The sequence below is a fragment of the Chironomus tepperi genome, unplaced genomic scaffold, assembly GCF_022539635.2.
Source record: "Chironomus tepperi strain 1889 unplaced genomic scaffold, CSIRO-AGI_Ctep_v1 contig_364, whole genome shotgun sequence".
Classification (NCBI taxonomy): domain Eukaryota; kingdom Metazoa; phylum Arthropoda; class Insecta; order Diptera; family Chironomidae; genus Chironomus; species Chironomus tepperi.
The window spans coordinates 3,653,409-3,725,497 of record NW_027226486.1 but is presented as its reverse complement, the minus strand read 5'-3'; the positions used below and the strand labels follow the sequence as shown (position 1 = coordinate 3,725,497).

The window sequence follows — 72,089 nt, the reverse complement described above, 5'->3', positions numbered from 1 at the left end:
CACTATAATTACATTTTACGATCTTTTTAAATTTCCTAACTTCATCAAAAGAGTGCCATAAAGTTACACCAACGCCACAATCGTAATTTTTCTCATTTCATTCGGTCTCATTCTCCGTTACTCTCTACAGGACTCATCCTTTCCAATTTTCTTCCTCTTTCTTGTATCTTGAAATGTTAGAAGCTTCTCATTCCAAATGCCAACTGCTGTTAAATTTTTTTTCTCCTTTTACAGTAATTTAATTCCGAGTCACCAAAGAGCTACGGAAATGGTGATGGAGAGGAAGAATTATGAGAGAAAGAGAAGAAAGCACGAAATTTTCTTTTTTTTTTGTCGCTGATGAAAGTATGAAAAGTTATAATAATTTCTTGTTGAATGTCACTAAGGTACTTAATTAAGTTTTTCGAGAGTTGTTATCAACTTTAAATGTTTCAAATTTTCCTCTCATTTTCGTGTGCTGCAAGGAGACAGCCAGTCCGTATGTTGTATGGTGACAGAGTTGAGATGATGGGAGTTTTGAGGGGCAATGAATTGAGTGGTGAGTGGAATTGAATTAGGGAGGTCCTGATTGGTGAATAGAGTTTTATTGAGAAGATAAGCGGACTTACTTGAAGAACACTGACTGTAGGAATGGATCCATGAAATAGCAGTTAAATGCATTTTTGAGAAATTGACAATATGCTAATCTCGACTAGATGCTATGCATGGCAAGGTGCAAAGCCTGACAAGGTGCTATGCTTGGCAATGCGCAATATGCTTGGCAAGGTGCTATGCTTGGCAAGATGCTATACTTGGCAAGGTGCTACGCTCGGCAAAGTGCGCTCGGCACGCTCGGTAAAGTACCACGCTCGGCAAGGTGCCATGCTCAGCAAGTTGCTACGCTCAGCAAATCGTTACGCTCGGCTAGGTGCTACGCTCGGTGATATACCACGCTCGGCAAGGTGCCACGCTCAGCAAGTTGCTACGCTCAGTAAATCGTTACGCTCGGCTAGGTGCTACGCTCGGTAGTGTGCAATGCTCAGCCATTTGTTATGCTCGACAATGCTCCTTGTTGCGCAATAGAACATCAAGTACCAACCCCGACAAATCCACCTTCAATTAAATAGTAACTGCATTTCGTACCATCCACTAGTTCTTTATGTTCTTGTTGCTGTGCTCAATATAATTGCCAGCGAAAATTCTTTTTTATGTTCTTTTCTTCATTCTCCTCCCTCCCGAAATTTGTTCCATTTAGTAATTTTAGAGTGAAAGCTAAACTAAAACGACGAATCAAGAATAAATTAAAGCATAAGAACTGAATGAGTTGGTCATAAATAAGATTAATTTTCTCTTCCTACATTTTTAATAGGAAACTTGATGATTCATCACGGAACGTTATTTATGATTTCTGCTGATTTGTATTTTTATGATCAGCGAGCGTCTTCTCGACTCAACTGCTATTCTAAAATAGTACATTACCCCATCAAAAAATATATATAAGAGAACATAAAAATTAAGCCCGGTTGATTCTGTTTTTATAGACGACAAGCAATCCACTAGTTAGTTCCATGTGGGCTGTTTTTGTGATTATAAAAGAAACAACAAAAGAGTGAGTTTAACAAGATTCTTCCACTCATGTTTCGGAAGGTTAATTAGACTCATATACGTAAACAACACATATATGTGATGTTCTTGGCTTCATGTCAGACCAGATATAAGGAAGTTTTATGAACAAAATTAATTAGAAATTAAACATTTTCCTCACGATTTTTCATTTACTTTGATGGAATAAAAGTTGACATCTTTTAGTTGATTAGTTTTTTTTTTTCTCCTCTTGCTATGCCTTGCTTCATTGCCATTTCTTATTCAGCCTACAAGATGCCTTAATCCTATTTCTCATTATTAAGAATGGACATTGTGAGATAAACTTCAGAAGATAAACTAATTTCGTAAATAAATTATTATTTCGTTAACTTCATTTTATGATTAAGATCTTCCGTTTGTTGCTGCATGTAAGCTTGGTCGTGTGGGGGTTGATCGAATGTGATGTGTGCTGAAAATTGAATTTATAGAGTTTTCTAGATTTACATTAGGAAAATATGTGTGCAACAGTGTGTGCATTCAAGTTACAATCATGCATTGAGGTTAACGCAAAGCTTTAAGCCTTGCACGTATGCTATAGGTGACAAAAAAGGTTAGAACGGTAGTGGTCTAAAGGTTTTGGCGGCTTACACAGATTGTCCATCACTGGTTTAGAGAGTATTAAGAGAGATTGATGTATGGGTCTGACTAGATATAGCAGTGTTGTCCAAACGCTTTTGTGCCCCGGTACAGCTAGTCATGCGGCATTCGGTTTATGGCATTTTCAAAAGGAATTGGCGACATATTAGTTTGACACTGCTAACAGTTTGGACAACATTGATTCTTGTTGAATCAGGGAGGTTGTCAGAGAGGTTTGAAACCTCCGACACTCCTTGGCAAACCCCCTTATTTTAATGAAAATTGAACTAGAAGGGCCAAACATGGATAATAATTAGGGTTTGACCATTCCCTTCAAATGCTGTTTGTTCGTTAATCTTCAAATATTTTTTGACCGTTATTTTTCAAATTTTATTAATTTAGATATTGTGTCGACCACCAGCATCCAGTTAAGGTGATTGTATTGAGAATTGCCTCATAGCTGTCGCCATTATCTCCATCAACCCATCCAACTCTTGACATCACACAACAATGACTCCATACGATGAAATATGTATTAAGAAATAGTAGACAAAATGTTAACGATAAGAAAACTATTAAATGAATCAAAATAACTCCAACCTATAATCTTTGAAGATTGAAAAATCAATTTCGGTAAGAAAATGATATTTTTTGTGCTTCTCTCCTCCTCGAAAAATTCATAATACCGCACCGTTCTGTAAGTTGTTTTCTTTTTCGACTCTCTTTGCCTTGGTTCTTCTTTTTTATTTCAAAAGATATCAATGAATTACAGTAGGATGAGTAAAAATTGAGGCTTGAAATACAATCAACGGTAATTTCCATCCCATCATCGCATGCTGTTCTCCTTCGTACACTGTACAACAGTAAAGAGGGTGTTGGATTCGTCATGGTATATTCGCATATCGTATTGATGGGTAGGATCAAGATGATGTTTATACAGGAATTGGTTGATTGAGTTGGAAAAGGAGAAAATTTGTAGGACTTTTTTTTGGATTTTTTTTTATTTGAGGGGTGCAAGTAAAAGGCGATAAAATTTTATGGAATGAAATTTGAGTTCAAATTTTTGCGGGAACATTTTGAAGTAATGGTGCATTGTTTTTATAGAAACATTTAAAATAGGGAAGTAATGGTACTTATATACCTTTAATTCGAGTGTTTCTTATTGCTAACAAAAGTGTTTTTGGTACAGTTTCCCGAATTCCCAGTGCCGACAAGTGCTTGAAACTGAGTCTGAAATCGAGAAGTGAAAGAGAATTTACTGTCGCGGTCTTGACAAATTTTGACTGACTTGGAAGACTTGGTCTCTTTAAAGACACTGCGATCTACGAACTGTTGTACAATTCCCAAGTGTCATTGACTTAGAGGACTCAGATCATCCTACAAGTCCATCAGGCCAAGATACTTACTAACTTCGCGGTTTCGGTCAAGGCTTCAGGGCCAAAAGTGATCCATGGTAACTACCTCAAAAGACAGTTTGAGAATAAAGATTAGGGTCCATACATAACCACTGAAACCAGGCCTACATGATCTAACAAATTTGATTCTTGCTGAGAATATGACACTTAAAATTGTACAACAGATTTCTTAGATCGGAGTTTTTTAAAACTTAACTCTCAACAAAAGCTTAAAAATGCACCCTTTAGTTGTCTCTTAAATGGAAAGTCACAAATAATCAATTTCCACGCAGCACAAAACAGTGTGTGAATATGTTGTAAAAAGCTAAACGTGTGCAAAATATACATGCAGGCACGATGAAAGGCAGCTCGTTTTGCAGGGTCTAAGAAAAGTGAAAAAAAATGTTAAATATTTATGTATCAAACGTGCTGTATCGAGAGTTACTTTTCCTTTCCATGGGACCTTTCAAATATCCGTTGTGTGTTCTATTTAATTTTACTCTTCTAATGTAATATTGAGAGATCAATTTTAAATTCCTCATTGCTGGTGCCGCTTCATATCATAAGCATCTAAGCATCTGAACCCCTACCAGTCTCAAACATCTAAAATATTTAACAAATTTGCAGTTCTTGCTGTGAATAAGAATTTAAAATTGTTATTTTTTTCCCTTTCTTTAAAACTTAACTTCCTCAACAAAATCTTAAAAATGCACCCTTTAGTTGTTTTAAATGGAAAGTCTTAAAATTTACAAATAATACAATTTCCACGCAGCACAAAACAGCACCAGTGTGAATATGTTTAGTAAAAATAAACGTTGCAAAATATACATCAGGCACGATAAAGGCAGCAAAATCGTTTTGCAAAAAAAAAAAAAACAAGAATAAGAAAAGTAGAAAAAAAATGTTAAATATTTATGTATCAAACGTGCTGTATCGAGAGTTACTTTTCCTTTCCATGGCTCTTATTCCTTTCAAATATCCGTTGTGTGACCTTCTATTTAATTTTATCCTCTTGTATGGTTGTGTAGAGATCAATTTTTTATAAGAAATAAAAAAAGGTTTTTTTTTCTCATTGCTGGTGCTGCTCAATTTTCCTTTCTTTACCTCCTGTATTAATATAAGTAAAGAAACTATCGAGAGGAATTTTTTTTTCTTTTCTTTATTTATATATACGTATGTATTTTCACACACCAATGCTCCTTTTATTCTACTCCTTCATACTACTCCTTTTTTTCTTGAAATGTTCACATAAAGTCTCATGAATGTTATGAAATCGAAATTACATATTGTTCAATGAAATTTATATATTTATGTGCGGAACATTGAAGGGAAAAATGTTTTTTTTTCTTTCTTTTTCTGGTGGGTTCAAATTGCAGTTGGAATAAAAAGTGTGTTGCGGGGTTAGGGAAAATTATTCAATGAAGAATTATTAAAATTTATAAAAATTTTCCAATGCATCCTGCGAAAAAAAAGTGACCAAAAATTTTTTTTTTCCAAAAATTTTTTTTGAACCAAAAATTACATTTGACTTTGAAGTTGGTAATCTTGGATTACAAGTCCAAAATATTTAAAAACAATTTCAAATATTGAAAAAATTCAAAAATTTTAGATCAAAACAGCTAAAGAATTTTAAAATTCCAAAAATTTGACCAAACTTACATTTGACCCTAATTAAAACTTCAAAATTTTAAAATATTAGGATCAATTTTTTAATTCATATTTTCTTAATTTTTGTTTAAAATTTTAAAAATTTTCAAAATTTTTAAGTAGTTTTAAAATTTTGAAAATTCAAAAAATTTCAAAAATTTAAATTTTTTTTTAAAAATTTATAAAATTTAGAGTTTATAAAATTAGAATTTTCTAAGATTTAAAATTTTAAAGTTAAAAATTTGAAATTTTAAATTTTAAATTTAAAAAAAAAAATTAATTTAATTTAAATTTATAGAATTGAAATTTTAAATTAGAAAATATTTAAGTCTTAAACAAATTTTGTCAAATTTTCAAAATTTTTAAATTTTAATATAATTTCAAATTTTAAGTTTTTAAAATTTTAAAATTTTAAACAAAATTTTCAAAGTGAAATTTAAATCAAATTTTTCATATAAATTTTGCAATTTTCAAAATTTTGATTAAAATTGATTAATCAAAATTTTAAAATTTTTAAAAATTCAAATTTTTTGCCACAAAACAAAAATTTCCTCCCAGTGTAAACACCAACTTAAAAAAAAACTAAGGGAGATGCAAATATTTGAAAAAAGAGAAAAAAAAGAAAAAAATCCTTAAATTTTTTTGGAATATGAGAAAAAATGTCAATGGCTTGTATGCGTACAACTATTTCCAATATTTAATCGAGAGGAAGGTAAACGAATAGGAAAATTATATTACATGATAAGGACGAGGAGAAAAAAAAAAAGTAAACTTTTATCCAATTTCATTTTTAAAGCATAATAAATTTATCTCATTGTCGTACATTTTATTACATTAAGGCCTTCGTCATCTATTTTCATATATGGCTGTTGATGTTGTTTCCTGCTTTTTTATATTAAAAACTTTTTATTTTATTTCATAGTTTTTTATTTCGTTGTTGTTCGTCGTCTTGAAAATGGCTTTAAATTTGACGGAAATGTGAAAATGGGAAAGTTTTATTGACATCAAATTTGGGAAAATACCGTGAATGATGTGTCGGGAGGAGATGCATAGAGTAGTATTGAGGATTTTACTAGTTAGGCCAGTGGTGGGCAACCTGTGAGCCGCGGCACATGATGGAGGGAGTGGGGTGGCAGATGAGGGTAAGACATGACCAAAATCGCACATGGCATGCGGTTCATGGTGTTCCGCGGCACTCAGGTTGCCCATCACTGAGTTAGACGCATTATGAGTCATACCTTATTAATAGTCCTTGTAGAGGCTAACTACATGTCCATATAACACCTATACATGTCCACATAACGCCTATATATACCCACATATCACCCATCCAACAACCACCAAGCATCCCACAAAATCCACTAGAAATTCTTCAATATTACCGATATCAAGCTTATCCACAAAGAGCATCCATTATTCCTCCACATGGAAATCAATATTTCACATCTCGTTAACCCGTGAGCTTCAAAAAAAAAAGCTCTTACGTTTATTAATAATATAAATTGCATTTTTTAACTGAGTGCACTCAACAGTATTATCGATATATTATTTTTTGTTGAGCAATACACCGAATATTATTACACATCGTGTATGTATATATAAAATGAAGCATTATTGAACTGAAATAACATCAAACTATAATAAGAAACATATTTGTTTAACTCAATGTGAGTGGTTGGGTTGCAGGGTTGGTATGTAATATTGGTGGATGTTGAGGATTTGTGTTCTTGGGTAGCGACTGTCTGGGTCTAATGCGTCATAACTCTGTCATTATTCAACCAAATGTGATTAATTAACACTAAGTATGACTAAATGGAAGTAGCAGCTAGTGGTTTCCATAGGAAGGGTGACGGAGACTATGTCAATTGTGTTGCTCGGTTCGTAATAACTCAGCCAAGGATTTAGCTCAAGGATCGATTATTAATGGAAGCAGCCTATGCTAACATCCATGGGTTCTGAAGTCAATTCGTCACTCGATTCTACGCATGACTTAGTCAAGGCTATTAACTCTTAATGAGATGAAGAATGGAAGCAACGGACCTTGTACATTGTGTTGCTCGGGTCAATTTGGCAATTATGTCGCTCGGGTTTAAACATGGATGAAGTCAAAATTATATTATTAATTCTTAATAGAAGTAGCCTGGTGGCTTCCCCATGGAAGATGAAACTTTTTCGTTTATGTAGTTCGATCTGCGGTCCAGATAGCTAATTATCGATCTCATTCGATCGCTATAAACAAGAAACAGGTTGCCAACAAGCTGCCGATACTGACTTTTTGCCATTTTCCACCATCTCAACCCTGCTCATGTATTTACTTGGTATTTACATAAGTATAATATGTTTACATTCGGTGTATATAAAATGCACTGTCTCTCACTCAAAACAGGGAAATACGATAAATGCTTTTTAGCTTCACTACCGCAGGATATTACACGGCTTACGTACGATAAAAAAATATAAAAAAAGAAAGAGAGAGTATATGTATAAGTAGTTTCCAAGAAGAGACTGCATAACGTGCACAAATAAAAACCAAGCAATAGCTTACTGCTTTATAGGACGAATAATAAAGTTGACTGTGATACATAAAAAATTACTTAAACGAAACGAATATGGTATGAAACATTTTTACGTCAAAATATCGTGCAAGTATACTGTATGTTGAGCATTAAGACTAAAGAAAATAGAAATAACAGCAACAAATATTGTGTACATAAAAAAGAAATCCCCGAAAGATGGGCAAATGTCAGAGTCAAAAGATAAATGCATGAATTTTTGTTAAATATCCCCAAATAATCTCTTCTGTTTTGTTAATATTTGTCCAGTCATAAACATGCCGAGGACACTAAATTTTTGACTTGTGGAGTTTAAAGCTCGAGGACCATTAAGCATTGCTGATAATTGAATGAAGGAATATAAAAATGTTTGTGTATATGCTCAAATATAATATTTTTTTTCGATTCTACATCATTAGTAAAATGGCTTTTTTATAGGCTTTAAGACTTCAATTTCAGAAATGAATTACAACTCGACGTCATCATAAAATATATTTTTTTTTGTTGGTATTTTTTATGAGTGAAATACAATATTTGTTTCCTCATTCTCTCACTTTTTAGTGCTAAACGTTTGTGTGTTTGAGATGAATGTGGGGACTAATTTAGACACTTTGTCTATAGGACGTGCTGTTGGATTAATTTTGGACTGATTTCTATTAAACTCCATTCTGAGAGTGTCAGTCAATCAACAGATTAGTACAAACCGGTAATCGATCCGAAATCTGGCACCAGGCATTAGTTTTTCTGGCATGTTGATGTATTTTTAACCTAATCCAGCACAAAGTCATAGTCAAGCTGGCCTAGAGCTCTATTAACCATTTTAGACAAGTTAGTCGATTTTTGTTTTTTTGGTCACGTTTAGAATACAACCTATGGCCCACGGCACGCATCGTTTTCGGACACGGCCTACCACCAAGTCATGTCATGGTTATTTATCACTGCAATCGATTTATAATAGTTTGACTTTTGGACATAACTAACTTTTATTAAGATTTTTGATAGAATCAGCATCCCTAGTATGATCGAGAGCCAGATTGACAAGTTACCCGGACAGTACATTGCATAGTCCTGTAATTCATTTCTGACTTGTCTTTAAAATTTTAGTCGAATATTGTTAATCTGGCCTCGGACCAAATTATGCACATAGTCGGATTTTTAGGAACCCCAATTTTATCTACCATCAATTATCGGGAGTGACCTGTGACCGCTTCTATAAGTGGACACCTTCCACCAATGGCTGACAATTTGGAATTCAATTTAACTATTGAAAACTCTTTTGCCGTAGTCGAAGACAATCGTAGGGCAAATCTAGTAAACATTCACATAATCCTCAATACTCAAGCACTTGAAAATCAATGATGCATCAATACACAACCTGACTACACCCATGCATGTGTTTCACAAACAAAATGCTTCCCAATCCCACATTAATGCAAACATTTTGTTTTTTATATTATAAGTTCTTTTTCTTTCTTATTCATGACTGCTAAATAAATCATCGTATGATTTTTTATTTCAATTTTCGTAATCCCAATGTAATGTAAAAAAAGAGAGAAAAATACGAAGAAGTATATAGATGTATAAAAATTTGTGAGTGAGAAAGGTACGTAAAAGAAAAGAAAATTCAACAGTGTTAACATGAAGCACGTAGAGCACATAAAAACCGCAAATATAATTGATATTAAAGGAAAATGGATAATATAAAATAGAAATGAGATAAGAAATATACCAAAAAATAAAAAAAGAGAAGCTGAACAGTAACAGATATCGTATGTTGTTATTTGTTGAGAACTTACTGCTTGTTTCCAACTTAATTTTCTTCTTTGATTGAAAAATTCTTTTAAGAAGAAAATTGTGATTGAAATTTTGGATAAAAGTGTCCTAAACTGTTCATGCATCAAGTCTGATATGGGAATGGACGAGTTAAATTCATTTTGCAGCTGATACATCTTTTGGGAAGAATAAAAAGAGAGGATATTGATGGTTCTGTTGTTTTAAATGCTAGATCAGCTCTATGATGGATATGATCCTTTGTTATTTTGATTAAAAATTGGGTCTGGAAGGCAGATTTTTAGGAGGAATAAATATAGAGGAAGTTAGGATTGATGGTTTCAAATAGGATGTTAATTCATTGGGTATAGAGTTTTAAATGAGGTCCGAAAACTTCAAATTCGTAAATGTTCAAATTTTTCGAAAACAACAAGAAAACCTCCAAAAAATTAAGAAAATCAAAAAAACCTTTACGAATTTTACAAATTTCCATTACTTTATAGCTGTACGGATCAATAAGAATCCAAATTAGTTCCACTTATTACCAAAAACAGATAAACTTTGCTAATTTATGGATAAATCATCCGAAACCATCAATAATTCAACTCTAAAACAATTCCTTAATAGCAGCCACCTTTCCGTCCTCAAATGTCACCCTTTTAACCACCAAAAATACTCTAAAAATACCATCATAAGCAATAAAAATTTTCCAAAAAAATTATTCATCCCCTGACACCATCAATAGTCCACCCGGCATAGATCGGCTATAAAATCAAACAATTATGTTAAACAAGTCATAGCTTAGTTTACAATTTTTCCATTTGAAAGGAAAATGTTGTTTTCTTTTTATAGTAGCGCAAAGCCGATTTATGACATTTCCCTCAATATCCCCTTCCTTAAAAAGTGCCGATCTTTAAAATTGATGATTTGTATTGAATTTAACTCCGGTTTTTTGCTATTTTATTACATTCCGATATGGTTATAAATTTTAAATTCAATGACATGCAGTTAAATGTCGATCAAGGAGTAAAAGAGTAGAGTCGATGTTGTGCCAAACCCACAAAATGATGTTAACTCATTCAGAAATAACAAAATTTGAGAAAACATTTCTACAAACAACAAAAAAATTCATTTTGATGGTTGTAAAGCATGGAGAGAATGACACGTGCTGCAATCGTAAAAAAAAGTTGCTGTTTTTCCTTATTTTTTTTACATATGTTTTATTAAATCACTTTGAAGTCTTCAATATTTAACGAAGATGAATTTTTATTCATAAAATTCAAATTTTCTTGAATTTTAAGCAGTTCCTCTTGTCAAAAACAATACAAATATAATAATGGATTCTTATTTTGGATATCTATGAATGAAATATATTATATAACCCCTAATCTTTTAAGTATATTTAAATATTCACGAATTCAGCAACAAATGAAATTAAATTTCATGATTCTTTTTTGGTGTATTATATCTCAAGATATCCTCTTCTTTATCATAGATAGGGGTTAGATTATGGTATGAGGTAATTTAATGATACTTGAAAAATTTGTAATAAATCTAGTGGAAAATTTTTGTGTTTTTTTCTTCTTCAAAATGAAATATTATTTTTAAAAGGCAATTCAAATTTTAGAGGTTACTGAGAGGTTGAATGTGGATGTATGTTTATCATGTGCCATACAAATATTTACAGCATCATATGGAAGATAATTTGCGAATTTTTGGAGGCCTTGTGAATGGCAATTTTATGACAGATACATGTCTACTGATTAATTTTTGCTATAGGCACATTTTGGTTCTTTTTGTTATTTGATTCAATGTCAATCAATGTTGAAAAAATGTCTCTTCTAAAGTATTGTTGCTAAGCTAAGATAAGAGCTATTGGCTCTTGTTTTTGAAGGTTTTAAGTGCATTAATTTAACAATTTTGAGGTTAGCAGCCATCTTAGGGGCTTTAAATTAAGCTTACTTACAACTTAATTCGAAAAATCGACGAAATATTTCTGGTCGTAAGATATTTCCATGGAAGATTTCCTGTTTGATGCGTAACAGAATATAAAGAGCTCTGCTATGAGCGTTACGTAATTACTGAACGACTCTTTATTATCAAATCTTGTAAGACATCCTAAATATTCAGATAATTGAGATGCAGAGCTTCGCTAGTGCATTTCTGAGCTTATAACTGTTAAACTAGTGAAGGTGCGTGCCAAGTATCCGCACTCAGTAGACCTTCAGTTTAAAGAAATTCAAATCACTCGAGTGATAGTAGTGCACTCCTATAACGGCATTTCTGCTTGTAGGAAGGCTGTTATCCGCGTTTTAGTTACATATGATCAGAAAAAGGACAAGTGATAAGTTGCTCCTGACGAGTCTCGAACTCATGATCGCAGGATTGGTATTGGAATAATAATGTAGAATTCTGCAAAACCATTTAGCCACCAAGCCACTCCAGCTCTAAATAGCATCCTAGAAAATAGCTCAAATAAATAAATGATTTCTAACAATGCATAGCCATCCCCAATCCCTCAGCTCAATAACCACAAAAAATGCAAAAAAAAACAATTCAAGTATTTAAAACATTTATTCATCTGTTTCCAACAAGTTTCACATATCTTCCAATATAAGAAATATAAATTCACCCAAACTACAGTCATTAGATTAGTATTAAAAAGTTCTAGTTCGTGTGTGAAAGTGTGTATATGTGTATTGTTCTACGCAAAGAACGTGATAGATTTAGTTTTCGAATTAATTTTCTACCCGATAAATAGTATAATATGAAGAAAAACAAAAGAAGTCAGCTGGAAGAGCAGCAAAAGAAAACTTTTATTTATCTCTATTCTTCTCCAATTTATTTCTTGCACAACAACATACCATGAAAGAAAAAGTACAAAAAAGAAGATAAAACAGCATGTAGAATGGGTGGGAGTTGAGTTGGAAAAAAAATAACATATTAAGGTTATAGATTAAAATTAGTGAAACTTTTATTCCTTTACTTCTTTATATTTCATTCGACCATATATCTGGTTCCTAATCATTTCATCATACCAATAACATGTGCACATCTTCCATTCAATTCAGGATTTATTAATTCTCTTTCTTACTCATTCTCTGAGATGCGTACAAATTGGGTAGCTCTTACAACTCATTAAACGAATGAGCAAACAGAAATGGCTTGGATGAAGAATGAGAATTAAAAAGTTTATAATGAATTTTAGAGTTAAATAACCATCTGTACGAACCGCAAATAATACAAGTAAGAACTTAAAAAAGTATTCTTCAATTAACTGTTGCTAGTTTCTTGCTCGTACGTACATTTACTACATAATGTATTGTTCTAATGTGAATTCAATTTTTATTGTATTTTTATTGTAGGTTGAGCAAATAAAGTGGCAGAGTTGAATGTCAGGTGTGTTTTTGGGAGGTTTGAGGTTGGTTTTGTAGTTGGTTAAGGGTAACCTTAGCTTAGATTAGACTCTAGGCTCTAGGGTATGTGTCTGAAGTCGCGGCATCCTTTGATAAGCCTAGAGCTCTAGGGTATGCGTCTGAAGTCGGTTCTGTATGATATTATCAACCATACTGAAGCATTTAATACAATTTCGACAAAATAACATCAAATGCTAATGTTTTGTTGCTGTCTTATTCAAATAATAAGCTCATCAGACGGAGATCAAAGTAAAGGCATCATCAGGCTTATATTCAGTATGACAATTCTTCAATCATTTCTAGAGGGTTTCCAAATACGCTCATTGACAAGTGACTTTCTAGTGATTCTTTAAGGTTCTGTATCTATTTCAGTTCTTTACTTAGTCAGTCAATTGAGTACCCTAGGCGACCAAGAGTCTGATATGGCAAGCTGATCAGATTCAAGGAAACCATTTCGGCATATCCTGGAGTACCAATAGATAATCATTTGTGACGAGTTTCATATGGTTAGTTGTTAACTACTTACATTTCGTTGGCTGTAAATAGCTAAATGTCACGATGCCATTACTCGAAACCTCCAGCTTGTCTTGCTACTCAACGACATAGCGTTTCGTCCCTCCTCTTAATTGTGCTGTTAGAGTTGAATCTTAATTTCAAATCTGAAAAAAATCTCAAATCATAGAAGCACCTTACATAATTGTATCGATTCCCAACCCAGTCCAAAATTAAGGCATTAGTCTCTTAATATTTGATTTAAAAATTCTTTTAGTTCATTGAACGATAGCAACGATTGACTTGTCATTCGTTTATTTAACGTACTCGGACTTGCTAAAATTTATCTATGTTTTGTTGTTGTTTCTTCTTTTTTTATTCAATTAATATAGAGCTAGTGGTATGAAAAAATAAGGGAACTGCTTTTTGGTTCCTTCCTTTCCGTTCCTTTTTAAAATTTATTCCTTCATTTTATGTAGTTTATTTTATGTTTTTCTTCTTGGCTTTTTACGATCCCATACACGGGTAACGACTTTCTTATTTATAGTGCATATTCTGAACTTTTTTTTTTTTTCGGAAGTACAGTTGTCTGAACTTCCTCGGGTGCTGTCTACTCAACTCAATTTTTTTTACATGATGTGTTGTGTACAAGCCATTGTTCTAGTTGAGGAACAAAAAATAATTAAATTAAAATGCTTTGTAAACGCTCATTCATAGACATTTTATGTCAGTTAGTGATGATGTTTTCGAATCAATTTACACAAAAAAAATTTTTATGCTATAGGTGTTGCGTCTGGTGATATTCAGCGTCATAAACTAGAAAAAAAAAACATGAAATGTTGCTGAGATAGTAAATAAATTGATATGCAACTACGATGCGGACGGTATGCTTAAAATTGCTTTTTTTCCATCCTTTTATGGATGAACATAAAAAAATTTTGAAGCATAAGAATTTTATATATTTTTTTCTCTTGTTCCGATGCAATATCTTCAAGAAGCATCATAAAATTGAATTTTTATAATCCTGTTTAACTTATTTACCTTCAACAGCCAGCACAAACTAGATACTTCCGTTTTTCTATTTTTATACAGAATTTTTATATTTTAGTGATACGAATGGAGTTGTTTGGTGATGACGTCGATGTTAAAATGGAGTTTTTGGGAATGTCCTTTAGTTAAGGGTCATCGAATGTCATTCATGTATCGAGTAACTATTTTGAACAGTTAAGAAGTAGTTGTGGACAACCTTTGATGCATTATTACACTAGGTATACATGGCATATAGTTTTTGAAAATCCAAAAACACATGCCTTGTGCGGTTTCTAGTCGTGGCTTTTCACATAAGTGTACCGTGACACAAAATCGTTGTCAATCACTGACACAGTCCTGACGAACTGTTTTTGGCTATTTTGACGACAAACCCGAGCAGTTTTTAGTTCATTTTGATGACAAACCGTAAGAATGTATCAAAATATGCAGTCATGGAGCCGTCAGGACAATTTCACGTCTTATGGCTGATAAAGCAACCTAGACGTTTCCTATCTAACTCCTTGGGCTATTCGGGATAGAATTAAACTCACCATAGTGTTCTTCTCGGATATTTTACCATTCCCAAGACAAACATCAAAGGCATCTCATGCCATTCACCTCCAACACCTCTTCTCTCTTTAATAGACACCAAAGCTGCATTACCCCTTCATATATGCATGAAATAATTTAATAATTCAGTTCTAAAAACCAAAAAACCTTACTTCATTTCTTTCTACTTTCTTTCTTTTTTTTCGGTATCGAGAATTTTTTATAAATAAATTCTAATGTATCAAGTATAAAAGGATATCATTCAGTTGTTTGTTTCCGATACTCGTTGTCTTTTCCAATCTATCTTTATAGTTATTAGTTCTCTATTGATTTTCTACTCAAAGGTGACCGATGTATTGAGAGACATTTTTTTTTTCTTTTCATAAGTTCTTCAATACACTTGAAGACACTCTTGGGGGGTTCTCGGCTCATTTGGCAGCTTTAAGGCTCATTGAACGAAATGTCAATAAATGAAGGCACGAGATGAAATTATGAGGTGGACGTTTTGTATCGATGATTTTAGTTTTTAAAGGGGATATTAAGGAGGTGGATGTTGGCGTTAATGGGAGGTAGTACGATGATCTTTAAAATTGTTGTGAGGCAAGGACATTGAGGAATTGAAATTTAGAAATGGTATGCCGAGTGGAATTTTGAGGTAAATCTAGAGATCTGCCAGAAATGGCAAGACTATGCTATAAAAATGCGGAAAATGCAAGGTAACAGCTTCCAGTATGCAAGTAAAAGTAATAAATCAATTTTCTGAAGACTTCTTTCAAAATGGCAGGCTTGCAACCTTGCATCAACTATAATATAAAGCCCAAAACTAGAGGCCGGTGTATTCAACAGCCTGTGTTTTTTGGTCGAGCCCTGCTTTTTTGTCATTTTGACGATTAATCATCAATACAGAGACATAGTTGTGTCCAAGAGCGTATGTGCCTATTGTGCGGCTCGGAATATGACTCTAGGATCTTAGTCTAGAGATCTTGATTCTTTATTTAAGTTTGCGACAGGATTTGAACCCAATCTTTAAATATCATCACATCAAAATTCAAATCTAGTGCATTGTTGATTGCTCCATTTGAAGCATTTGAATTACTTCTTATTAAATTCGATGCTAAATGAAATTTAACCCAGCTGCTGACAACACTTCCTTCAACATCGACGTACATTTCATTAATGCTTCAAACTTTCATCAAATCACATCGCACAGATTAGATTATTATGACACATTTATTCCTCCCATTTATATCCAAAATCATAACATTTAATAGCTATCAACACTTTAACAAAAATATTTAAAGATTATCGCCAATCTTTCATTAAAAAAGAAACAATTGTCTTAACAACTTTTGCATCATTACAAGACGCTACTTTCGACTTCTTTACAGCTTTTCTGCTCTCCTTTACTTTGCGCTTTAATTATAACATTGTGGAAAATATAAACTTTTTGTGGATCGCACTGAGTGTTAAGGCAAACTGACTAAAGAAAGAAATAAAACCAATATGACAGTTTTTCTTTCGTACTTTAACTTTCTTGTTTCCGCAAACGTTAATTAAAAAAAATAGTCATTTCTTTATTCTTCTTCTGCTTTCATTATTAAGACATCTTTCAAATTCGAATAAAAATCTACAAGAAAGAAAAGAGAAATTAGTTTGGAAACTTTTGTTTTACTGGCTATGAGAAAGAAATTATATGGGGGATGTTAGAGAGGGGGGTTAGATTGGGAGTTAGGGAGAAATATTAGAAAAATTGCAGGATGTGTACTCAAATTATGACAATTTGTGTTGTCCTGCACTGTTTTCTAGCCTGTATGTTGTGACAAACTCTAGTGTGCCATCGAAGTCTTTGAAATTGTTATGAACCGCATACCGGGTTTTATTTTGGTCATGGCTTACTACCAAGGCAAGCAATTGAGGTTGTCACTGAGTTCCTCTGCATGAAAAGATAGTAAAATTCATTTAAAATGGCACAAACCATTGATTTGGATCATAAATCATTACTAAGCCTCTAAAGCTTAGTTTGGCAACCTATGTGTCGCGATACATTAGGTGTGTCATGTAGGATGCTCAGGTGTGTCGGTTTAAGAATTTAATGCAATAATATGATGTGTTGCGAAGTATTTGCTAAGGTCCAAGTGTGCCGTTGCTTAAAACGGTGTCCCTTTGCTGTTCCAAGCATTACATCCTGTCTGAGTGATTTTCTTATGGGGATAGCTATGGTTTCGGGTTATCCTGCAATTGTCGTCCATTTAAATGCAAATCAGATCCTTTTTCCATCACAAATTTTGTAAAATTCATCCAAAAATGACAAATAGCAACAAAAGAGCTGTAAAGCAACTCAATTAAATAATATCCAAAGAATCAATTGCGACAAAAGCCTCAAAAAATCCAAATTTCAATATATAGACTTTATTCCTGAACGACCCCCTCAAACAGAATATAGATGGCTCGTTCCATTCATTGGTTTTCTAAAAAAAAAAAGGATTTTTTTCCATTTCCATACAAAGCTGTACAAGATAAAGATATGAATATTATAAAAGAGATTCCAAAAGTGACTCAACAGCATGAAAATAAATTTTTATATAATTGCTGACATTTAATTATGAATAAAAACCATGAGACGTTTGTTTAGGGTCAACCGCATTTTACATAAAAAGGGAATTTTTTTTTTTGCTTATTTTATAGCGTCATTTCAATGATTTCATTCAAGATGTTTCTATATCATAAAAAGCAACATACCGTCTCTATACACATAAATGAATATTATATTATGGAACTGGAGGATGGAGGAGAGCAGCAGCAACAACAAGCAATGAGGCATAATAAAAATATTATGATAATGTGTAACTATTCTACGTATCTTTTACAATTTTGAATATAAATGAATCTTTTTTGCCATACATTGTTAATAAGGTTCACTTTAAAATGCTTCGGACGGTCATGTCCTTTTTTTGTTTGCTTCTATTAGTAATATGATGATATGAATACTTAATATTATCAATATTTCGTAATAATTCATTTTAAATTATTCAATTAATTAAGAAGAAGGAACAAAGTTAGCATTAGAATTAATAAGTCATAAGTATATTTGGGTTTGTAGAAAAATATGAAGATTGGCTGGTTATTGATGATGAGTAAGCATGTGGGTAGATTTTAAATTATTTATTTACACTGATATTCCCGAGTAGGATTACATGTTCAATTGGGCATCGATACGTCGCCATATTCATTGTAAAACGCGTTAAGTTGTCTTGACTGCATCGTCATGGTTATAGCTGATTTTAATCAATTTTACAGCCAAAAATCCGGTTTGTCGCATTGTGTTGCTCGGGATTATTGACTTCTTCGTCATCAAATATTCACAAAGACGGTCAAAAAATTCATAGAATAAAGCTGTTGACTGAGACAGTATTGTGGTATTAGAAAGCTGCAGGCAGCGATAGAGTCAGTTTCAGGCAGCATCTGAGGGAGAGGCCATGAAGCACAATTGATCTGTATAAACAATTAAGATAGCTAGTAGTCAAATATAATGTAATTTTGAAAGTCAAACTAATTATGACTTTCTGTAAACATTCAAACACAATGTAAAGTATGAATACGCTCGAAGCATTGCCTGAAAATAAAGTAAAATTATATTAGTTTTAAGATGTAATCTAGTATTAATAGGATCAAGAGTTTTTAAATTAGAAACACATATTGAGGCAGGAAACTCAATTTTAAGACAAATAGATAGACATGAGGTGACACAACAGCATGGAGGGGTGTATCCAAGAGGATTTCAGGATTTGTTGTTTGGAATTTTACTACATTTAAGGTTCTAGAGGAAAAAGTACACTTCTCCACAATATTGCCTGAGTGGGACTCGAACCCACGTCTTACAATATCTGGTTACATGCTCCTAGCACTTAGGTACTCGGGGTTGTAAGGGAGCGTGGCACACAGCTCATTAAAACCTTCTTTCTATATCCAGTGCTCATTACACAGCTATTATTGAGAGAAATTCTGGATTTGTTCTGTGATTTCTCCCAAAAAACACTAAAAACTTGAATAATCTTGTCCAAATCGAGGTCTAACCCCAAATATTCCCTCTCCTGAATACACCCTTGCACACACTTGCGTATCTCGCTACCTCTAATTTACAATACACATCTCTAAATCCTCACAAAAAAAAAAATTCTCTTACATATCTGAACTGCTCCAAGCTAAGATCACCAAATTTACAAAGCGTTACACTGGATGGCTTTTTTGTCCTCATCAAGCACATAATCAAGGCCTTTTTGGATTTAATATCAGTAAAATTCTCCCATCCGCATTCATAAAATGCGTAATGAATATTTTCGCTTGCATTTATGAGAAGCTGTGCGAAATTATTCTGTAAATACAGCTGAAATAGAGTCGATCCACCATATACAGCATTTTTCATTGTATCTGAGCTGTCTGTGGATGTTGAGAGGACAAATGCAAAGAAGCACATGATAATTGATATCATAAAGAAGTTGTAGGCATTTGGAAGTGCAAAATATTTTTCCATTTTGTCCACAATTTCGTAAAGATCAATTTGACGTTCGTGGATTTTGCGGAGTTCCTTTGGAATATTTGATTCCTCAACATCCTTTAAATTTCTGATTTCTTGTCCTAAAATGTCAAATTCCATGGATATTACAGTTATGAGGTTGAAGAACAGTAAATCGAAGGTCACCATTGAGACTGTCGAGGACGAGAATCCAAATGCAAGGTAGACATACAGGAATGGATACACAAAATTGCTGTCTGCATGAACAAAAGCAGGGAACTCAATCAGAAATGGGTATCGCTTTTCTCCAGTGATAATCAAGTTCAAGATGTCTGGAACAAATGTGATTGCTATGGACATCAGCCATGCTAAAGTATACAGCTTGTTGAACTTCTTACATTCCTTTAAATACCGATCAATTCCATACTTTGCATGATCACTTGCTGTATACTTCTTCCTACAAGCATATGCAGTATCCATAAAGTTGATTCCACTATAGAACATCACAATTCCTTTAACAACAATCGTCGACATACAAATGACCAAATTAATTCCAAGTGTAAATTTCTCCATATTAAATGGATCTGTTAGAAGTAAAGTTTTACCACACATTGACACACTAAAGCTCATGCTGAACAGAACAAATAAATAATAAACTTTTTTGCCATAAAATTTCAACTTCTGCTTAAAATTAGTTTGCTGTTCATCGACATGAACAATATTCAGAAGCTTCATACCAATAAGTGGTAGTTTTATGAAATTTTCAAAATATTCTGAAGAGCCTTCTGGTTCCATGTCTTATGAATTTGGTGTTTAAAATGACAATGACTATGAATATTGCTGAATAAATTGATTTTTAAGGATTATTTTATGAATTATTTAAGAAGATTTTGAATTTTTAACGTTCATATTTTGGGAAGTTGTTGACTTGACAAATAATAGTAATCAGAATCAATTTGGCTCGTCGTGGAAACTTTAAAGTTCTCTATTTTTACAATATAAATATTTTTGGAGGTGATTTCAACAATGATGACATGTGTTTTTATTAAAATAATAATGAGATCAAAGAAACCATTGAAAATAAAATTCGGAAAACTGTAAAATAGAATTTTAATTTTTTATTATGTAACGAAAAAGAAGCATAAAAATTTAATTTAAAGTTCTAGAAGTTTTGTAACATGTGTGGGAAGGACTGAAATGAAAAATGGCAGATAAGCTGTTTTTGGTGAATGAAATAAGGAGTTCATATCAAAATTACGCAGGTATGTAGATATAAAATTTGGATTTCTTGAATAATAGACAGTTGTTCTTGTAAGTTTGGTCGCGGCTTTGCCTTTCTCGTTGCCTTTTTACAGTTTCGTTTGTTCTTTAGATTCCTTATGTTTTTTTTGTGACTAGTCCAAAATCTTAACAAATTTAAAATTTTACTTAATTGTTTCCTCCATCATTCGTGTATTTTCCGGGACAATAGTTATTAAACATTTTTTTTTTAAATTTAAGTAGCTAGCAACATAAAAACAATATTATACATCCATATAGAAAGAATTAAACAATTTAATTGTACATAAAAACTACTCATTTTTATTTAATTTTTATTGAAGTAATTAAATTCAATTTCACATCCATTTTTAATCAGATCATTTAAAATATTCAATTAAATTCATTTTTTAATACTTGTTTTGCCAGGATATTAAAATTTCCATTTTAAATAGCACTATTTAATTTATTCAAATTGACAATTTTTACACTAGTTTGCACTAGATTGTTAAGATTAATCTTGAAATATTATAAATTTTGAATTGAAAATTGAATTAAAATTTGAAGTTTTTAAAATTTGAAATTTTTTAAAATTTGAATTTTTTTAAAATTTCAATTTCTTTAAAATTTGAATTTTTTAAAAATCTAATTAAATTTTTCTAAAAATCTAATTAAATTTTTCCAAATTCTTTTTTAATTTAATAGAAAATTTTATAATTTAAAAAAATGAAATTTCAATAGAAAGTCATATTAAAATGTTAAAATTCGTCTAACAAGGGTTCATTCACTTATTACGTAACGTGAAAAACTGACATATTGACCCTCCTGCCCCCTCCGTATCAAAATCTAAAAGCTTTAAATATTGAATTTTAATTAATTTAAAATTAAATATAACCTCAAACCTCAGGGATGGGCCTCTCAAGAACGTTACATAATGAGCAAATAGCCCCCAACCTATTCCACCAAAAATCTCAAAAACGACACAAAATCTTAAAAAAAGTCTTATAGACAATTCCTATTTACCTTAAAAATATCTTAATTACATTAACATAATAAGAGACATGTTACGTAAAAAAATTTCGATACATTTTAATTTCCATGAAAATGGTGAATTTTCTATTCTAAAAGAGAGGAAAAATAAGGTTAATATTAAGCAATCACATTACACGAGGTAAATGAAATGCGATGAGACACACACCAAAAAAAGAGAAAAGAAAGTTAATTAAAAAATGTTAATCAAAAATTAAACGGAAAAAAAGAAAAGAATGTCATCTTCGGATATCATTTTATTCACGGCGATGGATGTGACAGGAGTAGAATCAACTGTGCAGTACTTTTGTTTCGTATTTTCGTTAAACTTTTCCTTCCTGTATGGAATAAAGAATGAGATAATCTTGTGAGTTTACTTTTATTTTATTTATAATTAAATTGAAGTTTTTTTCTTTCTTTTCTTGTTTTCTTCATACTTTGTGTTTCCTCGTGCCTGACTGCTCTGTCGTGTTATTCTTGCCTTTTTTTTATGTCATAATATTTAAGTGTATAATTATGCACTTTTTACGCGTAGAAATTCTAGTGGGAAATTAATGTGGAATCATAAAAATTTTTTTTTTTGCTTCCTTTATTATTAGTGCAGTTTCCACTGGGATTTAAATGAAGTGTGGGTTCGTCACTTTGTCCACTTTTTATGTATTCATTTCATGTAATTATTCTTACACTTTGGATTATTATTGAAGTTTTTTGAGGGGAAATCTCATTATTTTTATGCATGTCAATTCTTTTTAGCTGGAATTTTAATTTAAATTTTTAATAATTTCTTGTTTACACCTTGTTGTTGGTATGGGTACAGGATGTCTTGACTTTGAGTGATTCTTTGGGAATGAGATGAGACTGATGTTGAGTTAATTCGGAGATTTGTCGATCTAGACTTCATTTTGAAAGGCTTTTTCGGTTAAGAAGTTATCTAGTTGCAGTTATATGTATGTATATTGAATTTGATTATGAATCCCGAGCGGCACATTGCGGCGAGCCACATTTCTAGCTCTGAAATTCACGAATGAATCAATCAACGACCGCTTTAACGTCAGGGCCACTTCATCTTACTGCTGATATTGCAACGTAGCGATTATTTAGATAACACGTTGTTCTGTTCATTCAGCTTAACAGGCTTTAACGTGAGCAACTACATTGTTCCAGTGGTATGGGCATTGGTATACGATACAGTTCCATACAATTAACCGGAGAAATCAGCAACTAAACTTGTAGATGACAAGAGAAAATGTGGTTTATGAAAATTCTCTCTGAAGATCGTTGAGCATCTTGAAAACAAGAAAACTTGGAAAATAGATGACAATACAGTGAAACTAACCAAAAAACTCTTAAAATTAATCAGTAAAATACATAACATTTATATATGAGATCTTGGAAGGTGGATACTGACAAAAGTCCCGATTAAAGCAATGTTGGCACTAAAACGTCTCTATGTTGCCTCATTAACTGTAAGACTCAATGATACTCAAATCATGTTCTATTTTGTGTCAATTTTTCTGCAAAAATGGAAATTCGACTCATTGTGCTGTTCGGGAATAGTATTGCACTTGATATTGTCAATTGGCAAGTGTTAGCCAGCGATAGAGCTAACTTTAGACTTCATCTTAGAGATACCATGGATCAAAATTGATATTTACAGCTAGCGAAGTAAGCAGCGAAGTAACAAATCTAATGACATTAGGACACCCATAAACTTGTTTATCTCCCAAAAAACTACTTTAAAGTTTGACTACTAAACAAAATAACCATAATCAACAAGCAGTCGCTGATTTGTCTACAATCTGAGATGGTAAATGTCTAGACAATTCGACAACTTTGTCCATAACTCACACAATAATATATTAATAGCCGATTCCCATCTTTATTTCTATTTTTAAAGTCAGATAAATAAACAACATAAATACTTAAATACCATAGAATATCTGAGTCTACCCAACACCACAAGCTTCTAGCTTGTATTCAAATGCACACAAATTAATTCACGAGATTAAATTTATTTTTACAATCAAAAGGTGTCGAGTTATTGAATTTTTTTTTCAACATCACGAACCATTCGACTGTCTGCAATTTTGTTTCGAAATTTGAATAAAGAATTGTTTTACCGTCGCTACTATTATTCCAACTGATATCCAAACGTTGGAAAATTACATTAATAATCATTTTCTTTTTTTTGAAAATTACGGACTACATGCCATGAACGATTTCTACATTTCCGAGTAGCACATGGTGGTAGGGTAAGGGGATGGTTTGAGTGTTTAGGTTTCCCGATGTTGATACCGTGACTGGGAATCCCGAATAGCACAAGTCGGATAGTTGGTCCAAAATCTGATACAGGCTGGCAATTTAACTGAATTTGACATCAAGTCAGAGTCACGTCGCCTTGAGACGGGATTTTCTATTGGTTCGCAATCTTGCACCGAGTCAGCGTGAGTCTGGAATGGCACTGCATTTAAACTGAATATCCAAACAAAGCCCGTGAGTATAATTGCTGCAATCGGATCCAGACATTAGGAAAGCCCAGTAAGCACTACGTCGCTATTTACGGACTTACTTCACAGGATGACTTAGACAGCTTTTTACACCGAAAAATGCAATTCACCGATTGTGCCGCTCAGGTATGATTCAGCTACGTCGTCAATCTAACGACAAGACGTGCAGTTGCCCTGACGTTACCACGACAGTTGCATCTTCCCCTATTTTTAAGTAAAAAACATGAAATCATGCCACAATGTGTTGCTCGGATATTACATATTTATTCAGAATTTCGCTACAACTTTTTTTTATTCGTCCCTAATTAAAGGTGATCGATAGAAAAAGCTGGTGCCTTCGTGCTTTACGTTATAAAATTAATTGAAGCTTTTAATCTTCTCGTAAAAAAATCCTTTGGCCTCTGAAGCTATAATGTTGTATTAAAATAAAAAATAATATACTATATACAGCACATATATCGACATATTCGAGTGAGTGGATACATAAAAGGAACTTGTAGCTTTTTTTTTATTCCTTTTTTTTTGTCGAAGCATGCATATTGATGTGAATGAGTAGAGTGAGAAATAAATTAGCTCTTTATTTACCTTAAGCGGAAGAAACTTTTAGTTTTTTTTTTTTTATTATAATGTGCCATAAGAACAGCACAAAATACTTTGGAATAGAATGAAAATAAATGTGTGAGTTGAATATCGGGGCGAGCGTGCATAATGTGATGTGTCGCGACAATCAGTCGCCATGAGGCCATGAAACCGTCGTCGGCTATGTCTATGGGGAAGCTTTTATATATTTTATTTTTTAAACTTAAGGAAGAGAATGGCAAAAAAATATGTAGGTCTCGATTATGATGACAATGTCTTTTTGATTGTATATATATTCTGTGGATGATGACATCATGTAGTGCTGGATATCTCTCAGAATCTTTTTCTTGTCGTTGTTGTTTTATGACATGAATTGCTTTATGATTTAGCGGATTTTTTTGCTTGCCGTCAGGCTCAATTTTTATTGACTTCGGGGGTTTTTTTTTGTGCTTGATATTGATTAGTAATGTGTATCAATTTCGATGTGTCATCACATTTTTTGTCGTTGATGTTCACCTTCATAGTTATTTTGAAGAGGGAACAATGACAAACATCAATTTTTTTTTGTCATATTTTTTAAAGCTTTTTTGTTGATTTCAAGTATATTGTTCAAAGACATGAATATAGGCTTATTGTTGACATCAAAATGAGAACTTTTTTTTTTTACAATCTATGGAAATATGTTTTTAGTGAATGTAGGTAATGGTGATGGTGTGATTATTGTACTCAATGATGTAAAGGTAGAATAAAGGGGCTTTTTGAGTTATTGAAACTTGAAGTCAATTTTAGGGGATATGAGGAACATGAGTTAGGGGGATTTAGAAGCACATGTTGAATTTTGTATGAATTTCCAGAATATTTGAGTCAAATTAACAATCTAACTGGATTGTAAGGAATTAGAACCTTTATTAGAACCTTCAGAATTTGGGATACAAGCTTCTTTTATGAATCTAGAAGAAAAGTTTCATTTAGAACCTTAAATATCCCAAAAGACACATAACCATGTGCCATTCTGAACAACTGTAATGTCTAAGTATTGCCCAAATGCTGGTCACATGGAATGCATCCTGAGAAATAATATAGCTAACATACAAATGCCACATGGCGCCGACTTGGTGCCATTTTGACATATACCGATGATTTTACATCAGCACTTTAGTTCAGACAACAATCTTAGACTATACCTTCTTGTGCTGTGAGCAACAGGACTTCGAATTCCCAGTCCAATGCTTAACCAAACCGCTACCTAGGCCATACTTTAATATGATCTATCAGTAGACTTACCTCCTCCTAGCTACACCCCTGATCTCTCCTCCAACACCTCTACAAAACCTAACTAGACATAAATTCACCCACAAATTCAACAAATAACACGAACAAAAAAATCATTCACGCTATCAGCATCTATGCCATCAGCAACAGTTCCCAACAAAAGTTTAGTTTGTGAAGCATTTTTTTTTATTCTACCATTCCGATTACTGATTGTGCGTTATCAATCATTGTCAAGGCCGATCTGCTGATAATTGTTGCTTACTAATAATAGATGTATCCTTGAAATATCAAGTTCATATTGAGAGATTTAGTGAGGATTGATGTTGTTTTGGTGTAGGGATGGGTATGAATTAGGGATTGGCCGACAATGCAGGTTAGCGGAATTTGAGGAACTATAAGATGCAGCTCAGAACTGCAGGAATTTAAATTGCAGCAAGTACAGACTTGATGTTAATGACCGAATCCTAGTATAAATAGAATATATCAAATTTGGTCCATGACCTTCCTCAGTTGGCGCCTGAAGCTGGTTCTATCGCTGACTACTGCTTGCCAATTACCACTTGCCAAGTGTGATACTAATCTCTATCAACAGCTTCTTGGATGTTGATAGAATATGGATTTTCAAGTTCCTTACAACCAACCGAATAATGCGCCCTAAACCACCGTACCCAAAACTACTTCCCGACCATCAATTGACACCTTTTTTTCCCTCCTAACTCCTGTAAAAGTCGTTAACTAAAAATAAATTTTCAAGCGAAAAATATGAAGTGGAAATAAAAAAAAGAAAAAATCTCCATCGTTTACCGTCGTAAATAAAAATTTACTAATTCACGTTTCAGCGTTCATCATTTCACAGGCACAGAACATTAGGTATTGTTTATTTTGTTGTTGGACTGAAAAGCATCCTTTTATGATACAGGCAAGGCGAGAGATGAGGAAAAAAAATTATGAATTATTTAAAAGCATTTAAATTAAAATTTGTTTCCCTTCAATTTCCCATCTCCGTACATCCACACCTTTTATTTTTGGTGTTTCACAACAGTTTTCATCGTCTGTCTATAAAAACCAAAAAAAAAAAACTTTAAGCGATTTTGAGAGTAGAAAAGTTTTTAACCATTTGTGATGCTTTTCGTAGTCTTCTTGGTATTCATTGTGTATACATATATGCAGATATGTATATATTTTGAATTGTTGAGGATATACAACGTAATAAGAAGACTAGTAGGTTTCATTACTCGTAAAAATAGAAAATTTAGATGCCATTTCTACCACATACCTGACTTTCATCATTCATGTTTTTTACTGTTTTCGTTATGTAAGCGAAGGGATGGGATTGTGTGGAAATGATGTGGATTGTTTATGGATGTGGAGAGGTGCTGTGTGATGCAAAGGGTTGTGTGGAAGATGAAGTAACGATAGTGACAAAGAAGCAAAGGTCATATAACCCGGCAGAGCATCTAGAGCCCCGATTAAAGAGTAGCAAGCTAAGGACTAAGTCATATATCAGTAGAAATGGATCTGAGGAATGGATCTAGATAAGGGTTCTTGATGCCGATGCCAGAATCAAGACCTGGATTCATCAATCAGTCTCGAACTCAAGAATTAGTCAAAACCAAGACTTTCTGAGTAGTTTCAGTCTTGGTCCTGGTGAAAGTTTCAGATTTGGTCTCGAGAATTTATCAATATCGAGTCTTTCTGGTTGGTTTCAGTCAAGACCCTGGTCTTAGTCTCAGATCTCGGTATCGAAAATTGGTCAATACCGAGTCGTTTGGATAGTTTGGGTCTTCTATCTCTGGTTTCAGTTTCATTCTGGAGAATTGGTCAATACCGAGTCTGTTTAGGCAGTTTCAGTCTTAGATCCTGGTCTCAGTCTCTGTCTTGAGAATTGGTCAATACCGAGTCGTTTCGGTTAGTCTTCAGTATAAGGTCTCTGGTTTCAGTCTCGGTCTCGAGATTTGATCAATACCGAGTCTTTCCGGGTAGTTCCAATCTTGGATCCTGATCTCAGTCTCTGTTTCAAGAATCTCTAGTTACCGAGACTTAAAGATAGATAGACTTAGATCTAAAGCCACTTTTAAATTCGAATTCTAGGACTCGAACCCCGACTCTTATACCGAAAACCCATGCTCCACCACTAACGATGCCCACCCCAACTACCATTCCAGCCATCATTTAAACACGACCCCTACCAAGGGCAAAGTACAGAGAAAAATATAAATGAGAAATGGAAACATATTGTACTTGATTATATGCTGCTGCCGCCGCCACCTTCATTTTGACAGCTCTCATTCTCCTACTCTTCCATTTTTTCGCTGCTGCTGTTGCTGATGCATTTTTTATTTCTTTATTTTCTCCTTCCTTCTTTACTACCTACCTTTTTTTTACCTCGTCTTGCTTTTCTTGTTTAATAAAAAATTTAGTTTGCGTCTTCATTTCCTCTTATTTTTTTTACTTCTCATTCCGTCCTTTTTTTGGGAATTTTAAAAGAATCTCTGCATATGTATGAAGTTGGCTTGGGTGATTGACTTGACTTGATTGGATTTAAATTCACATGATACAGATGATTCTTGAACCAATTTTATCTAGAAAAGTTATGAATCACATTTAGCATCACTTCCTCGATATTGAAAAAAACGGAACAACTTCTCGTGAAAAGTTTATGATATACATTTATAAAATATTCTCGAATGTTTGGCTTTTGAATCAATTTCAGTATTATTGACTTTGAAAATTAAATACAAGCAACAGTAAAAGTTTGATTGTGTGGATTTGCATATGATATAGTTTTAAATGGATCCGGAATAGCTGTTGGAGTATTTTTGTAGATGTGAGAAAAAGTTTAGTTTTGTTGAAGACTTGTTCATCTTAATTTACTTTAGTTTAAAGTTATTTTGAGAAGGTTTGAAATATTTGATTCAATATTCAAAGCAATGTCTGTATTAAGTGTCTCGTTGGGATGATTTCTTAGTATATATCGGACGTCATAATAGTTATAAGCCCAATGCATAAAAGAATTCTCAAGTTTTGAGAAAAGAGTGAAATCTAGATGAATGGTCTTATCATCTGAACAGGATTGAAATTGTAGGTGTTTTAAAGAAAAGTCAATTCAAGTTGGCTTGACTTGATTTAAAATTCAATCCGAATTCAAGTTCTGAATCTAAAGCTTTATCAAAAAACAGACTACCACAGCCTTAACAAGGAGATAATGATTAGAAAGTACGACTTGATTGGACAAACACTTCGTAAAGTAAATCTTAAAGAAAATGTCATTTGGCAAGAGACACAAGCTTATTAGTATTGAAATTCGCGTTCAGGAGTTCCAAAAATTGCTGAACTAGATTAGAACAGCAATGAATTAATGCCAGTATACATAAGCTCCACACAGCAGCATGATACATGCATGTAAGTAGATAAGTATCCTGAATCATTTAATCAATCGAAAATCCGGCAACAGACTGATGTGCCTCTTATTTGTAGTCAGATTCAGAGTCAGAGTTAGAGAGTTAGAGTGAGAAATAGAGTCAGAGTTGACCAGCATAATGTCTGTTTGACTTTGAATTTAGCACCAATTAAGATTCACGCCACCTTGATGCTGGATTTGAGATTGATTCGCTGGCATGGAATCAGTAAACAACAAGATTAAGTAAATAAGTATGTAATTTAGTACGAACGTCTTAATTCAAAATAACCTCTTATTCGCATCCGCCTTTATCAAACTCATTTCCTTATTTCATTCTAAAATTAAATTCGATTCTCAAATTTTCTTCGGTTCTCAAGCACGTTCTTCGATGTCCTTCGATTCTAAAATTGTATCCACTCCTCTTTATATAATAAGTAAGTTCCTATTTTTTTTTGTTGTTGCACTATCTCTTATTATAATCAGCCATTTTTGTGAGTTCAATGTAAACACGTGCCTAGAAGTATTCATTTAAGCCCATAAAAACACAAGTTTTGCTACTAAAAATAATCAAAGGAAATGATAATCGGCTTGTTGGCCTCGTTGAGCTCTTATGACTCAAAATATATTTTTTTTTCGAAAGATATTCTTCTAATCAATAAAATTTAATTGTTATTGATTTCGATTTTCTTATTGATTGATGTCATCGACAATAAGCCTGTATTGACTGTAATAATCTTCCATTTCGTATATTGTTGATGATGACTTAATTTCATTGCCTTATTATCATCGAAAGCAAGTTTCTAAGTTTTTGAAAAATGATAATCTTTTATATTCAAGAATACGTGCTGTATAGGACACCTTAATAGAACAGCAAATACCTTAAAAAATTAGTTTTCGGTACACAAAGGAGGAAATTCTTTAGTAATAACCAAATAAATGACAAAGCATTACACAAATCCAATCATTGATATTATCTTAAACTAATAAAGACTGACATCAAGTTGTCATGTTGTTGTTTTAATGAAAGTCAGATTGGAAAAGTTATTGAAAAGTGTGTTAGCGCATTTCAATGTGATGTTGATATTTGTGGATGTAATTGATGGAGATGGACAGTTTGACTAGACTAGATGTTGTGTTTGTTGAAGGATTTATCTGATGCTTTAGGGATGGTTGGGAATTTGAGGATTTAAAAATGAGGAGCGATGAGTAAAGGAGTTTATAAGGTTGGTAGTAGTTCTCAGTCAATGAAGAGTTAGCAGGGAAAGCACAAGGTGTAGAAGAATGCTGAAAATACAGCCCTATGCCAGCTTGACTCTACCCTTAGGCAAAAAAATCGATGAAATCCAGTTTTAGACTAGTGACAAATTGGATTTTCGAATTTTTTACCCCATGGGCCTTCCGGGTATGAGATGCTAGATATGCTAGATATTTGAGCACTTATCAGTCTCAAATCCAGATCTTTGTATATTATTCAATATATTGAGAGATAAGTTATGTAACCGAAAAGTAAGTGGAGTAGGAATATTCTAAATTCCAGCACTAGGTTGACTCGACTCTGACCGGAAAGTGAATTTCATCGAGACCGATTTGGGTAAAGTCTTGAAAAAGTCACACTTACCCATTTCTACATTGTGTGTTTTTCGGAATAAATCAGGTCCTAAAACGTATTTTTTTCCGGAGCAATTCAGGTCCGACAGTTTTTGGTTTGATTAGTTGGAAAATCAAAGAACTCATTGAAAGAAACTGTCGATTAAGACAGTATTAATCTAGAACTCGGAAATCAGTTAGCGTAGCCTACGATTGAGCTGGTTTAGGGTCATCTAGATATACTATTCTCTTGACATTGAGTCATCTCCATATCAGAATTCCATTTCTTTGCATTTACAAAAATTTCAATTCAAGAATTAAAATTTCAAAAAAACTTCATATAAACACCTTAGTCACATCCTACAACAAATGTTTACCAACCACAAGTAATGGTAAATTCCCAACATTAAACTTTCTATTTTTATCCTCACAACGAAAGTTAAACTTTCCACAACCCACACATATTCAATATGATTCATAAAACAAATATCTTCGACAAAATGAATCCAAGACTTAAAATGACCACCAACGTCATAAAATGCGCTAAATTACGAAGAGGACAAAGAGAAAAAAAAAATCCATTTTTTTCATTCACTTTCTTATGTGGATGCGACAAAGTTTTGCTACAGCGCGTTGCGTACGTGATAACAAAACTTCATCATTAATAACGGGATCTTAAGCTTTGGAGAAAATCCTCCAATGCGTATCGGCACACAAGCACACCGAACAAATGGCCTCAAGTATAAAAGAGAGACATTTTGTGAATTATACAAGTGTCAATAGCTTAAATCAAATATTCCAATCACAACTTTCTGATTTCTTTCAATTAATCTTTATTAATAAACGTCCATTAGTGTTACTTTATGCTACCTTCGTGATCAACTGTATTGAAATGAATAAATAATGTATAAGAGGATTTAGTTCTCACCTGAATCCATTTATTTTTGAATATTTTTCACTTCCTTTATCGCCTATGAACTTTTCCTTTGACAAATTTTTACTTTGGTTAGAAGTTTTTGACTTATTTACTTACTTTACTTCTTGTGGGTGAAAATCATTAAAATTTAATCTTAAAAATGATGAGTAAATGGGCTTATTGACACGAGTTTTGATTGATAGGAATGAGATAAAATATTTTTATGCAAATTAAAAGGATTTTTTGGTTGTTTTAAAATTATTCAGATTTTTGTGGCACGTGGTTTGATGCGGTCTGATTCTATTTTGGGTATGATTGATTTGGTGATAATTTGGGATAATTTTTAGAAGAGTTTGATGATTTGTTGTGAGGGTATGAAGATGTGTTGCATTCAAAATTGCAGGAGGGCGAGGTATATGGGATATTAATTGATGCCTGATAGATAGGGTGACATAAGGTCTCTAATAAAGTCCTAAGTAGTATCCTCATTTACTTCGACCATGGATCACAGTTGATTCGTACGGTAGCGAAGTAGTAAGTAGGTAGTATCCTCATTTACTTACTTCGCTGGCCGTACAGAACAATTGAGATCCAGAGCCTACTTCATCAGATGTCTAATTTTAAAATTCATTAAGATTTTCATTAATTTCATGCAGAGTTTGTCCAAAACTGCAGGTTTTCAGGCTTGGTCAAACTATAAGGCAACAAAAAAATTGCAGGTTCAAAGCCTAACCCTAATTGCATGTAAATTAAATGTAAATTTATCCTGTCAATATCAATTTTTATAGCCCACTTTACCTTAAATTCAGAAATCAAAATTCATGCAAAAAATCCATTCCGAAATCAATAAAATAAAATTTTCATATGCCATAACTTCCGTTACATTTTTTACCTTATGCTAAATTCTCAGACGAATTGCCAATTATCAACAAAAACCCTTTTTATCGGAGTTACGAAAGTATAAATACTTATTTCTCACGTCATAATATAAATAAACCTCAATTACCTATATTTAGAGCAGTAAAACAAAAAACTCATTGTTGAGTACAAAATTAAGTATACGATGGAAATAGGAAGGAGATCATAATGTCAACTCATTTGTCAAAAGCAATCAGTTGAGTGTAAAATTCATAGAATTGTAAATAAAAATAAAATAAATTTTCGATATGAATTTTTCATTTATATATATTAGGGGTAGTGTGAGTAGATGAACAATGTGGTGCCGACAAAAAGATCAACAACCACTAGATGAATCTCTCATTTTTTTAATTTTTTTTTGTTCTGATAATTTACTTCACAATTTTTCAATTCTATTTCGTTTCTCGTCTATGTGTCGTGTCGTGTATGTGGCATGAGTCATCGGCATAAAAGCCATCCTTCACTTCCTCATAGCGACAAATTTTTCCTTTTTTTACATTGTCGGTTCTTGGTGACTTCTTCTTCTTCTTTAATCCACGACACACGAGAAAAATCGGGGTTTCTTGCTCAATTTTTTTATGGATAAATTGAGACGTAAAAAGGAGAAAATCTCTCGGAATTAGAATTGCTCACTCACTAACACAGACAAACTAACTTTCGCTTGACTCTCTCGAAAGTCCTTTGACTCTCTGACTCTCTTTTGGCTACTCTCACTTACATGACTAAAATTCTCTCAATTTTCAGTCGAAAAACTGCAAAAGGAAAGCGGAAAAAAGAGAATAATGAAAAAATATGCTTTCTGTATGAGGAACTAAAAAAAAAAAAAATTCTGTATGTACGGAAGAAATAGAACACAACTCACAATACAATTTTAGTCCTGCTTCAACCTTACATCATTTCAGATTAATTTTTTATTCCTTCCTGAATAAATATTAAAAAAAATATATAAAAATATAAAAATAAGAAGAAAATTTGTGTTGTAAAAAAAAGATATTTAATTTAGGCACAGCGGCTAGAAATTTTTGTAATTTTTTTAGACTTTTTTGCCAGAGTTGCAAAGTCAAAAAAATTGTTGGACATTGAAAAAAAAAAAATCAAGTGAAATTCAACAGATATTGAATAAAAATAATATTGTAAGTAATTATATATCCATAGCTATACTAAAAATGTGAAAAAGGAAAAATTGACAGCGGTCAATCGACAGTAGAACTTATCATAATTCCTACATTGCCAAGATGAAATAATGGAAGTAGAAGAAAAGAAAAAAAGTAAATTAATGTAAAATAAAGTAGAATAAAAAGTGGAAAGTTATATAACGTCCAGAAAAGAATGGACATGAGAATGAATAAGTTTTTCTTCTTTTTTTTCTTTCTTCATTCGATTATCATCAAGTATGAAATGAAAAAGTAGTAATGAATTGCATTGCGGATGACCCGGCTTGAGAGCGAATTTTTTTTTTGAGAAGTCGGAGGGATTTTTGTGGGTTTTTTTTTGGCAATATTTTGGAATGTTTTGCGATATTTTGAAATATTTTGCGACATTTTTAAATTATTTTGAAATATTTTCAAAGAATTATTTTAAATAAAATTCAATTGTGAGAAGGAATAATTGTAGGATTGTTGAGATTTGAACCTTTGTCTTAATTTGGGAATTTAGAGCATTTTTTTGTCGAATTTTTGTGAAATATTTTACAACTTGCGAAGTAAAGATTTTAAGTTAATTTTAAGATTTTTGTTCAATTGTCAGCATGTACAGTGACTAATTTTAAGTTATTGTTGTGCTTCCGGAAGCTAACATTACTGTCTTTATATTGTTAATAAATTCATTCGTTATTAATAAAACTTCAAGAGGACAAATAAACGTTATAACTAGTTGAACCTGTAAAGTTAATGAAAAGTTCTTATGTAATTTTGTTCACTTGTTAACGACCATGAAAAAATTGTGGATCATCTGGTTGCAATTGCACGTGAATTTGAACTGCGACAAGATTTGATGGTTTTTGATGATTTTGATAATTCTACAAAATTTGATAAAACTTTCCGATACAAATTAAATCCATGACTTCCAAGTGTTCTTCGTGATAACATTGAATTGGGACAAGATTTGATGAAGTTTGGACCAAATTTGGCAAAATTTGAAGATATCTGTCGTTAGGTTAGAGCCGCTTTAGACTTAGACCTGATTTTTTAAATTTTTTTTTAAAAGGCCAAAGGCAAATGGTGAAGAAAAGAATTAATATCCGACCTTAGGCTTTGATGACTCAATTTAAAGGCTGAATTAATATAAATTCAGATAAATCCTACAATATTCAACAATAATTGCATCCCTAGGTCAAATTTTCCGTCTTTTTATACTCCTTATGGCTATATTTACTTTTTACCTCCTTGTCCCTATATTTACTTCTTATTTCCTTGGCTGAAGAACACGACATTGTCATGCTGAGAGAAGAGTTTTTAAAAATCTTGTGCCTTTCCGCTTTTCGAAATATTTAACAGAGCTAGAAGTCGACTCGAATTTAGTATGAAAAATTGGCTCTAGTCAACTTGACACTATACAAAATTCGAGTCGACTTCTAGCTGATCCGTTATGTAGCTGCAATCTAGTCCCAATCCGTTCCAATCAACCTGACATATAACTTTATTGAAAACTAGTCAAACAAACAAACAGGTGGACTAATGGACAGACTGTCAGTCAAACTATAGACACTCCTTATCTCTCACCATAAGAATATATCCTTAAAAAAAGGAGAGAGAAAAAAAAGGCAAAGGCAGAGAAAAGATACAATTTTCCTATTTTATCGTTTAGGCATATACTTTTATTTTTATCACATTTTCTTTACGATATTTTTTTTTTCTTTATCTTTATTTATAGCCACCCCACACACAGATACACACACCGTAGTGCAAGAAAAGAAAAAAAGTATAATATAAACATAGGAAATTCCGTACCAAAAAATTTTTTTTCATCATCATTCTCGCCTTTGTGTGTTCTTATCACTATCACTTGCTGACCCTGATAGGAAAAGAAAAGAAAAAAAAACAATTTTTTTGTGTGAAGTGTTAAGCACGACGAAGTGAGAAAAAAAATCATTTTTTTTGCACATCGAAATTTTTGTGGATTTTTTACAAAGCTGAATTGTGACAAGTTTGACATTCAAAAGTGTTTTTGTGATAAGAATTTAATTTTAAAATTCCGGAAAGTCGATTCGAAGGAACAAAAAAAAAGGTTGAATGTGTGTTTTTTTTGCATATTTATAGTCGACAAAAAGGAATAATAATAATATTAAGATATTTTAATTACTCAGTGTGATAATTGAAAAAGGAAGTGTGAAATAATTACGGTAGCGTTTTTCACATTTAAAAAAGTACACAAAAAAGTGAAAAATAATAACAATAACAGAGAGAAGAAAGAAATAAAGTAATTTAATTAAAATAATATTCCATAAATTTAATCATCATAAATTTGGATAAAATTAACACATTTTCGGTTAATACCTAGAGTCGGTGCGCAAGTAAAAATTGAATTAATTATCATTTACATAGACCCCGCATAGAAGACAGCAAAAGAAAGGAAGTAAAAAAAGAAAATAATTTTTTTTGTGTATAAGAAAAATAAAAAAATATAAATATAAAAATAAGCCATGGCAATGGTAAACATGAGCAATTTAATAAATGGAAAGGACTCACGATGGTTGCAACTTGAAGTTTGCCGTGAATTTCAACGAAATAAATGTTCACGTCCAGATACCGAGTGCAAATTCGCTCATCCACCAGCAAATGTTGAAGTTCAGAATGGTCGAGTAACAGCTTGTTACGACAGCATAAAGGTGAGTTTTATACATAAATTTTTTATATGACAGGACGATAAAAAAAAAAAACCTTTGGAAATTGCTCAAAATAAATATTTTTTTTTTACAACATTTTACATAATTTTCAAAAGTATCAAAACATTATGTTGTAGACCTGCCGGGATGTTGTCGTGGAGAAATTGTCTTAAAGCTTGAAATTTTAATGAATTTTTGTTCGAAATTTGTTAATTTAAAATTTAATTTAAGATTATATTTGTTGGATCTGACAGAAATAACAAATCCAGGAGTGGGGGACTCAAACCCAAGTCCTACGACTTTCGGTTGCATGCTCTTACTACTAAGCTTACGGGATCTGACAGAATTAACCCGGGATCTGATAGAAATAAGCGGATTCCAGAGTGGGACTTGAACCCAAGTCCTACAATTTCTGATTTTCCGGTTGCATACTCTTACCACTGAGCTATCAAGGGTTATTCGGCTACATAGCAAAGTACCATACATAAATTTAACATTTTCTGCATCCCTCTTACTTCTGCACTACCCCTAAGAGGCAAAGAGACATGCTTTCATGGTATAAAAAGACCACCGGTACCTAAAAGCAGTCTCTTTGCCTTTAAGGATCCCAATGACATTCCTTTGAAAGTTCATTACTGGAATTCAATTCCAACAACATTTTTTGAGCATCTTTAATTAAAAATTCAGACTTTAAACTCAAAATCACCTCCCAAATCCTCCCAAACTTCCAATCACATCCCAATCTCATCTCCAGCATAAATTACCATAAGTCATCTAAGAAACATCTTGATACTTTTTTATTTTTAATTCTCATGCATGACACAAAAAAAAGAAATCCTGTTGAATTTTTCACTTCCCTATCGACCACATACACATTTTTCCTAGATATCAGCAGTGCATCGTCTCAAAAACATATGAGTCATGTGGATATTTTATGTTTGTGTAAAAAAAAGAGGGGAATAGCCGTCTAGTCACATGTTGGCATCAAAATCATTTCAAATATTATGTCGATATATATATGCACACTGAGCGATCAATCATGAGTTCGTGGAAATATATGTGAATTTTCGATGAACTGTGTAGCATGATGCAATACATGATTATCGATGACATAATGCCGATAAGAAGAAGTTTTTTTTGTGAAAATGGAAGGAGAGTTTTTTGTGAATTTACGGTAAATTTCGTGGAACAATCTGCATAATCTGTACAAACAGTGAAAGATTCTTGATTTTTTTTCCCATGTAGAGAATTGAGCGGAATTAATTTTCAAAGAAAAAATTTTGTCTGTTTGAGGATTAAAAAAAATTTTTTTTTGAAGTGGTTTTTAGAAGGAAATTTGGAAGTGCTTTTCATGGGAAAATGTTTGATTTGGAATATATCATGAGATGAGACGGATGTGACTTGGATGTTGGGGTGATGGGGGTGTTGATGCGTGAATTGATGGGTGTTGCTGTTCATCTAGTGCTAAAGAAGGTAAGACAACCTTTTTGGTGCAGCGACACATCTTGCGGCAAGCCACGGTAGAAACCGGTCGATTCTTGTCATTTCCAAACATACCAGTGTGCCGCGGCACGCATGGAGCCCATCATTGAGCGAATAAGTTAGCTAGAAATTAGAACAATCAGCCTCAACTTCTACTAACCAATCCCAAGCCTCAAAAACCCAAAAACCAACACCAAAACCAATCAAACCCCAAAAACCCCTTCAATTTCCCACACCAGAACCCCCCAAAAATACTCAAATATTCACAGACACTAAGCAATTCCAATACATAACTAAACTACAATCTCAAAAAACTCTTCAAATATTGATATCCATAAAAATTCAACGAGATTTATATCATCAGCATAAATTACCTTAGTAGCAAAAATTTTTCAACTTTTCCATAATCACTACTAATATTCTCTTCTATATCCATAATTGCACTGACACAAGTACCAAAGCTTGAAGAGCAAAAATGATTTCTTTTATAAATAATCTAGAATCGCGCTTGATAAAGTAAAGAGAGAAACTGCATAAGTAGCAGCTTATTAAATATTAATAACATGAATGCGATTCCAACGTTTTTTTAGAGTACAAAGCATGTAATAGAATTAGAAGCTCGAAGCGCTTTTTTTTTTGTGTGATATCATTTGGAGTGTAAAAGTCACTGAATTTCTCACGGTTTTAAATAAGTTCTTATTAAGGAAGGGGGTTGTTTGGAAGTGATGTACATTGGAGATTGAGGGGTGTTGGATTCAGGGGTAGGGTACTTTTCTGGCTGTATGGATAAATTGCGATTCATAGACTCTAATGCAACGCAACTGTAGAATGCTGTGAGTAGAGGTGGTTACGATTATTCGATCCTGCGGCTAGCTATAAACTTGGCATTCGTAAATCTTGTGGATTACCAAGTTTATAGCTTTGTAGATCGGAGCTGTACAAACTCCTATGCACCACGGAGCACTATGGTGGTAAACTGCGACTGAAAACGGTGGAAACAACATGGCATTCCCAAAAATGGCAATCCAGTGCGTCGCGAGACATTGTTTGACCAACTCTGATGGAGATATTAGGTCGACTTATTGCAGTCTCTTTCAGTCAAACTGCTGTTATATCCCGATTAGACAAATTATGTCATAACTAGTTAATGCTCAGTTGATGACTAGTTCTAAAGGAATTTTGTCCATTCAAGGTTACCAACTATCAATGCTAGTGCAGCGCTGTCACTATCAAAAGTCCAGGCATGCTTTTGATAGCTCATTTAGCTGTATAATCTTTGTATTAATCATTTAATGCAGAAAATGCTGTTTTTGGATGTAATTTAGATTAATAAGTGTGTCCTGGATCATAATTTGCGTAACATTAGTCTAGAGTCAGGGACCCATGCCCTCCAATAGCCTCCTCTGGCTACACCCTTGACTACAGTGCATCGCACAGCTCTACTCTCCCTCTTCATACCCCCAAGTACCAGTAGACATCATTCATGAATCTCCCACAAAAACTCCCTTAAAGGAACTAAAGATAAACTCTTTTCATTCCATTTTACCATCCTTTTGTTCTCTGAAAAGTATGAAATCTTTTACAAAGTTTTTTTTTTATTCTCCTCAAACACTTTTTGTGTCTCATTGTTTTGTTGTATTCTCGTGCAATTTTTATTCATGAAAAAAAAGGAAAGAAGTGTAGAGTAGAAAAAAAAAATTAAATTACCTTACACGAGCGTATCTTCTGTTTCACATCTCTTTATTTTTTTCAACGCTTACAATTTTTGTGTTTCTGCTGTTCAGGAGGAACTGTACTCTCATCCATATTACTCGTTACCACGTTAGAAAAGCATAAAAAAATACGAGAAACGCACACACCGATGATGATGATAATATAGCCACATAGATTTTCATCCGTTCTTATAAACACTAACTATATATGTACATGCTCTGCTGTTCTGTATTTGAAAAAATTTCATGTGCTGGGCGAAAAAAAAGTACAGAGAAGAAAAACGTGATTCGAATAATGTTATGACTTTTTTTTTGGAAAAATATATAAAAACATGGAAGAAAAATTCTCTTTTTTTCCTTCCAATTTTTATACTATGGATAGACTCGACGGTTCAATTATTTAATTTTCACAAGGAGCAAAAAAAAAGTTTTCTTTTTTTAAAAAAAATAATACGTTCCATAAAAATCGAAATAAGATGGATAAGATGGGGTTGTATGGGATGAGTTGTGGATTTTGGCGCATTTTTTCTGAGTTTTGTGGCTGGAAATGGACCTGGAAGGCACAAGACGATATAATGGTTGAAATTTTCATCTTCATGCTGACTTGACTATAGCTTGGAGCTAGATTTCATCATATTTGGGATAAAACAAGAGTCACGCTGGCCTGAGACAGGATTTCAACCATTTCAACATCATGTTTTTGGGGAGGAAGTTAGGGCATAATATCCTTAAGACTAGTAACTTTTCATACAATTTGTCCATTCATACCATTTCTCAATACCAAAACTTCAGTGATCCACCACCTTGTGCAAATTCTCAGTCGACACGTTAAGCTGCTATTTTTTCTACCTTGTTCTGCGTCAAAATCAGCTTAATTTTTGACAATTTTGAGAAAATTTTTCAGAAGCTTGAAGTCGACTGAAATTTTACATGCATTCGAGTTAACTTTTCCATACAAATCCTCAATATAACTACAAGGACATGAGGACAATCTCACCACACCATCCAACAATTCCAGCTACTACACACAACCTCCATACACACACATTGTTTGAACTCAATGAAAATAAAAAAAATAGAAGGAAAAAAAAACTTCATGCTGATGACATTTGGCAAATTGATGAAAAAGCGTGATGAATTTGCAAGTAGAATTATTTTAGAGTTTTCTTCCGTATCAGTCGTATACACACATATCGTGGATCTATAATTCAAAGAAGGATGCTAGCAAATTAAATTTGTGTAAAAAACTATAAAGAGCTTCTTAGGAAAAAAGGAATTGAGAATGTAGTCAAGTTTTATCAAGTCTTGAGGCTTGATATTTTCGATTTAGAAGAAAAAATGGAATTGAAGGTGGTTGTGAGGAGGTTGATGATGTAGAGATTGTAAAGAAATGTTGAAGGTAGAGTTGGTATGGCTCGAATTTAGAGATTCTCTCACTGAAGTCTTATGAATAAGAGTAGAACTCTGAATTCCAGACGTCTTAGCATGTTAGCTAGCATTCACAATGGAATCTCGACTGCTGCCAACTGCAACAGCCTCAAAAGTCAACCACCATCAATAAACAGAGCTTTAAAATTCCAAGAATCTATAAAGAAATTGCATACAGAATTCCTCAAAGCAATAGCAAGGTTAGATCCCTAAAAGTTCAATTCCTCACTACCAATCATTTCCAACAACCCCTAATCTAACATTGAGTAAATTTTCATTATTAAGTCATACCCAAAAAGTGCCAAAATAAGCATAAATGCCACAAAATAACATGAAATTTGCAACTTCATATTACATGCCGCCCTTTTCTTCCACTCACATCCACAGAAAGGAGAGAGAAAAATACTGCAATAATTTATTCAATTTAAACTTCCCATCCCTTGACATAACATCTGAAAAAAAACGAATGGATGGAAAACCCCCCTCCAGCAAAAAAAGAAATTTTCTTTCTCTATTTTCTCTCTTTTATTACTTTCAAGGGATGTCGAAAAATTGAATAAACAATAAATTAGTCGAATTTAATTTAAAAAAATGAGATAGAAAACTGCAACATCTGATTAATTTATGTTTAAATATTGTTGTATTTTTGTGTTCAACAGTGTCTGCACTTTTCTGTAGTCAGTGGTGGGAAACCTTTGGTGTTTCAGGGTACAACCACGAAGGAGCTTCGTCCGATATTCGAATTCGATATTCGCCATTTTCGAAATTCGATTCGATTCGGAATTCGAAATTCAAATTCGATTCGAAATTCGGTCGAAATTCGGACGAGGCATCGCAAATAGCACTCTTTGTTGGTAAGCTTCGACTAAAATCGCAAATGACACCCTTAGTGGTAAGCCTCGACTGAAATCACACAAAACACTTACTTCATTTACTTTGCTGGCCGTACAGATCAATTGTGATCCATGGCCTCCCATAGATATCGTCTTAAACTGGCTCTATTGCGTGCTAACTCCCGATTTAATGTTCAACACTGTTTCTATCGACAGCTTCCTTCCATGGGTACCCAGCACATAGTTCATGGTATTTCCAACACACTAGTGCAGTTGTGGACATTCTGTATGCCGCGACACACTAGTGCCACTGGTTTTGGTCGGTTTCGGTAGAGGCTAATCACTAAGGTGTGCCGCGAAAATTAAACTAGTGTGTTGGACAAGCTGCGTTCCGTTGCAAGTTTTTTTGTAAGTGTCATGAATCCTATGTCACATGAGGTTTCGATCGAGGCTAACAACTAAGGTGTGCCGTGAAAATTAAAATATTGCGCATTACTAGTGAAGTGCCGTGAATTAGAAACTGACAGAAGTTATTCAATGGCAAATCCAACTTCCGACGAAATCTAAATGTGGCAACCGACAAAAAAGTAAGTTCCGCATCACACAAGTTACCCACCACTGCTCCACACCAACTGTGTGTTAATTGACATAGATGACAAAGTTTCTTTCGATTCACATTTCCCATAAATTGATTGTATTCACACAAAATAATAGCAATGGATAATACAAAACACATATATATGTGTGTATTTGTATATTCCATTTGTGTGACAATAGTGAAAAGGAAATAAGTTGATAGATCGAATAGGGAGATATAAAATAAATAAAGAAGTTGAAACAATTTTTTCTGATTTTTTTTTCCTCGTTGTGTATATATTTTTTGGAGAGAAATAAACATGCATGCACAAAAGAAATTAGATTTCTCATTCCACACAAAAATCCTTAATTTATCTATAAAACAGAGAATGAGGAATAGAAGACATGCTGTATGTGCTGAAATGAAAATGTGCTGTCGCTAACACAAAAAAAAAGTTTTTTTTTTTAAATTTTTTTTCCCTGTTATCATCCGTCTCTTCTTATGCCGATGTTATGTGACAGAATTTCACTTCATAGACTCTGTATTTTTTTTTTCGTGTGTGCCAAAAGGCACAAGTATTGTTGGATAAATTAGCAAACATGTATATACGCTGTATACACATAAAGTTGATTTCTTTTTATTTCTTTTTTTTTTGGTGTTCATCGTCATGCGGCAATTTAATGAAGGACAATGAAGTCTATCTATTTGGATTATTATCGCATGATATCGGAGTATAATGTCACATGTATTGGGGTTAGTTAGGTATTGCGTAAGGCTAAGTGGATAGCTATAGTGGTGTGTTGACTTAATTGATTTGAGTTTTTTGAGAATTGGAAGTGGAAATGAGAATAAAATTGGCGCCAGACTGGCGGGATTACTGCCAAGGATCAGATTTGATGAAATTTGGACTCAAGATTGACTCAAGTTGTACACATGGCATTCTGGAGACATATTCTGTCATTTCTACATTGTTTTTAGAAGGCAGACCAATCTTATGTTGGAAACTCAATAAGACATCATGACATATGGCACTGGAATTGAATCTATCCTACCATACCTCGATCATAGTCCCGAATAACACAAGTTGATTGATAGATCCAAAGTTTGGCACCAAGTCGGATGACTTTGACATGATGCCTGATTCAAACCGAATCTAACACCAACTTAGAGTCCATCTCAGCTTTGAGCCGGATTTTTGTCATTTCTACATCTCCTACAGAAGATAGACCATTCCTAGGCTTGAAACTCAATTAGACATCATGCCATATGCACTGGAAATGAAGCAATCTTGCTCATACTAAGATCATAGTCCCGAACAGCACATGTCGGTAAATCGATCTACAATCCGACAACAGGACTTCTTGCCTCTAGTGTGGCGAAGCATTCATACCGAATCCAACGGTATGAACTCAACTCAGAGTCACGTCACGCCAGCCTGATGCCCGATTTTTGATCGTCTAACTGATTCATGCACTTCGGGATTATAAATGACATTCAATTCCAAAATAATACACTCTTACATATTTACATCCTCATCAATACGGACTCAATCTCTCTATTTTATTTATTTCTGAAGGATATCCATAAATAAGATGCAATTGTCGCTCGAATTATAATATTTAATGTATAGACATGCTTTTACATACCAAGCGTATTTCAACAAATAATCGTGGGCCCATAATAAAGTCACACAAAGGAAAATTTCCTTTATTAATTCTCATTCTCATGGTATATATACAAATACACATAGGAAAAAGGCTATAAATGCAACGATAAATTTTTAGAAGTATTCGGTAAAAATAATCATTAACGCAAGCGCACTATGCTATAGTCTATAAAGATTACAAGTTGTAACCGATAATGTGGAAAATTGTGCTGTATATTCAAAAAAAAGAACCGAAAATGAGAAAAGGAAGGAATTGGAGGGTACGAAAAAAAAAAATAAAATTTATATATATAAATGTAAAATAAGGCAGAAGGCAATAGAAAGTCGGTATCGATTTTTTTCAAACGTGCGGCATGGCACCTTTCGCAAAAAAATATGATTCCTCTATTTCATTAATAAATTCCTTCTTGCCACTCACTACATGCGGTTGTCTTTAATCGAATAAATGAGATTTTCCTCTTTTTTTTTCCATAAAAAAGTGCCTAATTGCATGAGAAAATTGTGTCTCTCTCTCACTCACTCTCTCTCGTCTCTCACATCATATTGACATTGATACGGATATGTATGACTATGTACGGGAATATCTATGTATGAAGAATAAAATTAAAAAGGATTTAATCCAATTTTTGTGAAGAAAATCTTCGTGTATATACACAATGTGGATAGAATTGTATCACTTTATAGGGAATTATGGTTATATTATGAAATTTGATTACGATACGGTTGAGTGACAAAAAATTTTTTTTTTTTGATGTTGCTATGTGCCTTCTTAGGGGGGTTTATTTAGTTGTTAGGTAGTGTTAATGCTCTAAGAGGGAGTAGAGGGGCTCTTGGATGTTGGAAGGAGGCTGTTGAGGCATCAGACAATGTTGCACTTGGTATTGGATATTGGCAAGGGGTAGCTAGCAATAGAGACAGTTTTAGACGTCAACTGAGAGATGCCATGGATTATAGCTGATCTGGACTTATTGCTATGACACTCTAAGAGGGTCTGGGTTATTGGAAGAAGGCTAGAATTTATAGAGATAGTGTAGCACTTGGTATTGGCAATTGACAAGGGTAACTAGCAATAGAGACAGTTTAAGACGCAACTAACAGATTCCATGGATTATAGCTGATCTGTACGGCCAGCGAAGTAATAAAGGACTAAGGGGCGTAAGAAGAAGGGTCTTGAAGCAATGTTTATTTACTTCCTGGGCGAAGGCGCACGGGGTCCATTGCCGCATTTAGAGTCCGTCCAAAGCTAGATCTGTCTTTAGATAACTTTTTCCAGTATCTAATTAGTCTATCTAATAAACAGAGGGTTTAGTACAGAATAATTGGGGAGAAGGGTGTAGCATAGACTTCAAAATGCGATAATCATGTCCTCTCATAAGTGAACAAACCCTTTAAATTATTATATATATTTTTTAAAAATACTTGGAACGCCAGACATCTATGTAGCATATTTTGTGTTCACTCTTTGAAGCAAGTCATTCCAAAAAAATAAAAAAAAATTATTATTTTTTATTCTGCCAAGTTTATATTTACTGCCATAGGTCAGCTGTTTATCATGTGAGGAGAAATGTGTGTACATATTTTATGATACTCATTCTGTTATTTTTTTTGGAATGACAGCAAATGAGTTTAGAGAGTGAAAAAAAAAAATAAAGACATAAAAATGGGATTAATGAAAATATTTTTACAGTATGGGTATGTGAAATTCTTTTTATATTCTAGGTATGACAGAAGTTTAAAAGGAGTTACAATAAGCTTATGGGTTAAAAATGCTAAAAACTTTGTAATCAAATCAGATTTACTTTGGAATTTGATTTGAAAAAATTCAAGTGGGTTCTATGTTGAAGCGGAAATACTGTGAATATTGGGGTGAAAAAGGAGTTTGTAGCTTGTTAATACACGGAATGGTTATTGAATTTTCGTTAGAATTTAAATTGAAATTGGATCATATTTAAAGTTATTTTTTGATATACAATTCAATTTTAGATTGGGATTTTTGGAAATTTGGACTATGGGCTGATCAGTTATTACGTAACACGAGATACAGCATAGATTTGCCACACTAGGGTACTGTAACGTCGCTTTAATGATAATATACCATTAGTTGGACAATTTTGAATGCAAGAAATGAGAATAGCTGCAAGAATCTGTTCGAGAAGTCACTCAAAAGGTATCTCCGACTGTCCAACTTTAGGAGCTTACCTACTGAGTGCCATTCTACTGATTACGTACCCAAAACTCATCAAATCTCCTCTAGCTACGCTCTATACCTACACATAACCTTATGACTATTCTATAAACCAAATAAACCCAGAATCAATAGCTCAAACCACACAATTCACACTAATTATAGCTTCATTACTCAGCCAAAACTTTAATAAAACCAATCAATCAATTTTAATCGATTAAGCTTCTTTAATTCCATCAATAATTCCCACAAAAAATAACTATTAACTCCATCCAGCCACAACAACAAATTCATTATGAAACATCTTTCAACACACATATTGCAAAAGTTTCTAGACTTGATGTAGTTTTTGTATCCAAAAAAAAAAAATACGTTTCTGACATGCTACATTATGTCCAAATACATAATTTCATCATTGCGTGTCTAAATGTTGATGACTATTCAGCTTATATTTTATTGTATCTGCAGTGTTTTTACGGCATTGAACAACCTGTTCACTAATGTTACGAGTTGAACTTTCCATTTTTCATCTCAGACTGTTGACAATATGAAGGAGAGTGAAGTGAAGTTCCTCTGACTTTATAATGAATATTAAGGTTGAAATATGAAAAAAATTAAACTTTATCTATCTCCAATTAGTACAATAGATTTTGAAACAATACTTTCAAGATTAATTTACTGAGTACGTACTCTTTTTTTTTGCTGCTAAGTGCCATAGTTTCCCTATTGTAATGACTCAGCATATAATTTATTGCTAATAATTAAGTTCGGAACAAAACTTTTTAATGAAAAATTATTAAAAAGTTTTCAAACAATTAATATCGTCAACTGAATGCATGCAAGTATGTACTCTATATTCCACATAGTAAAACGACTTTTAATCTATAAAAAAATGCGCTTAACATATTTTTGTATACAGCTCATGCAAAAAATAGAGAGGTGCCCGAGCAGTACAATGCTTGAAGGTTGCTGCACAAATGTCAATTTTTGTCATGGAAATTGAAGGAAATCAAGCATTTTGCAGCTGTCTAGGCAGAGGCATAGTCATTATGTCACGAAAAACCTTAGTAAATTGAGCCCTCAAACATCCCCCTGTAGTACCCTCCCTGTGTACCCCTTTGAGTCAAGCGTCAAGACACCGCCCCATCTTGCCAACAACATGACGACAAAACAGCACCCAATCGACAGTATTTTGCTCCTCGGCATCATATAAAGCAAAGGAAAGAAAATGAAAAATTGCACATATGCCGAGTATATTTTAGCATGCACCATAAATCACTAACCTGTCCCATAGTATTGAATTCATGATATTTCACACACTAAAATTCAAGAGGAAAATTCGTTTTTTATTTTTTCTCTCTCTCTCACTCTCTCTCACATTCACCCACCTCACTCAGAGGGATATAAAATATATGTATATGGGGTATGGCATGCCATACATTGAAAGAGCATTTGAGCACAAAATAATACAAAAAAACGAACTTGCATATGGAAAGAAGTTGAATTTTAACGAGTTTATAATGGAATTTAGATAGCGCATTTATTCCTTTTTAAAATGAGATGATTTTTGTTTGTTCCAGGAACTAAGATATGGTAAAGTTTTATCTATTCATGTGCGGAATCAGCTGTTTGTATATATTTCGTAAAGTTGAATATATTTTTGTGGTTTTTAAAGTGCTTCGTGGAAATAGCATAGAATCAAAAATTAATTTATATGGGTGTCTGTATAGAGCTGCTTTTGCAAACAATATACAGAATAGTTGATGAGAGTTGGGATTAATTTCATTGAATTGACTCAGATGTGTAATTTTATATTGAGTCTTCTTATATTGAGTAATTTTGCACATATATAGTAAAATGTTAGTTCGACTTCTTTGGGAATTTTTAGGAATTTTTGCAGAATCGACTTGGATAGCTGAAATATCAAGAGCATGTTCATGAGTGTGTACTTCTCATTTGAAGGTCCATTAGTCTATCTAGGGGAGGACGTTATTAAATAAGTGATTTTTTTTTAATATTATTCTATATTGTAGAGGCAAATAATAAATCTGGGAATCTGATGTATGCTTTCTCAGTGTCAGGACCTGTACTGGGAAATCCTGAGAAAGTCTCGTTCCGGTCTCGAAAATCTTCAGGGACATGGAACAAAAGGTGAAACAAATTTGGTCATCTATTGGCATTATGAGGTAGCACCTCTTACCAACTCTCTTTTTGAACTTGAAAACTTAAGAGAATAGGATCCTATGCTATCATCGTACAATAATACCGCTTCGGCACTAGCATTCTCTTTGTCTGTTAAGGACGGTAATATTATCGTTTCAATTTCTAGTGCAACATTTAAGGTTACTGACTAGTTTTCCAACCGATCGTAGAACATAGCTCCAATTTTTCTTGATTAATGATCGACTTATGCAGTCGAAGTATCTTAGTTTCTTGAAGAAGCGAAAATTTGAAACTGATAGGATTTGAAAAGATGACCTTCAAGTTTCCATACCAGATTTAAGAGCAGTACCGTGCTAATTACTCCACAGAATCGCTTAATTGAACTGCATAGCCACTATATAGAGGTGAATTTAGAGATTTTACAATGATCGAGTTGAGGTGGATCTCAAAAGAATCCCAACCCTCCTAGTATCATCTTTGACATCAAATCTGTCATACACTCCCAGTAAATCCATCATTCCACCCCTAACAATTCCCCCACATTTACATCCCAAATCAAACAAGACAAACTGCATCAATCAAATTTGAATTTACAAAACGAAATAAAACAAAAATTGGCAAAATAGTCGAGTAAATGCGATATTTCAGACTTGCTACTATTTCATTTGTTATTTAACAGTTTTTTTTCTCTCACTCTCACTCTCTCTTAAAAGTTTATGCTCTCGTTGCATGAAATAAATAAGAAGGAAGGATACCGAAAAAAAATGCTTGACAAAATGTGCTGAATTAACGACTATTATTTTGCCATTTTTCAAATGTATAAATGGAGCTGGCCAGCAAAAAAGAAAATAGATTTTTTTTGTGTGAATATCATTGCATTTGCAGGTACATGCGGTGCAGAAAGAGGGGAACTAATAATAATAATAATGATAATGAGGAAATAAATTTATTGGGAAATAAAGACATGAGGTCATTCCATATCACTTCATTGCGATCTTTAAAAAATCTACATTTCCTCCTCTATTCTATTCTCCTTTTTTTTTGACATTCATTATGTACATTACTTCTTCCTTCCCTTAAATATGTATATATATTTCCCTTTATATGGTGGGATATAAAACTTCATACTGCCTGCTTTTGTGGAATTTTAATGAGACACAAGAGCAATGTTATGCCTTTTTTTTTTTTGCTCTCTTTAATTATTATCAACTCAACACACAAAGGGAAGGCAAGAGCATAATAAAAAGGCAGCAACAACAACAACACAAAAAAATATAAAAAAGTGGTAACGAGAATAAGTGTGTGTATTAAATATGTACATATATATCCTATATTATGTGTGCGGTATATGAAAATAGTAGAAAAAAGCAGCGTATGTAGATGCTAAATATACACGCGAAAAAAGAAACTTTCAAAAATATATGCCATTTGCATTAATATACAGAAGTGGTGGGCAACTTGTGTGGTGCGGCACACTTTAGTGTATTGCGGCACATAACTTGTGTGTCGCGGCACATTATTGTATTGCGGCACATAACTTGTGTGTCGAGGCACACATTAGTGTATTGCGGCACATAACTTGTGTGTCGCGGCACACTAGTGTATTGCGGCACATAACTTGTGTGTCGCGGCACATTATTGTGGTGTGGCAAACAACTTGTGTGTCGCGGCACATTAGTGTGGTGTGGCAAACAACTTGTGTGTCGCGGCACATTAGTGTATTGCGGCACATAGCTTGTGTGTCGCGGCACATTAGTGTATTACGGCACATAACTTGCGTGCCGTGACCAAAAATCTCATGAACCATTTGTCGCGTGCGGTTTTAGTCAAAGCTATCCACCAAGTTGTGCCGCAAATAATCAAAGATTACCCACCACTGACATACAGCATGTATAACCGCTGTGAAATAACACAAATGAGTGTAACCCGTGTGACAATTCACTTACAATATTTTTAAGCATAACAAAAAGGGAACATAGCAAGGCATGCAGAGAAAATGAAGTAATTTATTTCCTGATGTAATATGAACGCATTAACCTATCTTATCTCTTCACATTCATAGCATATAGCATATATAGGGTGGGAAAAAAGAAGCGAGAGACAAAAGAACAGAAAAATTTTCATCCTTACATTATTTAAAACTGTGCTGTTTTGTGTATTTTATGCTTGTCACAGGAAGAAAGTAGTGAGGTAGAAAAACGATTTAAAAATGTTTAAGTTCATTTGAAAATGTTTTTCTTTTTTATTCATTCATTCCTTAAGTACTTTCACATGCTACAATGGAATTGAATAAATTTTTTTTGGGTGCAGTTGGTGTGGAAGAAATGTTAGTTTTTTGTTGACTTTTTGGGTGGATGTGCGGCGGGGTGAATGGATTTGATGGAGGTTGTGGAATACTTGTAGTCTAGTCAGAAGAGGTGGTAGGGTTACTGGGGAGGCTAGGATGACTAGGGACATCTGAGAATTCTCTAAACTCTCTACTCAAATATAGTCGACATTCTTTGAAGATGTCTAGTACTGAGTCGACAGTTTTACTAATTTGTTGGAAATTCAATAAATTGGGACACATGTGATAGGAATCGAACCATAGTGGCATAGGAGATTCATACAATTCCTTAATTATAGACAGCTAATACAGAACTCGAAGATGGTTCAAGTCGACTGAAGCATAATCAGCTTGATATTTCTGAAAAACGGTTTTTGAGGATTGTTAGATTCGAAAATTTTTGAAGGCACACAAATTGCCCAAACTGAGTTGCAAGCTAAAAACACTAAAAAACTGCAATTTTACCTTAAAATTCACATAAAATAAAAGAACTTCAAACAAAATCTCTTCTAAATTTCCAAGAAAAGTCAATAACCATCAATAAACATTTTAAAGCTATACGACACTCAATAAATTAAAGCATTTTAATGTAGTTCAGTTTCTCACATTAAAAGTCTCTGAACCTGTGAATTGATATAGACTTTGTGTACGTAGCATACACAAGAGAAAGAAAAACATAAAAGTACGTCTATTCATATAAAACTTTTTCTTCCTCCTATTCTTCCGTCATGTTGTTCATTTTCATTTTAAAAAGGCAATCCATCCATTCATTCATTGAAAAAGTTCAATTATTAAAATAAAAAGAAGAAGAAGAAAACGATAAAAAGTAAAGAAACAAAAAGAATAAGAAAGTAGAAGAGATTTTTCATTTTCTCTGCATCTCATCCTTTTGATGTTGATGATGATGCTGATGATATTGCCTTATTTTTTTTTTTGCACAGTGCACAACTGCAGAATAAATAAAACAATCCTTAACATATTCCTTATTGAGATTCTCAATGCTCTTATCGTTTCGTTCATTGTCAGTCAAATATGAGCTTCTCTTTCCCCCCATTCCTGATGCCTTTTTTTCTCATCTTCTTTTTTTATGCGATTTTTCTTTCTTATGAAGGAGAAAAAAACTTTTGCTATCGATTTTTTCAGTCTCAGTACTTCTTATTTGAGTCGCTTTATTTCTCTCGATTTTTCATACCCATTTTATTTATACTTTTACAGGGCGACGCGGGATGAGTGTATTATACATGGTACAGAATGTGAATCAAGACGTGGTACGAAAAGAAATTCTATTTCTCTTATTCAGCAAATGTTGGTGTGTATGCTATTTTTTCTGTGAAAATAAGCAAGAAGAACAAATCTTTAATATAAAATTATTTTCGTTCACGTCTGTTGATAACTCGTGCTCTTCTTTCTGACCTGATATTCCTTCTTTTCTACTCTCATTCCTCAATATTTCTAAAGGCAGTGTTGGGTTTTTGAATTGGGGGAGATTTTGCAGGGAACATCAATCATAATGGAACTATGTGTTATCTGGTTCAGATCCTTAACAGGCAAAAAGACCGAATTTAGGTACCGTAGTGAAATTTCTGTTCTATGAAAGCTGAATCTTTACTTGTTAGAAGATAAAGTTACATCATTCAAGTGGGTTAAGTGCCTTGCTGATCTTGCTGAATTTGGTGTATGTTAAGTCAGCCAAATTGCTGGTCGAATAGTACGGTGCTTGACTCAAATTTGATGTAATTAACCCGAAAGTCATTGAAGTTCGAATCCAGTCATATTCTAAGATTTGTCCTTTTTATTAACTAAGTTTTAGAACATATCAATTGTGATCCATGACCTTCCTCAAATGTCACCTGGGATTGTCCCTATTGCTGGTTACCGCTTGTCACGAGAATGAATTTGCCTGTTCGGGAATTCTTTGAGCTCTGTCAGAATACGACTAATGCGTGCATACACATCTACAAGTACTCAAATAGTTCATAGACAAAAAGCATATTGCAAGTCTGAGGAATGCATTCTCTACTCTATGATGCTCTGCGATACTATGTACCCAAGTCTGCATTTCAGTCATTCACATGCCATGTAATCAAGAAAAATCATGCCTTTAAAATATGATCCACGACCCGAATCAACAACACTGATTCCTCAAAGATTCATCTTGCTTGCTTAGCTCACTACTATTCAATCGTATACACAGATATTTTCGATGTGATGCCTTCCGTCTTGAGAAGGAAGAAAAATAAAAAATAAAAAAAACTTGAGGGGAATATTGAATTCGGCAATTTTTTTCATTTCATTCCTTTTCCTACTCGACGAATGAAGAAAAATACCGCAATCATACTTATACTGTTACGACTTAATGTCATGCATTTTTTTTTTCCTCAAAAGTTTCTTTTTTTTATGACTTTTCATCCAAAACGGAATAAGAGTAGGATATAAAAAAATGGAAAACTATCTTTATTGCCACCACTGTGACTATCATTTTATTTATCTCTTCTTCAAATTAAGTTTGAATAAAAAAGTTTCTCTAGCCTGACTACATACAGCACGAGAGTGAATGTTTATTTAACCTCAAAATTGAGGAGCAATCGTTAAGTTATGCACAAGACTCATATTTTTTATTTTTTTTTTTGGTTCTATTCCTATAATGAACATAATAAGGTTCCATTTATCTGATGATTCTTAAATTTTTATTGCTAATATGCGGTACATCATTATATTTAGTCACGCATGTATTGTTCATTATCATATCATTATGGATATATAAATTTTCTGACCAATGACTTATTTTAATTTTCATGCCTAGTCTTTAAAACTCATATTAGAGATAGGGAGAGATTCTTAACACATTCTTGGGATGCTATACGTGCAAATAACTCATTCATGTGTAACGTAAGGGTCAGTTTTTTCTGGTGAAAAATTGGATTAAGTTAAGGGGTTTAAAACACTTTAATGAAGGAAATTCTCATTACTCACATCGTCATTAATATTTAATCGATTTTTTTTTCTTTGTCTATTTCGGGAGATGTTTAATGATTTTATAAGTGATGAGGGGATAGTTTTTGATGTAGTTTGAGGACAATAAATTGTTTTGGGAATTAACAAGACTTTGCCGAGCTGTACATTAGTGTTGAAAGGGATTTATAGAGTAATGGGAAGAGGAATTCTTGGAAATGTCTACAAACTGCATTCATTTGGAAAGGACATGATGTGGAAATGACTGAAAATCCGGCAATAAGCCGATTTGATTCTGGTTTGAGGCTTGATTTCGATGAATCTAGTCAAGGCTGACTAGGAGTCAGATTTTCGACCATTTCTATGCCGGTTGTGCCATAATGGACCCATGTCATGGGGTCATAGTCTAGTTACATCCCTAGTATGTAAGGAATATACCCAAAAAGCTGGTCTTGGGATTGCTCCTAGTTTTCATGAAGACTAGACTCACATTCTCTAGGATGCTAGGGATACACCCAAAGAGCTTGTCTTGGGTCTCATTCCAGTTTATCATAAATTAAGTGTTCGGAACCTTACTACTTCTAAGGTTCTAGAGAAGAAAGTACACTTTTCCACAGCATAGCTCGAATGAGAATCGAACCCAAGTTGTACGATTTTTGGTCGCATGCTCATACCACTGAGCTACCGGGGGTTGAAGCAGAGCGTGGAACAAAATTTATTTAAATCTTCTTTCTAAATCTATCTTGTGCTCTTATCGTTGTATTGGTTTTCAGAATAATTGTCCATCCAAGACTTACACAACCCAATCATACGTCTGCCATACATTCACCAAATCATCTAATTGTACCGCTCGGGCATTAACACAATAGTACATTTTAATCAGCAACACATGCCATTAAATGAAATTTATAAGCAGCAAGTGCATTTAAACACAAAGATTCCATTCCATCGAGCACATAAAAATCATTTACAAAAAGAAAAAAAACTAAAAACATCAGAAAATAAGCAACATACGCACAAAAAGGTCTACCGCATCAGTCTCAAATTGCACCCTGTGGGATAATAAATTAATTTTGGAATCCCTAAAAACTTTCTCCAATCGAGAGAAAATTCAATGAATTTCTCAATTTTCAACCCTTAAGAAACTAAACATCATATCCGAAAAAAAAAATTTCATTTCTTTAATAGCACGTCAAAAATTTTCTTTCAAACCATAAATTTGGATATAAGTTATGAGTCATAAAAAAGTACCTCACGATTACCTCCTTCAATATTCCCCCCACCCATAATTTAATGCATGATCTCGCGTCTTAAGTGAAATTTATCACGAGATAATTTACAAGATATTTTCATTAAGCCAGACTGGGTAATATGCGCCAAAAACTGGCGGGGTAATTTATTATTCAAATAATCTTTTATGTAAATTTTAATTTAATATAAAAATCATAAATAAAACTAGAAATATATATGTGCTGTACATCTTTCATCTCAAGTATGTGTCATGCTCTTGACTCTCATAATGGAAAATTGCACACAAAAAAAAAAAAACGAGGTGCTTTAAATTGTTCAACCTCTTCACATGTTCTCAGTCACTTTTTTTTACAGTATATATCCTAACGTGAAGTCATTAGATTGAAGACTTTTTGTGTGAAGATAATTGCTCTTTTTCTCTCTTACTTGTCTTCTATAGTCGTGTGTTCTTTTAAAAGGGAATATCAGGAAGGGTGATGTGAATGAAAAGAATAGAGGTATTATTCTTGCTTTGTCTTTCAATTGCTGGGAATAAGTAGCTATTTTTGTCTTTGAAATCTGTGAGTAACTAACTTTTTAGATGGATAAATGCTGATTTTGGAGTCACCCTGAATCGAAGTATTGTTAATATCCAGTAATTGAGCTCATTTAGTCTAGTATTTGGTCTTAGATAGGGCTTAGTCTAAACCTGTTCAAAGATTCATGAAAAGTGACGAACAGATTGATTTTTCCATAAATTAGAGCTGCTTACCGAAGCTAGGATTGACTGAGCAAGATAGTTTCTAGCAAGCCAATAACTAGACAAAAGTGTATCCATACCTAAGTTTGACTAGGCAAGATGATGTCCTAGTCAAAGCCATGTCTAGACAAAGGCGAAGCTAACACTACGATAGACTAGGTGAGGTAGTGTCTGGCGAGACAATGACTAGACAAAGGTGAATTTGTATGACTTAACTTAATTTCATTGGGTATGACTAGGTGATGTGATATCTAGCGAGGAAATGATTACACAAACGTCGAAGCTATCGCTTAAATTGACTAGGCACGGTTGTATCTGACAAAGCAATGATTAGACAAAAGTGAATTTATCCATAGGTTTAACTAGACTAGGTGGTGATTAGTGAGGCAATTTCTAGACAAAGGCGAAGCTATCGTTAGGTTGGACTGGGCAAGGAGGTGTATAGCATGGTAATGACTGAGCAAAGGCGATTACTGGACAAAAACATACATTTTTGACAGTCATAGTCTAGATTCAGCTAGGTTTATTTTAAAAACTTTGAAATATTGATTCTTAAATCACTACTAGTGTCTATATGGTGCTCACAATACTACATTCCCCCAAAAAATGCGCCTTAAACCATTTCATCAATTTCTCCCACAATTCCTTCCTTTTCACATGAACAGCAATATGAAATATTCACAGATGTATGAAGTGAGAATATGAGGAGTTCAAGTGAATATGTTTGAATCACATCTCTCCCCCCACCACTCCACCGATACTTACTGTTTTATATGTAACGCCTATAATGAATGTCGAAATGACAATATTGAGTAGTGGAAAAGCATTCATCATTTTGCCTTTTTTTATCTTCCTTGCTTTATTCCACTTGTGAATGATGAAATTTACCTCATCTTGTGTCTACTTATTCCCTATTTTCTCTACTTCCTCTACTTTCCTAGTCTTTATTTAACAAAGCCACTAAATAAACAATTTATGTTTTTCACTCTCATTCTCATTTCTTTATGTCTTACACACAAGAAAATGTATATGCATAAAGCAAGTATTTTACTGCTATTGCTGTTGATGCTGATGCCTTGTTGTTTGTATACATTTTGGTTTTTTCATGAAATATTTAGAAGTGAGAAAAAGCGGTAAAAAGGAGTAAGACGAAGAAAATGTACTTTTTTTTCATTCTTGACTATAATTTACGGTACCACAAGGATTTTTATATACAACACGTGTGTATATATGTGGATACATATATATAAATTGCAATTTTCAAAGGTTTTCAACTTTCATGCCACCCGTAAAATTGTGTATTTTGTTACCTATCTAACACAAATTCTGTTGAATTTGTGGCTGGAAATATTTTTTGTTCTGTACATGCTATACCTTAAATATTACATGAAACTTTACCAATTATTTATTCAACTTTTCTTTCCATTTTTAGGCACGTTGCAATCGTGAGAAACCACCATGCAAGTACTATCATCCACCACAACACTTGAAGGATCAATTGCTGATAAATGGTCGCAATCATTTAGCATTAAAGAATGCTCTTATGCAACAAATGACCATACCACAGAACAGTCAGACAATTATTACAAATCAGATGCAGCCAATGGTAAATATTGAAGCTTAATTAGAAGTTATGCTTGGTAGCTTGGGAATTTGGCATATTATAATTTAGTGGTTCTTAAATTATGGTCTGAGGCACGATAATGCATTACTTCTCAAACAATGCTACGTGATACGCTCCTGCAGTGGTTCCTTAAACTGTGTTACGCGACAAACTACTTCAGATCTTGCTCTGTAACATGCTATTGCAGTTTTTTCAAAGAATGTTCTGTGACAAACAACTGTGCCGCGACACAACCACTGTGTCGCTACACTACCACTGTGTCGCTACACATTCACTGTGTCGCTACACCTCCACTGTGTCGCTACACCTCCACTGTGTCGCTACAACTCCACTGTGTCGCTACACCTCCACTGTGTCGCTACACCTCCACTGTGTCGCTACAATTCCACTGTGTCGCTACACCTCCACTGTGTCGCTACACCTCCATTGTGTTGCGATACCAACACTGTGTTGAGACATCACCACTGTGTTGTGACATCACCACTCTGTCTCTATAACCAGTGTGTCGTGACACACTACTCTATTGTGACACACCACTGTGTCGTGACATGCTGAGTTCGTCTAAATCCAACAACTAACATCTCATTTCCTTTTTTTCTTCTAGACTGCAAACGCATACATAGCTAGTGTACCTGCTAGTACTCCCTACAATCCATATTATGCTGCACCAGGACAACTAGTACCTACAATAATTGGACCCGATCCATCAGCCCCACAAACAGCTGTTTCACAACAAATTGGCCCATGTGTTCCACAACAAGTTCCGATTCCACAACAACATAAACTTCCACAACATACTGATAGAATTGAGGTGAGTTAATCATATATTAACTAATGTCTCGAATATGAAGTCAATCAAAATTATTTGGAATGAGGGAAGTAAATTAATCCTTTAATTTATTCTTGTTTTGTGGGGTTCATAGTCGTTGATTAAATTACAAATTTACGAACAGATTTATGCTTTTCGTAGAAAATCAGACGACAATTCTACCCAAAAATCCAATAACAATCTGCATCATTATTATAAACATCTATGAGAATTGTAAATATGGAAAATTGATATAAATACAACAACAAAATTTTCGTATTTCTAGAGATTAAAATTTTACTTCTAAAACATTGTCACGTTTAACTAATTAATTATTGTGGGGAGGCCTTGACAACTAAAACAAGATGAAAATTATAATGCCATTTATAATTATAATTTGTTGTTGGCTTTTCTTGGTCTTTTACTATTGGATACAAAATTCAACTTTAATTGGATTCTATGTACTTTTCATATTTGGTGTTTCATTAGATATTTGTGCTGATTATATTGTGCTGTATGTGTAAATGACTTTTTTGGTGTGGGTTTTGACTTTTATTTTTATTTTTGGGCAAATAGAGGAGTGTTAAGCAAATTTTTTTATATTTTTGTGTCCGTTGAATGCTAATAGGCGTAAATGAGTTGATATTGAATTAGTTTTGACATTTAACATTGTGTTCAGCTTTTTTACACGACTCGATTGATTTTTTTTTTACTGTGGTAAATTTAATTTTTTTTTTTCGAATGATAGTCGATTGGATATATGTTTTGTAATGCTATATGCTAGATGGAAATGACTCGATTGATATACAATTTATTAAGTTTGACTTGGCAACTCAACATTCGTCGGTTCGAATCCTATTCCCTAATTTTGAATCTATCCTGATTCTCAAAGGTCAAATCCTAATTGAATTCTTCAAAGTTCGCTAAGAAACAACATGGTTGAATTTTGTATGAAATGTTATACTTCACAAGAATTAGCAGAGAATATTTCATTGTATCTCCATCCTAATTCTCATAGATCGAAACCAAATTGAGTCCGCTTCGTCACTGTTTGCTATGGACAAGATGAATTTTAATAAGAAGTGTTATACTTCACAAGTGCTAGCAGAAAAAATGAATGGCAATTTTAATCGGGTTTTAGTACGTTGAAGCTAACTCAAGTCGACTTCGACCTCATATTTATACCTTCTGGGACCGATTCCTCCGGTAGTGGTACGGTATATTAATATCTTACCAATATACCGTACCACCGGTGCACCATTGCTACTCCACTGATATATCATTGGTTTTCTACAGGTATATCAATTTGCCATACCAATTGTACCATTGTAACATCCCAGTGGTGTAACTATACCGCACCGCATTGTACCATACCATACCAATACCGCAGACATTAGCCCATGTTTTGTTAAAGCTCCGAACTATACCTGACTTTAATTCTCAATCTAAATATCCTTGAGATACATCCAAGTTTATTACCATCGTAGACAGACAAAACAACATCTAAGTATATTGAATTCCATTTCACATCCATTGAACAATCTCGATCTTATCATTCATTCTTGAATATTTATTAATTTCTAAGAAAAAATTTTCAATTTTAATCAAATCTAAATTTTTCAATGAATATTCTACATACCTACAATGTATTTTTTATTATAAATTCATATCTTTTTACATAGCTTGGCATCATCCAATCTAGTATATTGCATTACATTCTAACCTATTTAAAGTAAACATCTTGAAACCAACAGCCATCTATATACAATATTCTAAATGCCTTAAAGTAACGTTTCACATATAAAACTTTATGTCTTTCTTTAATCAATGTTTATATTCATGCTGAGATAACATCTTCCGCTCTTATTTGCCAAACAATTCAAAACATTCATTACATTCTTTTGCATATATTGCATTAAAGCATTACATTTCTTCTTTCCTTATTTTACTCCACATCCACAAGATAGTAAGCAGCTTTAAAGAAAGATTGTTATAATAATCACAATGTGTAAAATGGTTGAGAGAATAATGATATTTTGTGTGCATCTGAAAAGTTTTGTGGATGATGAGCAACATAGTAATGATGTCCGAGTGGATGGGGATGGAAACTGCATGGTTGATGATTTTTGTTGAATTTGCTAGGATTTGAAGTTAGTCTTGATGAAGAAAATTCACATTTTCAAAATTTTTGCATAAAATTACATACTTCACAAGAAGAAAATTCTTCATTTTTGTATGAAATTATATACTTCACAAGAAGAAAATTCTAAATTTTTAAGATTTTGTATGAAATTACATACTTCACAAGAATAAGATTCTAAATTTTCAAGATTTTTGTATGAAATTATATACTTCACAAGAAGATGATTCTAGATTTTTGTATGAAATTATATACTTCACAAGAAGAAGATTCTAAATTTTTGTCTAAAATTACATACTTCACAAGAGAAAGCTTCTCCTAAATTCGACTTTTACTTCCTGAACGTTAGAACACTTCCGACTTCCCCCAGCTTCCAAGCTTATCATCTTCAAGCTCAAAAGTAAGAAACATTCAAGAAAATTTGTTCTCATAATCCACAGCATTAACAAACATGTTGTATCATTAAGTTTGCAGAAGTTGCAATGGAATATTGTGTAAATTTAGAGTCAGTAGCAGCTCGTCAGGGGTATCATGAACCCAAAACAAAAAAAACGAGAACCATAAAATCAATATTAAATAAAAAAAACTGTTCCTTCATATATATGCACACACATCACATGGATAAAATGTGTATGCAGTTCAATATAAAGCTTATAAATAAACTCGCAATCTTCTGCTCGACACAAAAAAATTGTATGCATGGAAAATGTTGAATGTTAGTGAATGAAGCACAGTGCATGCACATTCAATAAGTATTGAATTCTCGGAATGGTACAGAAAAGGTTTTAAAATAAACGGGTAATTTTCAAAAAAAAAAAAAAATTGTATCACATATATAGTGAAGGAATATAGAGTAAAATAAACAGAGATAGAAAATTGAGATAAATAACTGAAGAAAGAAAAGGCACAAAAAATAGTGAATGTGTATATAGAGCTTGTTTTTAAACTCTATGGAACATCACAATGAGATTAATGCAAGTGTCAGTGAATGAAAAAGAGCGTATATGTACAGTACATGCATGTATTGAATATGGTTTGATAGAGAGAATGGATAAACGATAATTTATTACATGGGATGCAAATTATAACATATCTACCGATCAATACTAATTATACGCATCGTTTCCGTTTAATGCATTCCTGTATATATGCATATATATACATAGTTATGCATATGTATGTTGTGGCAATCATGCTAAACAATATAGTATAATGGATATTCATGACATTTAATGTTGAAATAATTCAAAAATCCTGATTCATGTGCTCATCAAACTTAATTTTTGCAGCTATGCTAATGAACGACTAGTCAATTATGAATTTTCACTAGTTTGAATAAATATATTTTTTTGATAGTCGTCGGTTATATTATGCTATGTAATAGGAAGGGATGTATTCAGGGAAGTTGGTTTATTAAGCGGATCTAATACAGGATTGAGACTGCTTTATCTTATCCCGAGTCATTTCAACTTACTCCGAGCCATCTTAGCCAGAGTCACTTCAAGACTTCAGGTTTTCCTCGAGTCACTTCGGCTTTCCTCGACTCACTTCGACTCACTTCGACTCTCCTCGAGTCACTTCGACTCTCCTTGAGTCACTTCGACTCTCCTCGAGTCACTTAGACTCTCTTCGACTCTCCTCGAGTCACTTCGACTCTCCTTGAGTCACTTCGACTCTTCTCGACTTCGACTCTCCTCGAGTCACTTCGACTCACTCTCCTCGAGTCACTTCGACTCTCCTCGAGTCACTTCGACTCTCCTTGAGTCACTTCGACTCTCCTCGAGTCACTTCGACTCTCCTCGAGACACTTCGACTCTCCTCGAGACACTTCGACTCTCCTCGAGACACTTCGACTCTCCTCGAGACACTTCGACTCTCGGATCTGACACTTCGACTCGAGTCACTTCCACTCTCCTCGAGTTACTTCGACTTATCCTGAGCCTTTTAATCACCTGAAGCCTTTTAGACTCACCTGAAGCCTTTTAGCTCACCTGAAGCCTTTTAGACTCTCCCTGAGGATCTGCATCCGTCCAGAATATGTTATGTCAATTCCAGCACATATCATTCACATTTTCAGCTTGCCACTCAGTCCGTCCTCCAGAATAATTGCTTTATAATACCATATTTAATCAGAGTAAAGTTATCACCTCCAAAAATAATCATTTATTCATTAAATTCTCCTAAAACCAACCCCGTCTTCTGATATTATTTTGGATACATTCCCCATGTAACGATAATTAAGTAATTATATCCCTCGAAAAGTATTCCATAATAAATAAACTTAATAGCTTACAGAAACAAAAAATGATGTGAGGCAAAAAAAAAAATCCCCAATCCAAAAATTAATTACTATTAATTGCATCGATTATATCCCTCGAATAATCATCTTTATCTCTTTAATAACTTTACGATAAATTATCTTCGAACAAAATATCGATTGGAATTACAGATTTTTCATACCAAAATCCTTTTTAAATTGTTTGTCAATCGACATTTAAGAGCTCTTATTGAGACTGAATAATGCACAAAAAATGTATTTTAATAGATATAAAAGCAGAAGTGAATAATTGGAAAATAAAGAGTCTGAAAAAAAAGTTGTCTTGTGTCTCTGACTCGAGTTTATTTACTTGACAAAAATACTATTATGGCTTGGGGACTTTTTGAGCATCAAATAATATTTATTTACGGATTATTGGATTTAATTGCTAATTTTAGCAATCAATTAATCACAAAAATTGGCTAAAAATTATTTATCGACGTGGATTTATTCATGATTAACATACATAAATGAATGGATATGCTTTATGTCAAATTTGTGGGGTTTCAACCTGAAACAATGAAAATAATTTTGGATGATTTGTTGTTGTCTATAGCTGCATAGATAAAATAATTAACGATGAATGAAATTGATTGAAAATTCAAAAGGTTGATTAGGAAAGCTTCTTAGTAGGAGATTATGTATGTGTGTACAAATTGGTGTTGTTGGGTATGATAGAGGTTTTCTAAGAAATTGAGACAGGATATGATATTTACTTATACTTGTAGATAGATTGGAGATTTATTAGTTAGGATATGCCATTATATAGTTAACAAAAAAGTAGTCTTTATTGAGTGATTAGCAAGGCGCATGACTCAAATTCAATTAATTACTCAAGATTATTGGTTCGAATCCTTCAAGGTTTAACCTACTTAATTTCAATTCAGTTTTACTTCAATTTTTTTTGTGCAAATCGGAGTGACTTAGTGATGAAGTTGCTCCGTTCTTTGACATTTTAGACATTTGACATCAGCCCAGCGATCACGGGTTCGAGACTTGGTGTAGACAATTTTTTATATGAGCTATTTCGAATCATTTGCACTGTAAACGCGACTTATAGCCTCATTTTGTAATTATGTCATCAAAGGAGTGGGTTCCAATCCCAATTTGAACTTGTAGGTCAAAGTATATTGCAATAGCTCTAGCAAACATCACTTGATAAATTGTACCTGAGTCCAAACAAAAGCTCGAAGTTGACTCTCTAATTTTGTATTCTGTCGAGTTGACTTTAGTCGACTTTTCCATACAAAATTCGAATTTACTTCGAGCTCTGGCTGCACTGGAAAAAGCGATCTAGCACCTCACAGAAGCACTTTCTTGCCTTGGTGTCTATGAATGCAATGTGGCCCTATTCAATACCTATTCATCGCTACATGCATTTATCCCGAGTTCTTGAATTTTCTTAGATCTGAATAGCTTAAGCATATTTATTTGACATATTAACCAGTCAAGTCAACCCAACAATGAACTCAAAATTCCATTGCAATCCACCCCTAGTCTCTCTCTTCCTACATAATTCCATCGTAATAATAAATTGAAGATTCTCGAACAAAAAAAGTTTTTTCACCAGGAAAATATAGGAATGGAGTATGTTCTTGAATGAAGAGGTTATTGTCTCACGAACGAACGTTGCATCCTTCATTGTTTTTATATTCTTCATGAATTGCAGTTTATTTATTTATTTATTTTTCGAGGATGTCGCATTGCTGAAATATTTGAGATTGACTTCAATAATTTTAATTAAATTTAAAAGAGCTTGAACTAAATTTAGACTTTTTTTATTCTTCCAGATGGATGTAAAGGCAATTGGCTCGATATATTATGAAAACTATGTAAGTTTATTTATATCCAAAACTTAATTTAATTAGTACAGCACGTAGAGTTCAATACAACTTGGAATGAACTAGGTGAAAAGGTGAAAATTTTGACCTTTTTTTTGTTAGGTCATTTGAATTGCTATCACGTTTCACATATGCTGCATCATTGTACTCTCTCATATTACATCCCATACCAATATGACTAAATAATAATGAATTATTTTGCAGTCTTATCCAGGAATGGTGTCTTACAACAAAAGGCCGACAGGCGAAAAAACACCAACGACGGCAATTCAAGTTTATCCAGCAAATACAAGTAATTATCAGCAAGTTATGCACGTTCAACAGCCATTTGTACCCGTCTCATGTGAGTATGCCGTACCAACACCGATCACAATTCCAATATATCTACCTGAAAATTGTCATTAGTCTCTCATCTCTAGATCATAAATAATCCATACTATTAAATTATACATACATACTCGATCTCTCTCTATCTTTCTCTCTCTTTCTCTTTATATATTCTCCGTTCTCAAAAAAATTCTTTTACTTTTATTTTAATCATATAGACATCTTTAAACTTCCAAGTGCACCGCTCGGGAAAGAGATGAATATTTCATCATGAAATTTGGAAAATGAAAACCCATAACATTCCTTTTCTCCTTATACTTGTTCTCCTTCTTCTACTTCTACTTCTTTCTCCGATTTTGCTAATACTACAAGCATTATAACTACTAATACAACTAATACCGATTCGAATGATGCAAATTCTGCATAATGTCTCGGTCGATTGAGTGAAATGAATGAATATTCACTTATCTTATTTCCAAATACTTTCTCGAATATCTAACATATAATTATTTTTTGACTATTGGAAAAAAAAATATATAATATTTTTAAAAAAAGGATGGATGATAATATTAAAAGTGGGGATTTTCTTCGCAAGTGACGTCTAGTGTTGGGATTATTGGTGATTTTTTGGGAATTTGAAGAGATTTCTTTGGGAAAAATTGATAATTTGGAAGTTAGTCGTGCCTGAAATCTCTATAGTGGTATTTGAAAAAGGTAGGACAGTGGTGGGCAACCTCACTTAGTGCCACGGCACATAGGTTGCACACCACAAATGTAGGGGATAGTCTAGGGTTTTTGAAATGAATAGAAACTAGTCTTTAGGTTCTTAGATCAATTGTCATTGTTTCTTCGAGAATCTTAACAATAAATCATAGTTCTAGACCCCTAATACCCTCTTTCATGTCAAAAAACATTCATATAAGAAGAAATAACTATTTACATCCGAAAGGTCACCCTCTGGATAGTACGGAGCAGATCAATCATATTTTTTCAAGTTTTGATCATATTCGAACATTATCGAATATTTTCGAGCATTTTCGAATATTTTCGAACATTATCGAATATTTTCGAACATTATCGAATATTTTCGAACATTATCGAATATTTTCGAACATTATCGAATATATTCGAACATTATCGAATATTTTCGTACATTATCGAATATTTTCGATAGGTTTCTTGAAAGCTCGGTTATGAAGAATTGCCGAGATCGAGCCGGAACCAAGACCGAGACTTGAAAATCGATCTCAAGAATCCTTAACTTTATGATCATTTTTACCCATTTTTGATGAGTTTTTGAACATTTGTGATAGTTTTAGATCAATTTTAATTGCTCCTGATCATTTGGATCAATTCCACACCTTTGTACCCCTTTCAAAAGAGGGTTTCCTCCCTAGAACACCAAAAACACAAGACGTCATAAGCGAACAACCCACTTATTATAGAAGTAGATGGAAGAATAAAATTGGGAATGTGGATTGGAAGATGAAAAATGAAAGAAAAAAATTTTTAATTTAAACTTTTTATTTTTTAAGAATAAAAAAAATGAAGTTCATAGATAAAAAATGATTGAAATTTTTTTAATGGCATAAAGCGAGAACAGAATTGATATTTTAAAGGAATAAAAAAAAAGTTCTTTTTTTTCTGTGAGAGCAAGTGATGAAAACACCAAAAACAAACAAAAAAAAGAGTGGGAATGGATTTTTGTGAGATTAAGAATAAATAAAAATAATAAAATAAATAAAATTGACAAAAAATTTATATATTCCTTTTTTACCTTTGTGAAGCTAGCTCGAGTTTTGATCTCTCGTTTCGTAAATATTTTGACTGAAGATTTTGTGTTTTTTTTTATGAGACATAAATAAACTTTATCATATGAAAGGCTAAGGTGCACAGCAATGATGATAAAGTGAATGAAATAAACATGGGAAAAAAAAAAGTTTTTATTAAATATTATTAGAATTTTTAGGCTCAAAGCCTCGTACATTTAAGAAAATTTTAAAGTAAAAAACATTGCTTCCAGCGCTTTGCGGGGAGGTGAAACTAATAGGTCGATTTAGTAGAATATATGTGTTGATATTAGTCAAGACATGACATAAGAATCTAGTGTTTGAGGAATTTCTATTTGACTGGTTTGATGGATTATTGGATTGACTTCTAGAGTGCCCTGAAACTAATGAAATTTGCTTCTGATCATTGCGCTTGTCGGGCTGGTTTATCTGATTATACATTTGGATATACATTAGGGTCTAGCAAATGTAGACCCGAGTGGAATAAGCTGTGATTAGGTTACTGTATTTTTAGTTATAGACTTGACATTTTTGTACTTGCATGCAACTTGACATTTATCGTACAACTTGACATTCATGAATTTTAACATGTATCTTGACATTTAGTGTAAATTGCCATGCAACTTGACAGTTTTATAAAACTTTTCATGCAACTTGACATTTATGAAACTTGCCAGGCAACTTAACATTTGTGAAACTTGCCATGCAACTTGACAGTAGTGTAACTTGTCATGCAACTTGACATTTATATGAACTTGATCATGCAACTTGACAATTATGTGAACTTGCCATGTAACTTGACATTTATGAAACTTGACATGTAACTTGACATGCAACTTGACATTTAGTAGAACTTGACATGCAACTTGACATTTATAGAACTTGACATGCAACTTGACATTTATAGAACTTGACATGTAACTTGACATTTTAGAACTTGACATGAAACTTGACATGCAACTTGAAAATCATGCAATTTACTTTATAACCAAAAATACAGTCAACTAATCACATAAACCTTTAAGTATACTCAAAAACCATGTCCCATACCTTAATTCTATAATAACTCTCATTGCTATAACATCCCAGATTCCAAACAAAATCCTTATTCCTACCCTTAATCAGCTTATTGATCTCCAATAACTTTTTATTTACCTTCTTTATTAATACAACATTTTTGTTCTTATTTCTTCCCGTTCCTTAGGCTCTATTCTACATTCACAATATTCACCTCACTTTCTTCCCAATACTGTTCCTACTTGTTTCTATTATGAATAGAGCATTCCTTCAGATGTAAACTTAATGTATAAAAAATGATGGAAGAATCAAGTATAGGCTGACCAGATATATTTGCAGTCTAGTTATTTAAGGATTTAATCCAAATTTTTAATATGAATCAGAGGCTATGTTTTAAAAGCTATGGTTTGTGGGATGTACCTGAATATCCCAAAATATATCCAATCTAAAATCTGATTCAGCGAACAAACAAATTGATTTATACATGAAATTTTTGTGTGAATGTAATTAAGTAAGAACTCACATGCTATTGCGTGAAAGTTTTTGGACAGGGTTGGGACTTAAAGTCTCAAAAAAATTAAAAGTTTCTTATTGGGGATGTGTATAATAAATCGGAAAAAAATTGAGGTTTGAGCTGTATTTTGACTCTTTTGATAAAAAAATTTCTTCTTGCGACTAGCCTTGCTTTATTGATTGAAGCTTTAGTTTTGAGAAACGAGGGTAGGACACCATGGAAGGCACACAACGAATATTTGGGTCTAAGTTATCGTGAATCTTGCTCTAGGCCAGATTCGATGAAACTCGGCTTCAACCATTAGACAAGGTAGTCTGAAACCAGATTTTCGGATAAATTCTAAGCCAGGTGCTTTCCAGGACCCAACAATTATAGAAAAGAATCAAAAAAATTAGAAAAATCTTTAAAACTTAATAAAATCATCATTTTGACAGCTTCTATATTAAACATCCATCCATCCATACTCGAGTGGCTAGCTAGATGACTCGCTTAGTGCAGTGTTTCTCAAAATTTTAGAGCGCGGCAAACTGAGCCAATCATTTAGTGTAAACTAAGTGTGTCACTCAGGAACTAATCGAAGGTTTCAACGACCTACTAGTTTGTCGTGGAGCATAGATTGAGAAACACTGGCTTAGGTAATGTCTGGTTGCAAGGATTAGTCCAGCTACAAGGCCTAGTTAAGTCATTGTCTAGTTACAAAGACTAGTCTAGTCTATGTCTAGTTACATGGTCTAGTCTAATCAATATCTAGTTACAAGGACTAGTTTGGTCAATTTTTAGTTTAATATCTAGTTCGATGGACTAATCTAATCAATGCCTAGTTAGAAGGACTAGTCTAGTCAATATCCAGTAACAAGGACTAATCTAGTCATTATCTAGTTGCAAGGGCTAATCTAGTCATTGTCTAGTTACAACAACTAGTCTAGTTAATGTTTAGCAACAAGTATAATTCTAGTTGATGCTTAATTACGACTATAAAGACGTCAAATGACAATCCTAGATCATCTAGACATGAACCAGACAAGTCATCTAGATCTCCACCCGGAATAGCTATCAATCCATCCATAAACATCCATTTTAAATCAAATTCAGTCACTATATTAAGACCATCAATCAAAAATGGCCATAAAAACCATCAAAAAATTCCTCAACTTAGATAACAAAGAAAAATAAAATAAAAAATAAGAAAATGAAAATCTTCAGCTAAAGAATATTGAATCTGCTTCCGAGATTCGAGTTAGCTTCATCAAAAAAAGCTCCTTTTTGTCGCTAATTGAATGCGATTAAAGTTTATATACACAAAAAAATAAATAATAATAAAAAAAAAACTAAATAAAAAACACACACATACATATAAATATATATTTAATACTAATAATGATGAAAATGATATCAACGAATTCACTTTAATGAATTAAAAAAAATTATGAGAAAAACACACTCACACACACAAACACAATTTAAATGAAAAAAAAAAATGAAAAAAATCTTTTTTAGTAAAGGATGATTATAGTACTTCAGAGCTCATTTATGAATCACGAATTCCCTTTTAATATCATTATTAAATTCTCTTTTGATAAAAAAAAATTAAAAAATTTAATAATTTTTTTTTGGATATCTCTTTGAGATTTCCTTGATTTGTTTATAGGGAGATAAGTAGAAAGTAGAGAAGAAAAATTTTGTGCAATAATCAAAAAAAATTGAGTAAGTTGAAATTTTTTTATAGTCAATAAGTAAATTTTTGAGAATTTTTTTCCAAATTATTATAGAATCGTGTTTAGATCGGTTCCAAAAAAGAAATTAAATTAAATATTTTTTAGGTTATTTTTCTTGTCTAATTTTCGAATAATATTTGTTAAAATACGTTAAATTATTATCTAAAATTAATCAAAAAAGTTTCATAATGTAAGTCGTGTGAGGATTAAAATTAATAAAAAAAATTGGACATAAGATTTAGTTAAAAAATTCTGTTTTTCGATTGGATGAACCTGATTATTGCCAATATTATGAGTTGATAAAGTCTAGTCAAACGATCCGGATTTAATAAAGGATCGGAAATGAGAATCAAAGAAGTCTAGGTCAAATTTTGTTTGATATTATTAGTTTATGATTCCTTTAGTCCATTGAACTGATTAATTTTTTATTGATTTGAGGTTAGTTTGATGATTTTTTTAATTTTAATAGTCATGAGGATTAAAAATTAATGAATCTGGTTTAGAATCAGAAGATGATTGACTTTAAGCATTGAATAACTTTCATATAGACTAATCGATGCTTCCTGACTTCCTATTGCATTTACAAGAAGTATTAAGAAAAGATTATTTTGAAGGTTTTCATGCTTTTTAAAGGAAATCAAATATTTATGATCTATAAATTCTGTTGTTTTGAATCTGGATCCATAACTTTACATTAAAATTTTAAATGCGTTCATAAAAATGTTTTTGTGTATTTGGAATTTTATTAGAAACAGCAGAATTTTATTAGAGTCATAGATAAGTTTAAGAGCTTTTAGAAAACCAGATGAAGAAGAACCAGGAAAACCAAAATGTTGGCAATTCTTGGAGCTGGTAATTCTTGGGGAATTTGAACGTATAGTCTTGCATACTTACTTGTTATTTATTTACTTGAGCTACTTACTTGAGTGATAAGGCCAGCAACAGAGTATTTGAGTAGGCTGATCGGAGCATGCACTTACTATGCATATATACACTCTATGCCAAGCGAAGATTACTGCTAGAGTCGGTTCTATCTAAATCTACAACCGGTTATTAAGTCTGATTTAGTATAACTTACTAACTCACTTCGCTGGCCGTATTGATCAATTCAATTCATGATTCATGGACTTGTTCAAATGACACCTAAAGCAGGCTCTATTTCTGACTTCAGTTCGCCAATTACTCAAGTATATTTAGGATATATCCATGAAACCTATCTCAGGACCTGGCTGTTACTATACGTTAATGAGTCAGAATTGACATTGAAATGTCACGGGATTACCTCGATTTCATTCGAGATTCAATTCCGAGAATCAATCGAAATCAAGACATCAATAATCCATAGCTATGTTAGGCATCATAGACCTAAAGATGTAACTCATAGCTAGAGCTCAAAGATGAAGTCGAGTTGAATCTTCCTTACAAACTCCCAGTCGACTTCTAGCTCTGAGTAATGAGCAATCCAAGTAATCCTCCTGATAAACTTCCTTTCTGTAATTCCTGTATCTGTATGTACACCTCGCATGTATGCTATCTTACATAGCTAGGGTATAAACAGCAAACAACATCAAGGACGCAATCAAAAAATTTCCTCCAAAAATCAATACTGAATTAATCCTTCATAAACATTTTGTTGAAATTTTTCCATAGTTTTCTCTGAAAACTACTATCATGATATCCCCAAAAAAACTATGAGGTAATTCCTTAAAAGAGGGGTGAGAGCATGAAAAATAGAATTTTGGTGACAATTTTCATTAACATGTCGTTAAGGAATGTTGAAATTTTAGGCCTAATTTCATGGAAATATTGAAATATTTTGATGAACTTCTAAAG

At 33.1% G+C, this 72,089-nt stretch overlaps 2 protein-coding genes across 5 annotated transcripts; one reads left to right on the top strand and one right to left on the bottom strand.

Moving 5' to 3' along the window:
* Positions 1 to 18,601: 18,601 nt before the first annotated feature.
* LOC139095471 (odorant receptor 67a-like) lies at positions 18,602 to 20,134 on the bottom strand. The gene is made up of 2 exons (XM_070646826.1): positions 19,232 to 20,134; positions 18,602 to 18,661 (listed from the first exon to the last, which is right to left on the bottom strand). The coding sequence occupies exons 1-2, from the start codon at positions 20,132 to 20,134 to the stop codon at positions 18,602 to 18,604; spliced, it is 963 nt and encodes a 320-aa protein (XP_070502927.1).
* Positions 20,135 to 33,946: 13,812 nt separating this feature from the next.
* Positions 33,947 to 69,848, top strand: LOC139095420 (protein muscleblind-like). Of its 4 annotated transcripts, XM_070646766.1 has the most exons (8): positions 33,947 to 34,159; positions 35,898 to 36,251; positions 36,331 to 36,852; positions 57,596 to 57,769; positions 58,392 to 58,598; positions 64,843 to 64,884; positions 65,098 to 65,236; positions 68,215 to 69,848. In XM_070646766.1, the coding sequence occupies exons 3-8, from the start codon at positions 36,667 to 36,669 to the stop codon at positions 68,286 to 68,288; spliced, it is 822 nt and encodes a 273-aa protein (XP_070502867.1). In that variant the 5' UTR covers positions 33,947 to 34,159; positions 35,898 to 36,251; positions 36,331 to 36,666; the 3' UTR covers positions 68,289 to 69,848. The 4 variants fall into 4 exon arrangements, with proteins under 4 accessions (XP_070502867.1, XP_070502868.1, XP_070502866.1 ...); XM_070646767.1 differs by having other exon boundaries at positions 36,084 to 36,852; XM_070646765.1 differs by having other exon boundaries at positions 35,898 to 36,852.
* Positions 69,849 to 72,089: the final 2,241 nt, after the last annotated feature.

Coding starts and splice junctions, on each gene's coding strand:
- LOC139095420 (XM_070646767.1), top strand. CDS start 36,667: ATGGCAATGGTAAACATGAGCAATTTAATAAATGGAAAGGACTCACGA. Junction 64,885..65,097: donor CGATATATTATGAAAACTAT/GTAAGTTTATTT, acceptor ATTATTTTGCAG/TCTTATCCAGGAATGGTGTC. Junction 65,237..68,214: donor GCCATTTGTACCCGTCTCAT/GTGAGTATGCCG, acceptor CCCGTTCCTTAG/GCTCTATTCTACATTCACAA.
- LOC139095471 (XM_070646826.1), bottom strand. CDS start 20,134: ATGGAGAAATTTACACTTGGAATTAATTTGGTCATTTGTATGTCGACG. Junction 18,662..19,231: donor GCTTGGAGCAGTTCAGATAT/GTAAGAGAATTT, acceptor CTTTATTTTCAG/GCAATGCTTCGAGCGTATTC.